This window comes from Lygodium microphyllum, chromosome 2 (assembly GCF_053477565.2).
Source record: "Lygodium microphyllum isolate KBCC chromosome 2, Lygodium_microphyllum_v1.1.10, whole genome shotgun sequence".
NCBI classification, from domain to species: Eukaryota; Viridiplantae; Streptophyta; class Polypodiopsida; order Schizaeales; family Lygodiaceae; genus Lygodium; species Lygodium microphyllum.
The window spans coordinates 104,949,581-105,021,669 of NC_141136.1; positions in this window are offsets into that span (position 1 = coordinate 104,949,581).

Sequence of the window (72,089 nt, forward strand, 5' to 3'; positions counted from 1 at the left end):
GAGCTCTGGTTGGCCTAGTAGGGTCCATGATTCATAGGTCAAGATGTTAAAATCTGCTCCTTCATCAATCAGAGCATCGATAGTATGCTCTCTTTTCGCGGTGAGTTTGACCCTAAGATAAGCAGGTGGTACTATGTCTTCATCTTCCGGGTCCTGGCTTGTAAATTTAAGCCTTCTGACAAATGCCCTTGAGTCCCCGACTGCATGACCGGATGTGGACCCTCCATTGCTATCTTGGATCGTCAGTGCAGCGTTGCTCAAGGTACATCTCTCGTCAGGACTGTCATATCTAGTCATTCTCGCTATTGCAGCTTGATGTTGTTGCTTTCTGCTTTGACTAGATGCAGTCCGAATACAACACGTATGTGTTTTTGCAGTGTGGCCTTTTTGCCCTTGTTGGCTAGATGGGCCCATTGAGGTTCTAGGGTCTCTTTTTCTCTCTGTCCGAGTATGGCCTTTTGGTTGCTCTTTTGCAAGTGAGAATCCATGCTCGTGCAGAGCCATTACTACACTAGGGCCCAATTTGGAGGACCTGTCACGGCGCGCGTTTTCTCTCCAACCTACTCGGGGGAGGTGCGGAGGGGGCAGAGCCCCTCTGCGAGGGTCCGGGGGGGCAGTCCCCCCCGGCCCGTAGGGCCGTTACGGTAGACGCCATATGCAATTTGGAGGACCATTTATAGCCAAATTTTGAACTACGTGCTCTAAATTTTAGCCCGGTTATGGATCTGTGATGCGCCTTCAGCTCTACATAGCCTTAGGGGTCGACCTCGGGGTTTAGATGTATCAGAATTTGTGTTCTAGACACGTGTCCGATTTTGACAGTTTTTTGTCCGATTCTCAGATGTCCGATTGTTAGAATCGGACGTCCAATTTTGGGTGGGTCCGATCGGACCAGTGGTCTGATTTTGGTCACGTCCGATTCTAGGAGTCGGATCAAAAAGTGGTTCGAATTTAAAGTGGTCCGATTTTGGGAATCGGATCAGACAGGGTGGTCCGATGGTCCGGTTCTGGCTGATCCGAGTCTAGGACTCGGACGGCCTGGTCCAATTGTGAGTGGTCCGATTATGGACTCGTCCGAGTGTCCAAGTCAGACGGATTGGTCCGAGCGTCCGATTCTCAAAATCGGACGGGTTGGTCCGAGTGCCACGTGGCACGTCCGATCGGGCTGGTCCGATTTTGGGAATCAGACGGTCCAAATCCCGAACTCGGCTGGTCCGATTCTGGGAATCGGACGGTCCGAATCCCGAAGTCGGGTGGTCTGATTCTGGGAATCGGACCACTGCGAGTTGGTCCGAGTGCGTCGGCGGCAGACGTGATTCCTGCGCGTTTGACCCCTCCCTACTGTCTACTACACGCAATCACCATAGACTCTCTAGATCTGATCAGAGCACTTGTTGGAAAACACCAGACTCACCTGGAGCAGCACAAATCGCCGGCGCCTAGAGATCGGGGTAGCGCTTCCTTGTCCTGTGAACCAGAAGTTCTCTCTCTCTCTCACACACACAAGGCAAACCAAGGAACTGAGGTCTGTCCTGGCCTCCCAGGCCTCTTAAGGTCCTTTCCCAGCACTGGAGAACCTCACAGCTAGTTCCCTGTCCCTGTCTCACTCAGAAACTTGAGTCTGGTCCCCTGTTTCCCTGTTTTAGCCTGTTATACAGCAACAGAAAACCCTACTGTTTGCTTGTTTTTTCTTATTTTTCTTTGTTTTTTTCCTACCCTAATGCACCCAATTCGTAAAGTAAATACCTACACTACTTCATTCCACAACATAAATCTCAAGAAAGCAACAAACCTACTTGCCAAGGAGATCGAATACCATCTTCAACCCCCTCGCTTCCTACCTATCTACCTCAAGCACCGGTTCGGGGGAAACCCCTTACTTTGATGCTCGATTCGAAGCGCGCAAGCGCTCAAGGCTTGAATCCGTTTGTCCCGGCAACGGAACCAAAATGTGGGAGCTTTTGCTCAACCGCCAAGACCCACGAACCGCTTATTGTTTCAAGCATTCCATGCCGAGCACTAATGGCTACCTCTCACATAGCCGACACGCCATCCATATCTACGGGTGTAGTGAGCTTACCTCCGTGCCGTTCGAGTTACCTCCTCTATATCTGTAGTCACAGGGCTACAGCAGGAGTGCTATGGATCTGTATCTTTACACGAAGAAAGCCCGTGATGGTTCTTTATTGATTTTGGTCCTCTATGTGGATGATATGTTGTGATAGCAGGGAAAGCTCATGATGAGCTAGATGCTCTTAAGGCTCAGCTCAAGAAGAGCTTTGAGATGAAAGATCTGGGATAGGCCACTCACATACTTGGTATGCGCATTAGACGCGGCAGGCATCAAAGACTCCTCTACTTGTCATAGAGGGAGTACATTCATAAAGTCCTTGAGCGCTTCCGCATGCAGGACGTAAAGCCTATTGATTGTCCATTGCCTTCTTATGTGAAGGTATCATAGGTTGATTGTCCGCAGACAGATGAGCAGAGGGCCGAGATGGCCAAGATTCCCTATGCATCCGCAGTGGGCAGTCTTATGTATGCCATGATAGCTACTCGTCTAGATATTGCCTTTGTAGTTGGTGTTGTGGTATGCTATATGGCTACACCTGGCAAGAAGCATTGGGATGCCGTGAAGGGTATCATGAGGTACTTGAAGGGCACTACAGATATGTACATATGCTATGGCAGCCAGGATACAGGAGTCGTGGGGTACACCGACTCTGATTATGCAAGACATGTAGATAGTAGGAAGTCCACTTCCGGCTATGTATTCACATATGCTAGAGGTGCTGTTTCTTGGATGTCCATGGTGCAGAAATGCACGACCCTTTCTACTACAAAGGCTGAGTATGTTGCAGCCAACTGAGGCTTGCAAGGAGGCCATTTGGTTACTGACCTTGGTATTAATGCTATCCCTACACTGCATTCGGATTCTATGAGTGCTATTTAGTTAGCCAAGAATCCGGTCTTCCATACGAAGACGAAACACATTGAGGTGAGGTATTACTTCATATGTGGGGTCATTGAGGACAAGTCTATTGATCTTGTCAAGATCTCGACTGACCAAAATCCTACAGTCTGCTCACGAAAAGCCTCTCTACAGAGCGCTTTGCCTTCCTCAGGAGGTTGATGGGTGTAGGATGAGATGACATCTTTCCTCATCTTGTTATACATGTGTACATGTTGTACTATCTTTTTTCTTTTTCTTTTCACTCCTCACTAGGGCAGATTTGCCTTTAAGTGGGAGGTTGTTGGGGGTAAAGGCGCCTCTGCCTAGCTGCCCGTGTATTACTACACTGACAATCACTGCCACTGCATACTGTAGGTGGCGAGCGCCCATCAATGTCACCGTCACTTTATTCTTTATTCTTTTAGTGACAGTTTGAATAAAGGAAGGCCCGGTCATACATTGTGACTGTTGGAGTTCCCATTTCTTGTCTCTCTCTTTCTTGCTCTTTCTCTCCCACCATAGCTCTCGAGTCCAAGCTTCGATCCGTCTCTCCCTTTTAACATTCACAAATATAATCGAAAGATATCGGTGGAAAGTCATGTACAAAGATGTCTTGGAATTTATTGAGACTTGTGTTACTTGTTAGATGCCTTTCTATACAACATCATAATACTCAACATCTAATGCTTTCATTAGCTATGCACTATAAGTGGGTGGTTGACTTAGTGACCATGCCCATGGGCCTATGACGAATGAGCATTGTGCTTGCAAGAGAAGATCTTGCAAACCAGGTGGAAGATTGAGCTTTAAGAATGAAGACTACTAGTGTTTGCATTTTTAAAAAGAAAATATGACATGTTGCTATATATGTGTTGGGAAAGTAACATTAGATAGAGGAGAATTAGATGTATATGGGGCAAGATAATTCTTCTCAAGGATGGGGATCAAGCTTGTTCCCTTTATAGCTTATAATTAGGAAGGAAATGGAAAAAGTGAGAGAGGGCATCTACTTATCATTAAGGCTTTGGCTAAAGCATGTAGGGGAAAGATTTAGGAGTGGCCTAGACTACTTTCTTATGCTTTATGGGTTGATCGTACAACACACAATGCAACTATTGGATATATGCTTTGTAACCGGCGGGATACACACCGACTAGGGTTTAGACACCTAGTCACACTCACCGGGTTATATAAGGTGTAAGAGCCCCAGATTAGGGCAACCAGTTATTATCAAGACCACACTCTTCACCTTCATCTCTAGCTTCCAGGGCTTCCTCCACCCTTCTCTCCTCTTTTCTCTCTTTCTCTCTCCTCTTTTAGTCTTCCTCCTTCTTACTCTCTTTCTCTCTCTTCAGCTTTTCTTCTCTCTCCTCTCAGCTTCTTTCATTACAAGTGGTATTAGAGCTTCAGTATTTGGTCATTTTCTCCTTTTCCCTTTATTCCTTCTCAATCCCAAAAACCCTAGTTACTTAACTTATAGGTACAGGTATAGCAAGAAGGACTGCAGTTAACTTCAGCTTTTTGGAGCAAGCAGGAGCTATGGCTGGAGACTTAGACATATTTGGAGGTAAAATGGTTAAAATAGTAGGTCGTCACTTCTTTTCATGCAAATTTTTAAGAGTTGGAAGAGGGCAAAAATCCCAGTTACTTTTTACCTCAAGCTCCCTTCTCTCTCCTTCCTACAAGCTACCATGGCTGCCAACCAACACAAACCTTCCCAACTTGCTCGAACTATCTCCAAACCATCAGCCAACCTTAGAATCTGATCCCCACCATCTGTAGCTCTAGTTTGAACCCCTGGATGGCCAAGGAATCCCTGCCAAAGGTAGCAGACAGCACCTCACAATTTGCGTTGCTGCCCCTGGCTTCCTCCTGCCTCCTGCTCCTTCTCTTGGCCTTCCCCTTGGCACTCTTGGCCTCCTGGGCTAAGGGATAAACTCCCTCAACAAGATTTGACCTCTCCCCTTCCTCCGACATTGATACTTTGCATGGGGCAACCATTACTGATTAGTCCAAGCTCTTGATCCAGCCCATAACCCTGGAGCTCAGCCATCAAGAGATATCTCAACCCCTCTTGACCTCTTCTACTCCAAATGAAGACATGAAGTTTGTCATGCATGGGGAGCTTTGTGGGCAGCCATGAAAGCTTCACTTGAAGCTTCCCATCTTTGAAGCTCAAGCTCGGGGACAAGCACGGGAGCCTCCTTCATTAGTAGGAGCATTCAAATGCTAAATTATTCTTCCACAGATGCCCCAATTAACCGGACTTAATTGATGGAGCACTTGGGCATCATGATGATTTATGCTTCAACGGTCTTTCCAAGCATTAAAGAGATATGCAAATCTGATCTCAATCTTTCAAATTAGCCACTTGCTGAGCTTAATCCTTATTGGAGAGATTCAAGATTGCATAGGTATCCTCTTCGTGTGCATGCATCATACCTCTTCTTGAAATTTATTGTAATGGCTAACATTAACCCCCATTTGGTCTTGTGATATTGGATGAGCCCAAAATGAATAATAGCAATTATAAATTGGGTAAGTAGCAGCTATGAGTCACTGGACTGCCAAGGTAACCCCTACCCCCAACCTTTATCATTCCTTGCATCTCATGTAAAGGCCAAATGTCTCCTTTCCAATGCATCTCATGCTGATTTCTTAATAAAAATGTCTGCCATGTATACTCCGATTGAGGAAAAAGGCCAATGCTAGGCGAGATGGTAAGACAAAAGAGAGGTGACCCTCCTTACCACTTAAGACCTTGAAGGGGTGCACAACCCGTGGCCCACGTGGAACTTTGCCCACCCCTCGATGATCCAAAGCCCGATGCTTGTATGTAGGTGTAGGTACTTCCATGAGCTCCACTCCCCCTGACCCAATGATCCCTCTTGGACACCCCACAATGCTAATGGCACCCATGTATGACACTTGAAGTGCATGCACTCAAAAGAGATGTATGGCAGCAAATGTACTTATGCATTAATGGCAGAGCTGATGGGTATGCAATGATTCTTGGGATCATGCTTAGTATGCTATTGATGTTGCTGATTAGGCCGCTTGAACTATGCTTTATCCATGTAAGACCTTGGCAATAAGGGACAGGCAGTGCTTTTAGTCATAGTCCTGCAAGACAATCAAGAATATCCTATTGCAAAAATTTTTGTTTTGAATTTGGGAGTGAACCCTATAGCTCACCTCGAAGAGGGCTTTGTCCCCTCTGGTTTGAATCAAAAACCTTCCCAATTGGAGCTATGTTTTGAAAGTTATGCCCATTTTTGTGCACTAGGGTCACTGTGGACAGGGTGCAAACCCAGGCACATTAAATCCATTACATAAAATTATGATCATTTTTTGTCACAAAGCTTAATAGCTCATCTTGAAGAGGACTTTGTCCCCTCTGATTTGAGCCAAAAATCTCATCAATCAGAGTTTCCTACAAAGAGTTACTTCCCTTTTACTTATAGCAGGTGCTGTGGATTGCATCCAGATGGTTGGCCAGAAAGGCAAAAGCAAGGCCCAAGAGAAACTACAGAGGGAGATTAGAGACTCCCGGACCTCCATGAATGAGGAAACAAGCTCTTATCATGGTGACATACAGGAGGAAATGCCTGAAACGAACCTGTACATCCTTCTCAACCACACCCTCTGTCAGCATGAGCTTCGTCATATGGAACAACATAATGATATGGTCACCAACCACTGCCAAATGATGCCCAAGTTTGATGAAGCGATCGAGCACATGGCTCTATCAAAATCGAAGACTTAACAGATCTTGGAGCAGCTCACTACTCTTGTTTCTCAATTAGCAATCGCTTCATCCCAAGAGAAGACTAATGACTCTAGGCATGAGTCTAGACATCCTCCACATCAAGAACCATTGCATGGTCCACAGGGTATACTTGGCCCTAAGGGAATTTTCCCTTCTACTGTGGGAGCTTTTGCTCAACCGCCAAGACCCACGGACCGCTTATTGTTTCAAGCGTTCCAAGCCGAGCACTAATGGCTACCTCTCACATAGCCAACACGCCATCCATATCTACGGGTGTAGTGAGATTACCTCCATGCCGTTCGAGTTACCTCCTCTCCCGCACACTCAGGTAGCTCCACGATCCAAGTGCAAGCTTCAAGCAAGCTCCATCCTCAAGCTCCACGCTCCAAGCTCCATGTTCGCGAGCAAGGCAAGAGAAGAGAAGAGAAGAGAAGAAGAGAGGAGAAGATGGAGAGCTTCTCCTCCTCGGTCCCTCACCCTCACACACTCACTCCCTCACACTCTCACACTCCCTCTCTCAAGCACAAGCTCAAGCAAGCAATAACAAGAAGAAGAAGAAGAGGAGGAGAGCTACTTTTGGCCACACACAAGAATGAGCTTCTCATTCACTTTTCAACTTTATATACAAAACCCTAAATCCCTTTTGGGCGGTCATCCCCTTTTCCCCTTTTTACATGGCTGGCCGTAGCCTTGGCCCTTTTTCCCATTGTCCTTCTATCTTCCTAGCTTCCTTTCCACCGCCCATCTACATTTACAAATTGCACGGGTGAGAGCCCAGCGCTCTTTTACAAGATTTCAGGGTGCGCCTTTTTATTTTAAAATGTACCTTTCCCCTTTTGTATTTGCCTTGGACTTTTAAGGTTGCCCTTACGCTTTTGGCCTTTCCTCCTTTTCTTTCTTCAGTCGGGCTACCTTTTTTCCGCCTTTGCCCTGCATCTTTTCCACTTCTTTTTGCTTTCTTTGTGTTGGGGTTAACATCTACCTACGATATCGGTGAACCCTCTCATGCACATAATGAGCCCCTATTGAATTCCCCCGTCCACCATACATCCACATGCGCATGATGAGCCCCTATTGAATTCCCCGTCCACCATACATCCAACATCCATTTGAGGCCTTCTCCCACCCTTGGTCAAATTTCCCCCGCTCTCCCTAGGAGCCCCCATAAGAACCCCATATGAATCAGCCCCATCAAGGATAATATGGTACAAATGGCCAACCTGGCAATCATGGACAGCATGGTTATAATGGACAACATGGGCTTAATGCACCACATGGGATGTATGGACAGAAAGGCATGTATGGCCACCACGGGATGTATGGACAGCAAGGATTTCATGGGCAACATGGCCCCGATGATCTGCGTGACAAGGTCATCCTAACAAAGTACAATGGGCAAACCCCTCACCATCTGACTTGGAGAAATGGACGTCCAAGTTGGAGTCCTACTTCAATACATACCCTCGCACTGACAATCAAAAAATACTTTTCGCTTCTCTCCACTTGGAAGGATTTGCCCATATATGGTGGCGCTATATCAATCGAGAGAATCAGCAGTTCATTGACTGGGAAGATTTTAAAATGCCTATGGTCCAAGTTTTTGTGTCCCGTGTGGAAAAAGAGCGGTTGGCAAGACAATGGTACACTCTTGACCAACGTAACCTCACTATACGTGAATACACAAATCAGTTCATGAACTTGACCATGTATGTGGAGAGCATTAGCGATGATGCTAAATTGCACAAGTATATTCTATGGGTTGGAACCAAGCCTATCAACAGATGTTATGGCCCAAAAACCTACCACACTATTTGACGCAATTGAACTAGCTCAGAGATATGCAAGAAAGTACCATTAGAATGAAAATTTTCAGCAAGGTATTGGACAACCCCGCACTCCTTCATGATCAACCCCATACGGAGGTGGTTTTTGTGGCACTTCTATGCCCAATAACAACCCCAAGTTACCACTTACCCCCCTTCCATGTTGAAAGAAAAACGGGCACTTTTGGGACAGCATTGGGTCTAATGCTGAGAATAAGTATGTTAAAAATAAACAGTCCACTGCATCACCTTCCCATGGATCTAGTAGCCAATGGTTCATCTCCCCAAATGTTGTGAAGGAATAAAAGGAAAAGGGCCTGTGCTTTTAAGTGTGGAGATAAGTACACTGTTGATCATGCCTCCAAATGCCCGTACAAGACAGCTATGGTCAAAGTTCATAGCATGTATGTCATAGAAGATTGGCACATTGAGGAGGATGACTTGCCCATTGACTAGGTTGAGCCTACGGAGGATATTGATCACGAGTAGTTCTATGACCTCAAGGATGGGTTTTCCTTTGACCCAGATGGTGCTCCATCACAGATACTTGATTTAACATCCCACCCACCTCCCACTTTCCTTTACTTGATCTCCTTGGATGCTTGGACGGGTTCCCGTAGCCCCAACACCCTTCTCATTCAAGGCAGTATCAATGGAAAGCATGATTTTATCCTTGCAGATAGTGGAAGCACTCACAGTTTTGTTAATAAACCAGTCATTGATCAGTTTAAATGAACCCCTATGGCATTACACCACCCCTTGAAGGTCCAAGTAGCAAATGGAGAAGAAGAAATCAGCACACATGTATGTCCTGCAGTTCCCTTATGCTTGGCTGAAAATTATGTGGCACTGGTTGATCTAATTGCCCTAGATATGGGCCCCATTGATGTAGTCTTGGGCTGTGATTGGTTGAAACAATTGGGGAAGATTACTATGGACTTCTCTCAGCATTACATGGAGTTTATGATGCATGGACAACCTATCCACCTAGAGGGAGTTCAAGATCACGCAGATCATGTGGATTTTCAGCTCATTACAGCAAAGCAACTCAAATGAGAGTTTAAGAAATGCTCACAAATCTTTGTTTTGTAATTAAATAAGGATAATTTTGATCAGTTCTCTGTAGTATCTAATGATTCAGCCTTGCAGGCCTTACTTGAGGAATACAATAACCTATTTCAGATGCCTACATCCCTTCCCCCCAAGAGACAAGTGGACCACCCACTTGACCTAGAGCCCCATTCCAAGCCAATGAATAAACCCCCTTATAGACTCTCCAAGTGTGAGCGTGAAGAGGTTGCAAAGCAAATCAAGGAGTTGCTAGAGATGAGTTTCATTAAACCAAGTTCTTCCCCTCATGCATCCCCTATCCTCTTAGTCAAAAACAAAGATGGCCCCTTTCGCATGTGCATTGGCTACAGAGACTTGAACAAAGTTATGGTGAAGAATTGCTACCCCATCCCATGCATTGATGGTTTACTAGATGAGTTGAAAGGGGCACGCTTTTTCACTAAGATTGAATTGCACTTTGGCTACCATCAAATTTGTATGCGGGCAGGAGATGAGGTCAAAATGGCCTTCAAGACTGATCATGGATATTATCATTTTCTAGTGATGTCTTTTGGATTGACTAACGCCCGCGCCACCTTTCAAAGCCTCATGAACAAAATCCTACAGCCCTTTCTATTCAAGTTTGTGCTTGTTTTCTTTGATGACATCCTCATTTAAAGCAAGTCATCTATGGAGCACTTGACACACATTCGGAGGGTGTTTGATATATTGAGAGAGCATCAACTCTTTGCTAAGGAGAGCAAATTCATATTCATGCAGACATCTGTGGAGTACTTGGGACACATTGTAAGTAAAAATGGTATAACAGCTAACCTGAAGAAGGTGCAATGTGTTAGAGACTGGCCCACTCCTTCCACCACCACTTCTTTGCTAGCTTCCTTGGTCTCTCTTCATTCTACAGATACTTCATTAAGCACTATGCCACCATTGCAGCACCTTTGACTGATCACTTGAAAAAGGAGTCATTCTTTTGAGATACCATTCATTGTGATGCCAGTGGTGGTTGGGGTATTGGTGCAGTATTGTTGCAAGAGCATGGTGTGATTGCATTTGAGAGCTGCAAGCTTGATGAGAAGGGGATGCAAATGAATGTATATGGCTAGGAGATGTTGGCCATCTTCCATGCCATCAAGAAATGGCATCACTATTTGTATGGCAGTCGCTTTCAAGTAAAAAGTGACCACTGAGTCCTCCAGCACTTGACTTAGTCTACTTTGACTCATAAGTAAAGGCGATGGATGGCAGCCTTACAGAACTATGACTTTGATATTTCACACACTTGGGGCAAGGATAATATATTGTGGCTGATTCACTCTCTCGAATGTGGGCATGCAGAGTGTGTCTATCTCAGAATTGCACAGTGATTGGGTTGAAGAGCTTCAAGAGTCTTACTTGTTAGATAATCACTTCAGCCACACATTTTAGAAATTATAGCATGGGATCATGGTTGAAAAATCCCAATAACAGCTCAAACATGGCCTTATTTGGTCCCATGGCAAGATTGTCATCCCCCACACTTCCCCCTTCACATTGAAGATCATGGAAGAGACGCATTCTTGCCCCAGTGCTGGTCACTTGGGTGTTTTCAAAACATATGACATGATTGCCAAGAGCTTTCATTGGAAAGGCTTATGGAGGGATGTCAAGGACTTTGTGACCAAATGTGTTCCATGCCAATAGAACAAGGATAGTACACTCAGGCCCGTTGGCCTCTTGCAGCCTCTCCCTATCCCTGAAGGAAAATGGACTCACATCACAATGGACTTTATCACTGGCCTTCTTGTGACTAAGAAAGGGTGGAACAATATCTATGTGGTCGTTGATCACCTCACCAAAGCTGCCCACTAAGATCCAATACACTGCCTCTCACGTGGCCACTTAGCTTATGGAAAATGTCTTTAAGTTGCATGGCTTACCATAGGTCATAGTACATGATCGGGATGCAAAGTTTATGAGTAACTTCTGGCAGACAATTTTCACCTCCATGGGGACCACCAAGCTTGCTCCGTCCACTGCATACCACCCTCAGGCTGATGGCTAGACTGAAAGAGTGAACAAATGGCTTGAGACATATTTGAGGCACTTTTGCCATGATGTACAACACAGTTGGGATATGTGGCTTCACTTGGCCGAGTCTTCATATAATAACTCCATGCACTCTAGCATTGGAGTTTCCCCTTTTGAGGCCTTATATAGGTATAATATTCCCCTCCCCACAATCTTATTTAATGATAAGATCAATCCTCAGAGTCAAGCTGAGTTGGATCGCATGCAAGCTTTACTTCAGCTGTGGGAGCTTTCGCTCAATCGCCAAGACCCACGGACCGCTTCTTGTTTCAAGCGTTCCAAGCGAGCTCTAATGGCTATCTCTCACCTAGCCGACGCACCGTCGATCCTACGAGTGTAGTGAGCTTACCATGATGCTTGATCGAGTACCCTCCTCTCTCTTGCACTCCGGTAGCTCCACGATTCTTGATGCTAGCTCAAGCATCCTCAAGCCTCCTCCATCTCCAAGCTCCATTCTCTATAGCCGCGCGTGCAAGAGAAGAGAAGAGAAGAGAAGAGAAGAGAAGAGAAGAGAAGAGAAGAGAAGAGAAGAAGGGAAGAGGAGATGGTGAAAAGCTTCACCCTCTTGATCCCTCACTCCCACACACACTCACTCCCTCACACTCTCACACTCCCTCTCTCAAGAGCACACACAAGTAAGAAGGAGAGAAGAAGAGAGGAAGAAGAAGACTCTTTTTGCCACACACCCAAGAATGAGCTTCTCATTCACTTTTCAACTTTATATACAAAGCCCTAAATCCTTTTTGGGAGGTCATCTCCTTTTTTCTCTTTTACATGGCCGGCCGTAGCCTAGGCCCTTTTTCCCATTTCCCACCATTCTAATTTATCCTATTCCCAACTAATGCATACACTTTGCACAGGAGTGAGCCTGGCACTCTTTTACAAAGATTCGGGGGCGCTTCCACATTTTAATGGTGCACCCTTTTACTCTTTTGTTGTCTCGGGGTGACACCGAGGCTTTCTAAGGGTCGTGCCCGAACATTTAAATTTTTCAGGGAGGACTGGTTACCAGTCAAGGCGCCTTTTTCTACTTTTATCCTACGCCTTTTTTGCTATTTTCTTTTTTTTTTTCATTTTTCGCTCCTCTGTGCTGCGGGAAACACGGTAACATTACCCCCCTCCTAGCCAAGTGCTAGTCCCATGGCACTATGGTGGGACGTAGGGGCTAGTTAGGTCGGCTGCTAGGCGGAACAGGTAGGTGGATGACATTGCTTTCAAGGTGGTTGGGTGAATGACAAGTGATGGAGTTTAAGGACGATGACCAGGAAAGATTCCGGCGTGCTTTAGGCTCCATGAAGATACTCGGCATCTTTCACACTGTTTTGGTGCCCCTTATGTAGCCGGTCGTCCTTTGAGTATCAGAAACGCTTGAAGCAATAAGCAATCCCTTAGGAGGATGGTATTGGAGGGATTTATTCTGGAGAAACCCCCCGACTGCTGTTTGCCTTGAAAATTTGTGGCTTTGATTGAAGATCCTTGTCTTTGAGTTGAAGGTCTTTAGGCTTGTGGAATCAATAAGCGATCTGTGAATCTTGAGGCATTGGACCTGCATCTTTGGAAGATGAGATTCCAAGATCGATGCCAATGGAAAATCTATCCTGGCTTGGTTCAATCATGGTAGCCATCTTCAGGCAGATGACTGGACATCGGTACGGGGAAAAAGTTTTGGTCATTAAAGGATGCCGTGGATGATCCTCTTCAGCGGAGTAGCCATTTCTTGAGACTTGATCATAACCTGCAAGAAAAGTTGCGCACTCCCTAGGGGGTGTATCTGCCTCGCCGTGGAGTGCGTGGTGTCCGTGGCAGTAGAACTGGGAGATGGGTCGAACCTTGGGCAAGCCCTTGGTAATGTCCCACACTTGAGGACCCAGTTTGTGCGTCGTTGGAGGTGCGGTGCAAGTCTTAGGGTGACAGGTCTGAAAGTCCTGCCCTTGATGTGCCCTAAGTGTGAAGTGGGGAAGGGGCTAGGGAGAACCCTAGGTGCGGTGACTGTGGTGCTTTTTTTTTGTGGAAATGATAAATAGGCCTAATTGTCTTCATCCAAATGAGGAGGAGAAGGGGGTCAAATAGATTTGCTCAAAAATTGGCGACTTTGCATGTAATCTTTCATATTCATGCCGACATGAAGAGGTGGTGGAGAGGAAGGGGTGGTTGCATCTAGTGAATTGGCTATCGTTCATGTCTTCTAGGAGGGCTAGGCAAAAAGAGGGAAGGAGACTAGCCCTCATCATGAGACGAGCCATGGCGCAGTTGTCTATAGCGTTAGGGTCAAAGAATAGGGGAGGTATGCCGCGCTCTTGTGGAGTCGGGTCCTGCTTAAGAAGTAGCCTGAGTAACCTAAGATAATTACAAGTTGTTACAAAAGCGGGGTCAGGACATGAGGAGAAATCTGCAAGAAAGCGCATCATAGACTCATCTAGGCTTTCTGCGGTAAAAAGAAGGGCATGCTCAAAGGATACTACAGTGGAGTTATAAATAATGGGAAAGTCATACCACCCGTGGAGGGTGGCATCAAAATCTACCCCTACCCTTTGAGGGTACGCCATGTAGGTAGAGTTGTTCTGCTCGAATGGCAGGGTATTACAAAATGCCATCCAGGCGAGCATGCTGATGTCGCATACTCGCCTCCTCCACAAGGGTTGGCTTTTGTAGTTTTGTACAATGTGTGGGATTTCAAAAACCTTATCTTGCCAGTAGTCAGCCGCTTCTGTGCCCCAAGAGGTCGGGGTCTTTTCCTGCTCTTCCAGCCATTTTTTCCCCAACCGGCCACCAACCACGATTACCTCGTCCATCACCTTGAGTGGCAGGACCCTCCGCAGACTGTTGGGTAGGAGGAAACTGAAGGGGAATGGATCCTTTCCTAGTTCCTATATCTCCCACAACACTAGTTCTGCGTGGAATCCTGCGGGAAGATCATCAGGGCACGGTGGGAGAGGTGTGGACGGTAGCACAGCTGGCTTGGCTCTCAGTTTTTTTCTGGCTTCTTCCACCAGCTTTTTGTGTCTTTCGGCTTTTCTTTCCGTAGATGGGTCCTCTTGTGGCGGCTCTTGAGACTGCGACGAGGGGGGTTGTGGGACTATATCCTCCCTGAATCGATTCATATCGATTTCCAGTTCTGCTTCTTCCCCCTGCCGTTTTGCATGTGCTGCTTCTTCCTCGAATCTGAGGGCATCGATCTCCTGGGGGGTTAGGCCGGCCAGTATTAGGTATTTTCGTTGTTCATCCAAGCTCAGCCTAACCTCTGCAGGTAATGGTGGCATCTGCAGTCCAGTGTGTAGGGCTCTTCGTGCCATGCCGAGCTTTCTTTGCATCACCTCCAATGGCTCTCCTTGCGCTGCGTGGGTGGCGTCCAGGATGGTGTCGAGGAAGGCCTTCTGTTGAGTGCTGAAGGCCACTTGGGCTGCCTCTGCCTTGCTCTCTGCGATGATTTTCTCCTTTTCTGCCAGAGCAAGGCGCCGCACCAGTGTCTTCACTCTCTTTTTGTTGTGCGCAACCCAGTCCTCTGCTCTTTTGTTCATCACTTCCAAGCCCTCTCCCTGTTTTAGGGTTAGCATCATAAGTTTCTGCTCATAGTCTTCCAATTCCCTGACTAGCCTCTCTTGTTCCTCTCTTTCAGAGGTCAGCTGGTCTGTCAGGTGCTCGAGTTCCTCCTGCTGTTCCTCCATGCCTCATTTTCTTTCTTCGTCCTTGGCATTCAGCTCCACCACGAGTGCATCAATCTGAGCAGATTTCGCAGCAAGCTCCTGGTACTGCACTATTAGGAGCTTGTGCTCTCTTTGCATTTTTACTAACTCCTATGTCTCGTTTTCGAGCAGCTGCCTCCAGTGTTCCTCCCTCTCATCCCTAGCCTTCATCTCTTGTCTAAGATCTACAATCTCCCGCTGCTGCAAGGCTATCATTCTTGTTTTGTCCAGCTGGAAGGCGGCCACTGATTCCTTCTCGACTGCCAACTCAGCCACCACGGCTATCTTGCGTTCCTCCTTAGCTTTCTCCAATTGGGAGAGCAGCTTGGTGACGTATTTGTCATAATTAGCCGATGACATCATCGTTGTGTGGATGGGCGAGGTTGAGGCTTTGACTTTTTGCTTTTTGGCTCTTGCCTGGACTCCGCATCCGTAGCTGGCCTCTTCTGTCCTATGGCCGTGGTCTCTGTGCTTTGTCCCTGGCCCATCTCTTTGTTGATGAAATATTGCATCCATGCCATGAAGTTTGACACATCTGCACTGGTCGGGATGCTGGGGGTGATGGTGGTGAGTTCAGCGAAAGGCACCAGGAGGGTAGGAATAGGATGGAGCGGGGCCTTGCCCTTGCCTTCAGGGACTGGAGGTGGCACAAACTCTGGCACCTGTGTGCTAGACCCTGGCCCCTCTTCTCTATGTGGGCTCAGGCTCCTCAGTTCATCTGCTCGGCTCTGTTGTTCGATGGACCGGTGGGTGGCTTCCGCCAGGTCCTCTTCCTCCTTCCTTCATAGCTCTTCCTCTTCCTCATCCGCTTTTCTCTTCCTTTCCTCCTCCGCTTTTCTCTGCTCTTCCTTCTTTTTCCCTTTCTGTTCTTTTTCCCTCCTTTTCTTCTCTTCTGCTTCTTGTTTCGACACCTCCTTTGCTTTCTGTAACTCCTCTTTTTCCCTCTCCTCCTCCTGTCTCTTTGTCCTCTCTCTCTCCTTTGCTTCTTTCAGGGATTCTTTCTTCGCCCTTTCCAAGTCTTCTCTCTCCTTCTTCCTGCCTTCGTCATTCTTCTTCTTCCTCTGCGTCATCTTCTTCTTGGTTTTCCTGATTGTCTTTTTGCTAGTCTGTCCCTCCCCTTCTTCTTCTGTTTCAGTTCTGTCGGTGGACCTGTCTTTGTCCTGGTGAGGAGGCGACCTCTTTGGCGTTTCTCCTTCTCCCTCTTCCGCCTCCTGTGCTTCCTTTACTGCCTCCTGGATGAGTGCAGTCAAGACTCCTCCATACCCAATGAAGGAGGCTTTGGAGGAGGCTTTCTTCCTTTCCATAACTTTAGAAGCCGGAGATTCTCCTCCTATTGGTGCACTTCCTAGGGCTAGCGCTTTGACTGCTTGATCAATCGTTTTCCGCACGTACCCATTCCAATCTACTTCGTCTAGGGTATGGGCTGCTACATTCTCCAACACTGGTACGCTAATTTGATACATTAAGGAATTGTAATGCTGGCTGGAGAAGAGCACATGTACCAACTTGGCCTGCAACATGGCTTCTATGTCAGGGATGTCCTGGATGCTTATGCCGTCATTCGTGAGCACCTCTTCCTTCTTCATTTTTAGCATGGCATAAATATCCCTTTTTTGTTTCCTTTCTGTCCTTGGTACCAATCCCAAAGCCTTCTCCACCAAGGCTGGATCCAACCGGGGACTTGTACCTGCTTTGCACCCTCTCCTCAGCCCACTGTTACAATACCACCTTCTTAGTCTGGGTTGTATGTTCTGAGGAATTCTACACACTTTAGGTGATCCGGCTCCTACGAGAATTTTTCAATATACTTTGTGAGGTTACATTGTTCCACCACCCTCCTCGCTGCTTTCTCCTTGGCCACCACGACTTCTATGTTGTGGATGGTTCGGAACTTGAGCCGGTCGAAGGCGCGGTTCTCTAGATGGATGCGATACTGCTCCCTTTCCTCGTCTGTGAACGGGAGTCGATGGGCGCGGTCTTGCTACGACATTTTATGCTCCTGCCATTATTCGTAACTTTCATTAGCAGTTTCCACATATCACTTCACTAGTTGCGTGAGAATAAAAACTCTTGAATGAATTTCTTAGGAAGCCATTTTTTCATACTATATGCTTATGCTTTTCACTACCTTTACTTTACTGTATCCCTTTTGATTCATTTCCCATTTGATTCCTTTCACCTTCACCATACCCCCTCCCCTTCCGTCTTAGAAAAGAATCCTTCCTAGGATTGGGGCCAAAAGGTTAGGGGCTTTGGGCCTGTTGGGGTAGGAGTTACTTATGAAAGAGCCAAGTGTAGGAATTTGGATTGTATTCCAGTTGAGCGGCGCAGTCCAGATCAAAGGGTCAAATTCCTACGTGTGTGACATATGTGAGGACATCTGTGAGGAAGTCACCAGAGTCGACCCGACTCGCGATGTGGAGCTCTTCCTCTGTTAAGAGGCAGTCAAGATAGGGGTGCCACTTGATATGCTCGTCCATGGGTCGGCCCCGAAGAGTGGTTAAGACTCTATACGAGGTAGGCACGACATAGGTGGGATCATACTCTGTCGTTTTGATGGCTCGGCATTGCTTGGCATTGGTCATTATGCGACATCCGTCAATCTCCCATTGCAACCTAAGAGCATACCATTGCCTCAAGAAGGGTGATCCAGTATCAGCAAGGTGGGATAACCTTGCGATCTCTTGGTCAGTGATAGCAGAAGTGGTCCGTGGATCGTATGACATGATGAGACGTTGCTTAATGGCTTGCTCTTTGGAGACCTCGCTACCGAGCAACTCAGCAGCAGTAGAGCGAGAAGCCTGTGCAAAGGCGAATTCAAAAGTCTCCCAAGAGCAAGGCATATTGCGCACTTCCGTTGCAAAGGGTTCCTCTAATAGACCCAAGTCCAAGCGGCAATAGCTGAGGGCTAGCGACACGAAGGTGGAATCGAGCCGTTTAATGCAGTCCACCACATCATCTCCTGTGTCCTCCACAAGGTCAGCGGCTAGCGCTAGAAATGACTTCCGTTCATAGGAGGGGGTAAGGCCGACGGGCGGTTGAGGTTTGCTAGAACTAGAGGCTTTGACAGTACATAGTTGCGGTTGGGAGTTTCCTTGAGCCTGCAACCGGGCTGTTTGGAAGATGGGCGGGTTAGGGTCAGTCACGGCACAGCTGGGCTGTTGCAATCCGCTTTGCTGTAGAGAGTCGGATTGACTTGGTTGGATGATGCCACTTGTGACGGTGGCTGTTGCTTGGGCCGATAGGTTTGTGCGACTCTCTTGGGTCGAAGCGTAGATGAGTCGGATGGCTGGGGCTCTGGAGAGCACTGCAGCCTATGGTCTTGAGGTGTTGGGGGACGTGGGCTGATCAAGCTTGAGGGTGGCGTATGACTAGTGCCTTTGGCCGTAGGGGCCTTAGGGATCCACAGTGATGCATTTCCCTCATAGTAGCCTTGCGCATGCAAGAGGGCTTTAGGGACCCATCTTTGCTTAATCATGCGGCTCTTCCTGTGATTGCGTCTTGGCCTCCTAGGTTTAGAGTTTTGGGTCTTATGCAGACAGGTGCATCTAGTCCTAGGCGGTTCTCGAGGCTGTTTAGGCACCCATTGAAAGCGAGGTTGTTGGGCCCTTGCTTTGGTTGCTGCGGTTTGCAGTTTATGGAAGTCGGGGAGCGGCAGACGCGCACTATCCCCTCCTTAATCTTGCCTACGGATGTTTCTATTGGTGGCCCTGCGGATGGTGATGCTGTTGCGCAACCCTTACTGAAAGGTGTGACAATGCACACATTGCCGATTGCTAGGTGGATGCACTGTGACTCATAATCAACATTGCAGTGAGTCTGCTTTTTGAAGGTTTTCCCGAGCAATGACTCCATGCCTGCGTCTGTAGCACTGGGCAACACGTAAAACAACATTGGAGCAGTCTCAGACTCGATAGAAACGGCAACTCTGCACTTGCCGAGAAGTGCATAAGATTGAGCCCCATATGGGCTTAATTTGGCAATTGTGGGTTGAAGTAGTGGTTTGCCAAGTTGGATCCAATGCTTATGGGTTAGGACATTGAAGTCTGCTCCCTCATCGATCAAGGCATTGAAAGTGCATGTTTGCTTGGCAGTGACCGTGACACGGAGGTAGGCAGGTTCTACAGCTTCCTCATCATCTTCATTGATTTCAGTGATTGTGGCTGCTCGTATTTTGACCGGTGGTTCTAACATTGGTGGCTCATGTAAAGGATGAGTGGGAGGGAAGTACTTCTTGACACGACTGCCATTAAAGAAGCCTATTCCTTCACCGTCCAGGGTCTCAAGCTCAACATTGCCGGTTTGGCTGATTGCGTGAACCTTGAAGGGTCTGAGACCTCTGAATTTCATCTTTTGCTTATCTCCTTTAACTGAGTAGAGGAGCACTAAGTCACCCTGTTCAAACTCGCGTTGCTTGACATGCTTGTCAAACCAGCTCTTGCGTCGAGCTTTCTCGCAGATAAGTGCGTGGATGGCTAGAAGGCGAGTCTCTGATAGGCATTCTAGCTCGACCAGGCGTTGCGTCCATGCTTCCTTCCCTTCCCATCGTTCTTGAAGTGCCACTCTTAGGCTAAGAACGAAGGATTCTAATGGTAGGATTGCCTTCGTCCCATAGGTCAGCCTAAAGGGGGTTTGGCCGATGGCCGTTTTATAAGATGTGCGGTAGGCCCACAAGGCTTCCATCAACTTGTTGTCCCAGTCGCTTCGTGAGGCTAAGACTACTTTAGTCAGGATGTTGATAAGAATCTTGTTAGTCGATTATGCCTGGCCATTAGCCTGAGGGTAGTATGGTGAGGATTTGCAATGGATGATGAGAAAGGTGGATAGGAGATGTGCTATCACTTTGTTGATGAAGTGTGTGCTTTGATCGCTAACTAGTTCGATGGGGCAACCGAAGCGTGAGATCACTTGCTCCCATAAGAACTTGGCAGTCATCCTAGCATCGTTTTTTCGTGTGGCTCTTGCCTCTGCCCATTTTGTGAGGTAATCCGTGGCCACTACGATGTACTTGGCTTGTGAGTACTGTGCTGCACGGCTGATGGGTCCTATGAAGTCAATTTCCCATTTTTCGAAGGGTTGGCGAGCAATAATTGGGGTTAGCTCCATTTGATCTTTACGAATCGGGACTTTTGTCCGTTGGCACTCGTCACAATGCTTGACGAATCGCTTGGCGTCGTGGAAAAGTGTGGGCCACCATAGTTGAGACTGCAACACCTTCCGTGCTGTCGTGTCTCCGCTAAAGTGTCCTCCCACAATGCCGCTATGCGCCTTCGAGAGCACATCGTGCATCTCATGCTCACACACGCACCTACGCAGCAATCCGTCTTGCCCCATCCTATAGAGTTGGCTTGCAATCAGCTGGTAGGGCTGGATCCTCAGGATCAAGCGCCTAAGGCTTGCCTTTTCTATCGGTCGCTCTGGTAGTCCCCACTCGAGCACTTGGACTATGTCGTCTGTCCAGTATGGCATTAGATCAGCCTTGAATAGATCTCTCTCATTGGACAGGTGGAATAAGTGGGCGTCAGGTAACTCGTCAATGATGCCTTGTCCAGCGGCTTCTCCTGTGGGTATGCGAGACATGTGATCGGACATGTAATGTTGTTTTCCCTTTCGTACCACCACGGAGAAATCGAACTCTAGGAGCAGGAGGAGCCATCGAGCTATGCGCCCTGTAGCACAAGGTTTGTTCACTAAATAGAGCAGGGCTTGATAGTCCACAAAGAAGATGAAAGGTGTGGCCAATAGATAATGCCGGAATTTCTTCATGGCGAACACCATGGCTAATCCCTTCCTTTCTGTTGTCGAATAATTCATCTCCATCTTAGTGAGTTGTCTGCTAGCAAAGCTCACTGGGTAATCTAAGTTATGCTCACCAGGTTGGCACAACACTGTCCCCACGGCAAACTTAGAAGCATCGATGTGCACGTGGAAGGTAATAGTCCAATCTGGGGCTCATAGAATTGGTGCTGTTGTTAGAGCCTTTTTCAATTCTTCGTATGCTCGTTGGCATGCCTCGGTCCACTCGAAGACAATCAGCAGCTTGTACAATGGCCTGGCGATCAGCGTGTAGTTTAGTACAAATCGCCGATAGTATCCTGTATGGCCTAAAAAGCATTGAACTCCCTTGTAATTAATTAGGGGTGGAAGTTCAACAATAACCCTGACCTTCGAGATTTCAGTGGCAATGCCGTTCTTCGACACCACGTGTCCTAAGATGCATCTGTGCTTTACCCAAAACTGACACTTCAAGGGGTTCAAGGAGAGACGATATAAGCGGCACTGTTCAAAGACTGCGCGGAATTTGTCTAAGTGTTCGATCTAGGTCGAATGGACACATAGGTCGTCGACAAAGACCTCTAACTCCTTGCGCAGCATGTCCTTAAAGATGGTGCACATGAGGAGTTGGAAAGTGGCGGGGGCATTGGTCAACCCGAAGGGCATGACTATGTATGCAAAGACGCCCCACTCAGTGGCAAAGGCAGTCTTGTGCCTGTCGGTAGGATGCACTTGCACCTGGTTGTACCCTGAGAAGCCATCCAGAAAATTGTAGGCTTCCTTGCCTGCCACCCTCTCAAGCATGTGCTCGGTGTATGGCAATGGATAGTTGTCTCTCTTCATAGCAGAGTTCACCTTCTTGTAATTGACGCACACTTGGATTTTGCCGTTCTTCTTCATCATGATGACTATGGGTGATACCCAGTCTGTGTGCTCAATTTCGTAAATGAATCCAGCTCTCATCAGCTTGTCAATTTCCTCCTTGACAGCATGAGCGTGTTTTGGATTCATGGGGTACGGTCGCTGCTTGACCGGCATTGCATCCGACATCATGGGTATGTTGTGAGTCACAACACTCAGATCTACCCCCTGGAGCTCTTATAAGGACCAGGCAAACACATCTATATACTCCCGCAAGAGAGCGACAAGACTCATTTCTTCTTTACCAGTCAAGTCATCGGCAATGAACACTGGTCGGGGTGTTTCCCCTTCCTGGGCTAGGTCTACCTCCTTGACCTTGGTTGGTCCTTCAATTGGTTTGTTCGCCTGCCCTTGACGTTTGGCACCTAACAGAAAGACTACCCTATCCCCTTTTTTGAATTTTGTGAAGCGTTTAGGGAGGTCCTGCGGCTTCCGTTGTTCTTCTGATCTTGCATCCTTGGGGTGCTTTGCCTTATCCTGCCTTAACTGTCTGCGCCTCAGGTGGACGGGTAAGTCTCCCTTGGTGCATCTGGTCATGGGCGGCCTAGGAATCTCTAGGTCACTATCTGAAGTAACCTCCGATTCAGAGTCAAACCCTCCATCTTCGCTAGAAGAGGTGGTCTCCCCTGGTGGCCATAGTTCAGATGGCGATTCGGTCCTAAGTATTGATGTCATTCCTGGCCGGGCTAGGCCTGCTTGCTCAAGGTCTATGGCTCCTATGCATTCCAACCAAGCATGATCACATTCCATGCGCATGACTCCTCGCTCTATTCTAAGGGCCTGCCTTTTTTGCGGCTTGGTGTCTGCTCGTGTCTGCTCAATTTCTCATCCTTCAGTGTCGTATTCTATGGTATCTACTTCACCCTCGCTCTCATCATTGAAGGATTGGCAGTCTTTGTATTCATCGCTAGAATCTTTGTCATTCGACTGCTCGTCATCTCCTAGGGCTTGGTATGCCTTGTGTCATTGGTTAGGAACCAGGGCCCAGTTATACATGAGGTTTAACTCGTGCACCCTGGTCCATTTCCACTTGGAATCCTCTAAGAGATCTTGGAGTGGTTTGAAGTTTGCAGCTAGGTTGCCAACTAGCTGGTCCGTTAGGTATTCCAGCACCCCCTGGAGTTTCCTTTTGTTGGAAGGTACATGGAAAGTGACAGGCTTAGGCGTTCCATGGAGGCTTGCTGCCATCATGCAGACTGGTGTAGAGAATACTTCGTTGGTCTTGCCGATCATTTTGATGGCCTGCTCGTACGTCTCATGGTTTGAGAATGGCAGGTCGATTGTAGTGAGAACGTGCATCCAATCCCACTCATCCTCTTGGCATGGGATATACTTGGTCAAGGACCCATAGGGCTTCTTGATCTGAGTGTTCCCCTTGAGCATAGCAGAGATGGTGTCTAGGTCGACTGGTGAGGTCTTCCAAGTGTCCATCTCTATTCTTACGGCGTCCGTTCTATTGCCAAGGAAGATCAAGCCGTTACCCCAATCTTCGATGACTCTAGCATTGCGCATCCAGGGTCGGCCTAATAGGACATCGTAGTCCACTCCCTTCATGACTATAAAGTCGACAGAGAACTGGACACCTGCGATCTTCACTGGCCAATTCTTCAATACCCCGAATGGCTTCACTCTCATACCGTTTGCTAGCATGACATTAAACCTAGTAGCTTCGACAGGAGGGTTTCCCCAAGTCTGAAGCACTGCATGGCTAAGCACACTAACCCCAGCTCATGTGTCTTCAATTCCCTTCCTTGTTGTGTCTCCCAGGGCTAGGACCAGGACCGCGTGCATCTCAGAGCCTTCCCAAAAGGCGTTGACGTGCAAGGATTTAGGCACAGAGTGCAGCGTCAAACTAGGCAATTGCATTTCTGCATCCTGATCTCGAGGGTCTACCGCGACCTGCTCTTGTGACCCTTCAACCCACTGCTTAAGGTCTTGCCATAGGGTAGGGTGTTGCTTAAGCAAATCTCCTAGGCTAAGTGTTACAGGGGTAGTCACTAGCGTGGTCAGGAGATCGTTAGATACTCGTCCTTCCCTCAGCCTAGATTCTCCGGGCCAATGGCTACGGCTAATCTGCGGCTCTGTTGCGTCTAGGCTTGGTCTTAGTGGCACTGCTTGTGGCACAGTTGCTTCTGGCGGCTTAGGTTGAGGCGGTGATATTGGCGTGCTTATGTTGGAGAGATCATCGATCTCATCCTCTATGATGGGCTCAACGTCTTTGAGATGTTGTTGAGCCTCCCTCACCCATTCCTTCACCTTTTCTATGGCCTCTAATTGTCGCTTTGGATGTGGGTATTCCCCTACCTTTGCGCTTCCCTTTTCGGCTGTCTTAGGAGCTGAAGTCTCTGCCTCCGCATCTGAGACCTTCTTCCCCATAGGTAGAGTCGTAGCACTCTCAGTCTTTAGTGCGACCTTAGCTTCTGATCTCTTCTTTTTCCGCCTACGGCTTTTCTTTCCTATTGAGGTTGCGTCAAGATTGCTAGGTCCTGGCAGAGAGATGCCGGCCTGCTTCGTTTGGGCTCATCACTTGTAAGGGAATAGGTGTGGCCTCCCCGTCGGGGTTTTCGACACCAAACAGCCCCAATGGGACGGATGGCAAGTTGGCTGAGCTACAGGACGGCTTCCGCTTCGGGTAGTCTATGAAAAGATGGGTGATTCCGCACTCTGCGCACCTTTGGTCAGCCTTGTCCCTGTTTTGCTGCTCTTTTTCAAGGCAGCGTGATGAGACATGACCGGGGTGTCCGCAAGTCCAACAAGTGACTGGATCCTGCGGCTGCCCTCCTAGGCCTCTACCTCGTCCTCGTCCTAATGCCATCACCGGCACGGGTCGATAATCCATGAGGACCACGTTGCCCTCGTCGTCATGCGAGACGTAAGGGTATATGTAGGTCTCTTCATCATTAGGCTCCTCCACGTAGTGGATTGGAGCGTCGCTCGATGGGTGGGTCACGTACGGACCAGGTGGTCTAGGAATGCCTGTAGGATTTATGTCCATTCTAGGGATGGATGGTCTCATATCGTTAGGTGCGGGAAGAGCCAATGGGGCTCCCCTTCCGAAGAATGGCTGCGGCCTGTTAGCTAGATAAGGCTGGCCGTAGGGTTGCGGGTATGGAAGTCTTCTTGGTAGTCTGCAATGTGCGACATCATGGCCGAACCTACCGCAGTCAGCGCAAGGTCTTGACCTAGGGTCTTGACACTCGGCTGGCAAGTGGTTTCCGCCACAGTACATGCATTGGACGTGCGGGCGCGTTAGTCATCTCAACATGTCTTGTAGCTTGGCTAATTCCATCTTGACCTCAGCCGGTCTGTCTCGGTGGCCTTCCCCTTATCTTGGGATGATGGGATTGACCGCTCACTAGAGGCCGATGTTCTCTCTATGCTTCGCGGGTTGGTCTCTTCTATATTTGAGCTCCTAGAGCTCTGCTCTTTCAGTTGGTCATCGACTCTGATGGCTTCCTCAAAAACTCTAGCCACCACGTCCCGCTGCAAGCTTGAATTGCCTACCAATGCCTTATATAACTCCTCGTCTCTAATTCCACTGATGAATACAGTCGAAACTTCTCTGTCAGTCGGTCGCTCGCCTAGAGGGATTCTCTTAAAGAGACTCCTCACATGGGTCACATAGTCGCGGATGTCCTCCTTCTCTTTCTGCTTGACGTTCATCAAGCGTACTAGCAGGTTATCGGATATCCGAGTTCGTCGAATCTCTTGACGAAGAGATCCTTGAGATTATTGAAGTTGGCTCATTCCACGGCATCCAGGCTTGTATACCACGTCCTACCCTTGTCGCCGAGGCAAAGCCCGAATGCTTGCGAACGTTGAGTCTGGTCGTTGAGGCTGTTGGCTTCGCAGACTTGCTCAAACTGCTCAACAAAGCTGTATGGATCGTCATGCGGTTGGTACTTATCGAGTTGCTTGGCAACAATCGATATTTTGGCCTAGCTCTTTGAGCCTTGGTTTGCCCCTAATCCTGCAAGCAGAGATGTAGCTAGTGCGGTGGCACTCTGCTCTACTGCGGTATTATCAAGCAGCCATTTCATGAGGAGCTCACTCAATGTCAAGTCTCCCTCTAGTGCTCTCTCATGGTCCCGTTCGGTTTCGGCTAGCCAAGTTCAGCACTCGCTACACCTCATGCAGCTCCATGCTTTGCCTTTGGTTCCTAGCCTGCTGATCCCTATTATACTCAACTATTCCCTGCAGTGCCTTGTGGGCTAGCCTTCTCTCCTCCTCTAGGTCTGCAATGATTGCGTCTGCTGTCCTGCCGCGGTGCTCGTATCGGGCGTGTGTGTCGTAACTGCTCACCATCTGCTGGATAGCATCTGGGAATACACTCAAATCGAGCTCCTCATTAGACCGATGGTCTGAGCTTTCTTCCGTCATGGTCGAGTTCTTGCACCCCATTGCGTTGTCAATTAAGTTGAATAGTCTTGACAGATCCTCGTCGTTGGCGCTCCTTGCTTGGTCCTACCCTGCGCTTCAATTGTTTGTCTATGTCTTGGATCCTCTCCTATTGGTGGGTTCCTTGAGTGGTTTATCTAAGTAAGTTCCTTTGGTTATTGAATACAGACCTCAATTTATGGTCACTCGGTGAGTGTGTCGTTCCTCGTGCACTTGTGCCCAATCAGGCTTTCAGCTTTTCCAAGTGTACTTCAAGTGCGAAAATTCAATGTGAGTGCCGCAAGAAATTCCTCAGTGTCTTACACAGTCTCGCTTGTTTCAGGCCTGATATGCTTGTAGATCCATTTTCTGGCCGTTTAGTCAGGGTTTAGGGTTTCCTTGTATGTTGCCTTGTTCGCTTCCGGTCGATCAGGTTTCACGGCTCAGCGGCTTGCATCTACGCCCTGGGGTCTCGCAAACTGCCCACTTCTAGCCGCTAAGCGATTGCGCACTACAATTTCTCTTATCACGTGTGCCAAAATCAAGTTCTGAGCGCCCGAAGGGTTTCGATCCTTTGTGCTAATGCGTAATTGCCGGGTCAGGTCAAATTTCTAACAAATTTGACAAAAAGTTGCACTCGGACCAACTGGTCCGAATTGCAGGGTCCGAGTAGGTCACTCGGACGGGCCGAGGCACGAGGTCGAGGGCCGAATTTTCGGATTTGACTCGAACGATTTTGATTCGGACAGGCCGAATGGCGGGTTCGGACAGGGTAATTCGGACGGGCCGAACGGCGCTTGGCCGAGGGCCGAATCCCGGGTGTGGCCGAGGGCCGAATTTGAGACTTGGATGGGTCGCTCGGACGGGCCGAGGTCGGATGTGCCACGTGGCAAAGAGTTTTGACTCGGACGGCCGAGTGGGTTGACTCGGACAGTTGCCTCGGACGGGGTTCGAGGGCCGACTAGGGTTTGGTCAAGTGGGCCGAGTGACAGGCCAAGGGCCGATTCTGGGACTCGGCCTAGGAGAGGCCACTCAGACAGGCCGAATGCGGCGCACGTAACCCGCGCGAATGCGATTTCGATCGTTTCACCCAATGTAGGCCAGCGCCATGGTCATGCAATTCCAGATTCTATCTAGGGAAGTAGAGGGAGAGGTTTGTATACCTGAACGGGCCGGTAAGTGCGTCGGTGATGCGATTGAATCCACATGGGCTGGAGCTCTCTATCTCTCTCTCTCTCTCTCTCTCTCTCTCTCTCTCTCTCTGAAATGGCACAAATAAGCTCTCCTTTGGCCTCCTGGCCCTTATATGCCTTCCCAAATGTGGCGTTGACGCCCCCAATCACTCACTTGCCAATCTTAGGCCTCATTAGCGAGCATTTTACACATTTTGCACAATTTTTTTCCCTGTTTTGCCCCGTTTTGAAATAGTAACCCTACCCTTTTCCGGTTCGATTTCCTAACTCTAACCTACGCTAAATGCAACAAAGATCGAAGGCAAAAAACTGAAATAGATTCTCCATGCTTTCCAATCATCAAACAACCAAAATATCTCAAAATACTTACTTGTTTTGAAGATTAAAAATACCCAACTTCCTACCTATCTCAAGCTCTGTTTTGGGGATGAGTACCCTACTTCGATGCTCGATATGAGGCGCGCAAGTGCTCAAGCTTGAATCCGTTGGTCCCGGCAATGGAACCAAAATATGGGAGCTTTCGCTCAACCGCCAAGACCCACGGACCGCTTCTTGTTTCAAGCATTCCAAGCGAGCTCTAATGGCTATCTCTCACCTAGCCGACGCGCCGTCGATCCTACAAGTGTAGCGAGCTTACCTTGATGCTTGATTGAGTACCCTCCTCTCTCTTGCACTCCGGTAGCTCCACGATTCTTGATGCTAGCTCAAGCATCCTCAAGCCTCCTCCATCTCCAAGCTCCATCCTCCATAGCCGCGCGCGCAAGAGAAGAGAAGAGAAGAGAAGAGAAGAAGGGAAGAGGAGATGGTGAAAAGCTTCACCCTCTTGATCCCTTACTCCCACACACACTCACTCCCTCACACTCTCACACTCCCTCTCTCAAGAGCACACACAAGCAAGAAGGAGAGAAGAAGAGAGGAAGAAGAAGAGAGGAAGAAGAAGACTCTTTTTGCCACACACCCAAGAATGAGCTTCTCATTCACTTTTCAACTTTATATACAAAGGTCTAAATCCTTTTTGGGCGGTCATCCCCTTTTCCCTCTTTTACATGGCCAGCCATAGCCTAGGCCCTTTTTCCCATTTCCCACCATTCTAATTTATCCTATTCCCAACTAATGCGTACACTTTGCATAGGAGCAAGCCTGGCACTCTTTTACAAAGATTCGGGGGCGCTCCCACATTTTAATGGTGCGCCCTTTTACTCTTTTGTTGTCTCGGGGTGACACCGAGGCTTTCTGAGGATCGTGCCCGAACATTTAAATTTTTCAGGGACTGGTTACTGGTCAAGGCGCCTTTTTCTGCTTTTATCATGCACCTTTTTTGCTATTTCCTTTTTTTTATCATTTTTCGCTCCTCTGTGCTGTGGGAAACACGGTAACATCAGCAATGTAAAATGAACCTTCAAAAGGCTCAAACACACATGGAACTCTATGCTGATGAGAAATGAAGGCATTTGGAATTCCAAGAAGGGGAATTCATCCTTTTGAAAGTGCCTAAGTCCCGCTACTCGACTCTCAAAGAGGGCAGCAGTGACAAGCTAGCCCACCTCTTTTATGGCCCGTACCGGATCCTGAAGAGAGTTGGTGACTTGGCCTACCGCTTAGAACTCCCCCCTACCACCAAAATCCACAATATATTTCATGTCAGCCAGCTGAAACCCTTTGTAGGCTCCTCAATGGACTATGTAGAAGAACTTTCCCCCATAGATGAAGAAGGCATCACTCAATATATCCCTAAAGCAATCATTGGACAGCAAGATAAGCACTTACGGTATCGATCCATTAAAGAATACCTCATCAAATGGCAAGGCCTACCCTTGGAAGAAGCCTCTTGGTGCCCAACAACCATCATCAATGAGGCCCAATGGGCTGGAGGACCAGCCGGTCATGTTGCAATTGACCACCCTCTGCCTACAGATTGCACACTATTTTAGAACAATTTTGTACTTATTCAAATCTCTGGCATGTGCATCCTACATAGGTTGAAAGTACTTGTCATAAGTTCTGTTTCGACATATGGTATGCCCTATTTGGAGCAGCCTATCAAAAGTTATGACCTGTTTACTTTGGTAGACCATCGTCCTGGACTGCATGCTATCCCTAGTCTCTACCCACCCAATTTTCATTGTCAAAAGGTTTAGAGTAGTACTCTGCAACCCTCCCTTAACCCACCCATCACTCCCCTCTATTTCTCCTTGTTTTTGAGGGAAAAAACCTTCAGAGTGGGGATGGATTGTAACAAGCGGGATGCACATCGACTAGGGTTTAGACACCCAATCACACTGACCGGGGTATATAAGGTGTAAGAGCCCCATATTAGGGCAACTAGTTATTATCAAGATCACACTCTTCACCTTGATCTCCAGCTTCCATGGCTTCCTCCACCCTTCTCTCCTCTTTTCTCTCTTTCTCTCTCCTCTTCTAGTCTTCCCCCTTCTTCTTCTTGCTCTCTTTCTCTCTCTTCAGCTCTTCTTCTCTCTCCTCTCAGCTTCTTTCATTACATGCTTGTTGCTGAGTTGATGTATAGCTAGAAGCCTATCATGTCTATTGAAGATGCTGCTACTACTTGGAATGTGTTGCCTTGGGAGGAGGATATTAGTAGAGAGAACCTTCTTGCTCTACATATTTAGTACTTAGAGAGAAGACACAAAGATATTGAGCTTACAATGATGCACTTGAGGGATGCTTGAAGAATAAGGATAGGTTTAACAAGAAGCTTAGGCTTCATCCAAAGCTAATGGAAGAAGGGGATTGGGTGCTAGTCTATGGTAGTAGTTTGGATAATCTACATAGCACTCTCAAGATGTTTGTGAAAAGATGGTTTGGTCCATACATTGTGAAGCAAGTATATAACAATGCTACCTATTCTCTATGCAAGCTTGATGGTATGAAGAAAAAGCTTTTTACAGTAGGGAAGAGGATCAAGATGTTCAAAAGAAGGGATGCAAGTACTTATGAAGAAGAAGAACATGGTATAAAGATCATGTTTATCATAGCCAAGATGAGGAAGTAGAAGAAGACATTGAAGATGAAGTACTTGAGTATGTTGAAGATTAAAAGAGAGCACACATGCCAAAGGATGTGTAGGTTTAGAGGGTGTGAATGCCATGTGGCTTTGAGGGTAGACATCCCAATACAAATATGTCTAAATTAAAGTAACCCTATGGGAGACAAATGATAATAACTATCAGACAAGACATGACTTAGGAGTTTTTATACATATATTATGCTCTTTTGCATGAGAAATATTGGGAGTGCTTAAAATCTAAAGTGAACTTAATTGCATATAGGGGTTAGGTTGAGAATAAGTTACAAGAGTAAATCATACTTTAGAGAGGAATTGGCATGGATCTAGGGCATAAATTCATTATGAATTGTGCCTATTTACTTGCCTATTCTAGAATATGGAAAAAGTCCCATTAAAAGAGGGACAATAAAGAGGGAAACATAGGGAATATACATGGCATACTTAGCTTGCATAAAGGCAAAACAAGAAGGAATGCTTCAAGGCTAAATGAGGGTTCCTTTTTGAATTGAACTTTATTGAAATACTTTTCTCTAAAATGATGCAAATAGGGATTTGAGGTATCCCACTACTATCATAAAGGCTCTTCTCTATTCTATGTATATGGCTATCTTGAAATAATAAAGATAGTGGAATATTTTGGTACTTTTTTAGTTCATTGTTGTTCATATTTGTAAGGTTGATATATATCATTAAAAGAGGGGCTCTTTGGTGATCCTATGAAGGGATTATTATATTTCTATGAGTTGATTAAGGCTTGGGCTATTCTTATGAACAAAAATGACTATTTTGGGTTTACAGAAATAATGTTTACTATACAACTTTTTGTATGGCAAAGTATATGCATGAAGGGCCGATTTAAGCAAAGTGATAGATTCAAAATTGATATTTATATAAATAAATATTATGCTTGGCTTGAAAGAAAACTCATTTGGAATATATGACATTCATGGTCATGTTTTGAGCATATATGATTATCTAGATCTACATACCTTCTCTCATTTTAAAAAAGAACTTCTTCCAATGAAATCCATAGTTCTTTGCTACAAGCTCTTCTTACATGGTGCTTGGCATCTTTTGGCCATACATGCCAAGTCTCTTGAAAATATATAACACCAGATGTATTGTGCAAGGTGGATGCTAGGAGGATTCATTGTTTTGTGTTCTTAGTGGAGAGAAATTTAGATTGAAGAATTGGATAATGTCACTAAAACTATGATTTGCCAAAGGGAGGCACTAGATGGAGCATGAATAATTATTATTGGCATATTTATAATAATATATTACTTTGTGCTTGGAGCACAAGTCATTTTTATCGTATGCTTCAAAGGATGGGTATTATTTTTATTTTTGAGTAGACAATTTGTTTCATTTCTTAAATCAAGGTAAGCAATAATAGTTTATGCTATTCCTTGGATATAACCCAAAGACATTGTATAGGATTTTAGATATTGTTTAGATATAAGGGAAAGGGGAGTTGTTCACAAAAAGAAAGTAAAGCATAGATGCAATATGCTATTTTGGACACAAGATCAATACTGATTAATGTAAATACATAAACAAGGGGGAGCCCTCCCAATGCATGGGGAGAAGATTGAACCCAATTTGTGTCATGTCTCACTTTTTGCATTTCTTTCTATTATATCTTCTCATCTTATGAAAGAAATTTGAAGTTTGTGTAAGGGAAAATGATCAAATTGTGGTTCATGGTGGATTATTAATAGCTTTGGTACAAAGCTAGGTTTTGATGAAAGCATGCACTATAAATAGATAGTTTTTCTTTGCATAAAATTCAAATTTCTTACACAAGAAGAGAAGAGATAATAGCAAGAAATGCAAAAAGTGAGGCACAACACAAATTAGGTGCAATCTTCTCCCTATGCATTGGAAGGGCTTTCCCCAATGCATATATTTATTGATATTGTTCCCAAAATAGTATATTGCATCCATGCTTTACTCTCTCTTTGTGAATGGCTCTCCTTTTCTTGGCAGATAAACTATATCTAAAATCCTATATAATATCATTAGGTTCAATAATAATAATAATAATGCACATCTAGCATACAATGAAAATGTCATGTGCAAAGCACACAAGTAATATATTATTATAAAAATACAATGGATAATTATTTGTGCTCTATCTGTCGCTTTCCCTTGGTAAATCATATTTTCCATGGCTTTTGAATTCTTCCATTTAAATATTTGTCCACCCGCAATACAAAACACATGAATCCTCCTAATACCCACCTTGCACAATGTGACTATTGCTACACATTCAATGTGTAACAAGTGATGATTGTGTGGCTGTAATGTGTCCAACTAAGAAGCCTTGAATGACATGATTTTAATGTCCTATCAATAGATATTCCTAAGTGATGCTACCAAATACTCCTTATAAGAATAGGTTTGCTTAAGTCCACTTGACAATAGAAGGTTATAATCATAATCCACATGGATGGACCTAAACTAATGTTATTAATTCAATGCTAAGGTCACCTAATAGTTTATCTAGTGTTGCTCTTTTAGTCACTATATTCGTAAGATAACTAAAACTGAAGTAGATCATGTTGCACTTGGTTCAAAGAGAGTGAGAAATAAAGGGGAGTGCAACACATCAACCCTTGTGTCCATATGACATAGTCTTATTCTGATCCCCTAAAATGACACAAGTCAAGGTTCTACTTGATTATCTAGTGGGCCATTGTATATCTATCATTACTTGAACAAAAGCTCTTGGCTAATTGAGAACATTCTCTCTTGGGAACAAATTCGTTGGGGATCATGCTCTCTTGCTTCCCTTTACAAGAAAAATCATCTTTAGTTGTCTAATTACCTATCATGTTTAAGTTTTAACACATAAATGCAACTTCCTCAATTAACCTTTTAATTCATTGGGCTCGTTCATGTAATTTATCTCACAAGACTCAAATAGGATAAAACAATCCTTTATCAAGTAGTCCCAAATAGTTCCTTTATTTATCTTCTTATTATGGTTTCTTCTCCTGCCCATACAAGAGTATTACAAATTCTCTCCTTCTATCCATACAAAATTAACAACCCAAAGGCTTGATCCCACCAAGATTCCACCCTTAACTAGTATCTTGGTTTCCCATGAATATTATCCTAGGTTAGAGGCAGTTCCTAAGTGTATAAGGAATTTACTAGTTAGAGTCCTCTTGTCACCCTTACTACCTCCTACCTAACATCCTCCTATGGAGAGACCTCTTGCAATCATAGCTAGTCCAAGCTCTCCAAAGTGGTAAAATCAACCCCCCTTGGTGTAGGGTTTCACAACTAGCCTTGGGGAAGGTCTAGTGTAATCCTTCCTTTTGACATTTTTAGAATACAAAATCAAGGCAATCGGCCTATCATCATCAACTAAGAAAACATTCATTTTTCATAACATCAATCCAAACAATCACTTTGAATATTCCATAAGAATCAACCAACTTAGCTTGACTAGGAGATCCATCTCTTTCTCAAAACAATTTTGCAAAACAATAAGTCTTTCCTTAAAAGAAAAAATTCAACAAACCAAAACAATATCCTTTGAATACTTTCAAAAAGAAGACTTAATCCACAACTTATTCTTCCTTCGAGTGCAATCACATAAAGTGATGCATGCCACTCTCTCTAGTACTTAGGCTACATGTTAAAAACAGAACAAAGAAATAAGTGCCACAAGTGTGGTGAGATAGGGCACATCCAAAAGGGATGTTCCAATCACCAATGTTTGCATTGCAATGAGCTGGGGAATATCCAAGCTGATTACCTAAAGTTAGATGAAGAAGATGAGGTAACAATAGTAAAACAAAGCCATACAAGTTCCAGCATTCAACTTCCCTTTAGAATAAAATAATGATAAAGGCCTAGAGCCCACTAAAACCTTTGAAGATGATTAAGAAACCCTAGGAAGAGTGTGTCTTTGACTTCATTGTGTCACTTTAAAGTTTGAGTGCTTAATTGTAGATCAGAGTAGCATAGTCAACATGTGGTGAGTCCTAACCCATAGGTCCTATGATGTAATAACAACTTACCCTAGAGAATAATAAACCCTAAGTTCTTATTGAGATGAGGACATATCGATTCCTCTAAGGGGGAGAGGATCTAATGTCTCTCGAATTCTCTCTTCCTTCAATGCGAAAAATCCCAAAGTAAAGTGTAGAAAAAGGGGTTTGTGGTAGGTGGAGGGGAGGAAAGCTTTAAAAAAAAGGTTTTAAAAATTAAATGAAATAACAATTTGTTTAATAATTGATGTTTCCTAGCCATCAAACTAATTGAGTTGCCATTCCTACATGTCATTGTAATCATTGCTTTTGAACACATTGACATCTTTTTGACATGTGATCATCATCATTGGCTTAACCATCCTCAAAAGCAACATTTCTCTTGAAAGAGGGCGAGAGATAGCTGAAAAATAGTAATAAATTTTAAAAAGGCTATATAATAGCATTAGCCTAAAGGCTATTGTACTTTAGCAAAAAAAGTGTATTTTCCACCATCTTCTTAATTATTAATTTAGGGTGGAGAGAGAGAGAGAGAGAGAGAGAGAGAGAGAGAGAGAGAGAGAGAGAGAGAGAGAGAGAGAGAGAGAGAGAGTTGAGAAAAGATAAAAAGAGAGGGAGGGATTGAGAGAGCTAGAGAGAGAACGAAAGATTAACATAGATAGAGGGAGAAGAGAGTGATTAAGAGAGATAGAGGAGGAGAGAGTTCAAAGTATTCTTCTTTCTCTCACCATAAGACAACTTGGCCATCAAGTGTTGGGCTATCTCACCACCCCCTTTTTCCCACTTGCTTTGTGAATCTTTCATTAAAGGAATTACCGTCATTTTATGACCTTCCTTACATTATTACCATACCAATTATTTGCATTACATAGAAGCCTTTTGAAGCAACAATAAGGTTCTTTAAGGAGAGTATGAGAACCAAGGGTATAGGAAATGGAATCTCATGAGCAATGCAAACGAATGACACCTAAGAGGAGTACCATCTGGAGTAGTCTGCAAAGTTGCATGATCAAAGGGAACCCCTCCATCTCCAAGAAATATCTAGGTGCCTCTATATTAAGTTAAAGAAAATAGTACAAGGGTAAATAATGTTTATATCAGGGATAAATTAACTTTATCAAAGCATGAGTTCATATTTTTAGAACCACCATTTGTAAGTGTGGCTTCAAAGACAAGACTCTAAATTCTATAAGTACTTTTAAAACCACCATTTGTAAGTGTGCCCTCAAAGGGAAAATCCTAAGACTTTAAGTATTGAGCCTCATGAAAATATTACACTCTCGAGGAGAGCGTTATGATGTGAAATACCTCTTATAGAAGCATGATAGGATTGCTTGATAAAAGGATTATTAAATTGTGTCTCAAATTGTTATTAGAAATGCATGAAGGGAATAGAAACTAAATCAAGGGATGTAGTGAACACTAGGTTGAATTAGATGCAAAGGTAGATGCCTTTGCGATGCCATAAGAAAATAATTATGCATGATTAAGTAGTAGTATTCTTTGGAGGATTATTTCAATAGATTTACTAATCCTTGTGGGATACTCAAGGGCATTGTTTAAATTTTATTTCTCCTTGAAGAGATGTTATTCTTTACATGAAAAAATATTGTTTTTCTTAGTTGTAAAATAGGTTGTTTGCCTTGTCTTTTATTGGATTTTCAAGAGCCCCCTAAGGGGAAGAGTTATACTCATTATGATGGTTTTTCAAATGAGGGTATGATCCACAGGTGGATCACCTCCATAATCACACATGGTTTGTCAAATGAGGGTATGATCCATGGGTGGATCACCTCCATAATCACACAATGGAAAAAAGATGCAAGTAAAGGCAAGAGACTCGTATGGCCACTACTCATTCAATACAGTGGAGTGGTGAGAAGGCTACCACAAAATGTTGGTTTGCTCCTATAAAAACTTATGGATCAGGGAGGCTCTAGACACCCCATGTTCGTATTGAGAATGTAAGCTTGGTGTTTTTGGGTGTGTGTGTGTGTGTATATGTATGTGATAGTACCCTAAAGGTGCAAGGTGAGTAGATAAGTATTGACTATGGAAAAGTCAAGATCAGGATGCCACCTAAGATGGTCACTTCTATGAGTGAAAGGGCAAAAGGCTATTTATAAAAGAAGCCTTATATTGTAACATTATGATGTGGAATATTAATTATCATTTTTTAGTGTGCAATCTATTTTGTAACAATGTCTTTATTAGTCAATATTAATCCTCCTTGATTATCTATGTGCTAACCATTGTAATACCATGATTAACCCCACATTGGGATTATTAACATGGTGTCATAGCCATGGTTAGGGCTCTTGATCATGGTGTTTTTATGTATATAGATATCATTGTTTGTTCATTAATGGGATTCAACCTTAGTATGATTTAGCATCATTTCTCTATAAAACAAGTGCACACTCATTATTATTAAGATTGCATATGAGGGAGGCTAAATATTTTGAGGACTGTGGAGAGGCCATCAACATCAAGTGAAGGATATTATGGAAGATAAAAATGGAGTTTTTTGGCATAAGTATGTGGAGCCATTGCCATAAAAAAAGTTGCTAATAGAAGTCAAAGGTGTTTGGCCACTTTGCCTCTTCATTTCTTGTTTTTGAGCATGGAAGAATGCTCAAATAAGAGAAGGGTTGATGTTTGTGGGACATTGTTGTCCAATTGGCTCTTACTATTGAACAAGGAGAATGTGAAGGTACATATGATTGTTGTCATTAAAATGACAAATGGAGTTGGGCCAAGTTGGAGCATGTTGATTGAGGCATGTCTCATGTGTGTGCTTGTAGAGGGAGCTCATGCTCAACCGCCAAGAACCACAGACCACTTATTTGTTCAAGCATTTCAGGCGAGCACTTATGGCTATCTCTCACCTAGCCGATGCACCTTCAATCCTACCAAGGTGTAGTGAGCTTACCTCGATGCCTGAATGAGTTTCCTCCTCCCTCAAGCACATCGGTAGCTCCACGATTCTTGATGCAAGCTCAAACATACTCAAGCCTCCACCTCCAAGCTCCATCCTATGATAGCCACATGTGAGACAAGAAAAGAGAAGAAGAAGAGAGGAGATGGTGGAGAGCTTCACCTTCTCAATCCCTCACCCTTACACACTCACTCCCTCACACTCTCACACTCCCTCTCTGAAGCACACACAAGCAAGCAATGAGAAGAGAAGAAGAGTCTCTTGTTGCCACACTCCAAAAAATGAGCTCTCATTCCCTTTTTGAACTTTATATACATTCCCTAAAATCCCATGGGCACCCATCCCCTTTTTTACATGACCGGCCATTGTGGCAAGGTTCTCTTTCGCATTCCCTTCTACTTGGCCTATTTCTTTAGCCTATACCTGTCTAGCCTTTTACAATTTGCATGGGAGGGAGCCTGGCGCTCTTTTACAAAAGATTCGGGGTGTCTTTCACTAAAAAATGTGCTTTTTCTTTGCTTCGAAGGGTGGTTGACTAAGTGCATGATGGGGCCTTGTTTTGATTGTAGTGGTTGAGGGGCTTGGCAATGATTGCATTGTTGGAGACCAATAGTATGTTGAGTGGATGGTGGGGCCTCCGATGTTGGTGGTTGCAACATCTAGAAGTACTTGAAAAGAGAATACGTGCTCTACCTAGGGGGAGCATCTACCTCATCGTGTGGTGCATTGTGCTTGTGTTGGTGGAACGAGGAGCTGGATCAGGCAGGTCTGGGTGATGTCCCACACTTGAGAACCCTATGCGTGCGGAGGTGAGATGTTGTGGTTGCAGCTTAGGGAGACAGGTCTAGCCGTAGGTGAGTATTACCATCCGAGGTATGTCTTGCCCTTGAGTTTCCCTAAGAGTGTGTAGTGGGGGATCAAAAAGGTCTAGGGGGTTAGACACAAAGCTGACCGACCGAGGCCATCAGAGGCACCTAACTTGAGAAACCCTAGGTGCAGTGACTGTGGTCTATGTGCAGCTTGCTGTGTCTTTGTGTGATTTCTCTTTCCATTTCCATTCTCCTTGTGTTTCTTTTTGTTTCATACTTTATTGCCTTTTCTTCATTTATTTCTCTCTGTTTGTCTCCTTTTTTTTTTTAGTTACATAGTCATGACAGAAGTTAGTCCTAATCATCGGAGTGAGGCAGAGAAGGAGGCTTAATAGATTTGTTAAGGAATTGGTGGCTTTGAAGATATCCCTTGAGGTCTAGGTGGACTTGAAGGGTGGTGGTGGAGAGGAATGGATGATTGTAGCGGGTGAAGAAGCTATCATTCATATCCTCTAGAAGAGCTAAGCAAAATGAAGGTAGTAGTGTAGGTTGCATCATTAGTCGCAAGCCACTATGCAACTATCTATAGCATTAGGATCAAAATGGAGGGCTGGGAGGCCACACTCTTGTGGAGTGGGGTCTTGCCTAAGGAGTATCCTAAGCAATCTGAGGTAATTACAAGTGGTAATAAAGGCAGGGTCAAGGCATGAAGAGAATTCATTGATGAAGTGGACCATGGTATCGTACAAATTTTTTGATGTGAAAATAAGGGCATCTTCATATGTAGTACAATGCAGATTGTAGATGATTGGAAAATCATACTGGCTGTGGACACTAGGGTCAAAATCCACTCCCACCCTTCAAGGGTATGGCATGAATGTTGGGTCATTTTTCTCAAAGGGTTGAGTGTTGCAAAAGGCCATCCAAGTGTCCATGTTGACATCGCAGATCCGCCTTCTCCACATAGGTTGGCATTCATAACCAGGCACATACCTTGGCACCTCAAAAACTTTGTTTTGCCAAAATTCTGCATCTTCATTGCCCCATAGTGTGGGGTTCTGCTCTTTCTCCTTCAACCACTTCTCCCCGAGCCTGCCCCCGATATTAATCACCTCCTCTACCACCTCGATGGGAAAAACTCTATGCAAGGTGGTGGGGAATTGGAATTTGAAATCGAAGGGGTTCCTGGCTGTTTCTTGCCTCTCCCAAATCACAAGATCGGTGTGGAAGCTTGCTGGGGATTCATCATTACATGGTGGGATAGGTACCGGTGGTGCCATTACTCCTCTGGCATTCCATTTTCTTCTTATTTTCTCCACCATTTGTTTTCTCCTTTCTCTCAACGCCACCTTTCTTTTTCCGGAGGTATCTTCTTGTCTCGCTGCTCTTCTAGTCGTAGGGAAGGAGGGGGTGGGACAAGCTCTTCCTCTTGCGGTCCCATTTCAAAGTTCATTTCCACCTCCTCCTCCTGGCATGGCTCTTGTTATGTTCCTTCTGTGAATCCAAGTGCATCCACTTGTGGGGTTAGGCCTACCAGCAGGAGATAGTGGCACTGCTCTTTAAGGCTAAGGCCAACTCCCACAGGTTGTGGTGGTGTCTGCAGGCCTGCTCTCAGGGCTCTTCGTGCCATTCCTAGCATCTTCTTGATAGCTTTTATGGATTCTCCTTCCTTTGCTTGTGTGACATCCAATAAGCTATTCAAGAAGGCGTGTTGATGAGTTTGGAAGCCCACCTGGGTGGCCTCTACTTTGCTTTCAGCGAGTTCTTTCCACTTGTCTCCTTCTCCTTTTCCAAGTGCTGAATTTCTCTCTCCAGCCTCCCTTGCTCATTTATCTCTAGGAACACCCTGACTACCAGGTCTTCGACCTCTTGGTGATTGTAACGTGGCTACTTATTGGCTATCAAGGAATGCCTTTAGAGTTCCATCGGGATACGAGTCTAAGCTACACTGATCGGCACTCCCATGGAATGTCACCATGGGGTTTTTTGCCTAGGGTTTCCCGAGCCCACCTTGCAACGGAATGTCCGCGGCCCCGAACCCAGTAGGATCAACATGAAATCTGGGTTCCTAGGGCCAAGGTCTCCTAATGGCACTCTAGCATCAAGTTTTGGACATTCTACTTTACACAGAGATACCCAATCCAAAGTAGATCCATACCACACTAGAGAATGGGAAACGAGAGGGATGCCCTGCTCAACCTCTCTGCCCATAGGGCATAGTCCCATTCCGGTCCCCTAAAACAGCAAGAATCGGGTTCTAACTTAACAATACCTAAAGTCAAACGGTGATAAATCCTTGTGAGAAGCCTCCCAATTCTCTAGGACCACCCAGCCCAGCCGTAGGCGAACCCGTCGCGGATTTCATCCACCTGCTTCCTTTAATAGCTTTAGTTTTTTAATTAGATCCTACTACATTTATGTGTGACATTTAAAATCAGCTTCATTAATTAAGCCTTTTAGGGCATAGGTTTCATTTGCGTAATTTACAACACAGACACAAAAAGAAAAGAAGCTGTCCTTTTGACAAACAAGTTAACTTATTCAAGTTAATCTTTGTCTCCTGCCCATACAAGAGAATTATGTATCCCTTCTGTCCAACAAAAGTACCTGGTCCAAATCACATGGCACCATAATTTCCATCCTTTATCTAGAATAGGATCTTCCAACGTCCCAGAAGTTGGGCTTACGGTAGTCTATAGCTCCGTTTTGGACTCGGAAAGCGGTATTCAGAGCTCCACTGACCCCAAGAGACCTATGAGTGAGACACAACTTCCATGGTTGGCCTTTTAAACACTCGACCTTCAACCCATGATTCAAGCAATGACCTCTTGGGGTAATCCGCGGTGCCATCTTGGAGATGATCCACCCACGCAAAATATCCTTCCTTAATTAATCCATTTAGGGATCAAGCACAATCAAGGCAATCAGCCTAATATCATCTTCCAATGAAACATTCCTTTATTTCCCATGGCTACTTGTCATTTCTGACCCTTGCCATGCTTTTTCCATCAAACACAAGCACTTGAAATATTTATCCAAATCACAATGCAACAATCAGTTGATTGTAAAAAAAATAAATTTAGGGTGTTGTTCAATCAACCAACAAAACTAATTGTGTTTTTTCCAAACAATACAAGAATAGACACTATAATAATTCCATCGCATATTCGCTCTCCCCCTTGGGATCAAAGAGCGATTCTATGCAAAATTTACTTAATACCTGTATGCACAATTCTTTATGTCATTCTTTTTATGATTATGCTATTCATAACCCCTGACCGATTGTCTATCAATGAATAAGCCATATGCAACTAAGTGCAATTAAATTCTCTTGATACATGTATTTTGCAAACTCCATCTTTTTAATATGTGAGAAGATGCATATCCCTTCCCATGACTTATTCTCATACATCATAGCATAGGCCTAATGTATCTCATGCAAGAATCAAAGCAAGCACCTATCAATTTAGAAATACATTGCTTATGACCGGAATCGCAATTGGATTGACAGCGATGCCTTCACTCGAAGCTTCGTTGGTGGTTGTAGGATTGCCATCTGCATGAGACATTCTTTGCTTGGAGGCCACCGTCCACAAGTAGACTCAAGAGATTATGAAGGCAGAATAGATTCGAGATGGAAGAGCGTAAGAGAAGATGGTTAAGTCGAAGATCGAAATAGAGAGAATTGTGTAGCCTCTCGAGGTAACTCTTCTCTCTCTCTCTCTCTCTCTCTCTCTCTCTCTCTCTCTCTCTCTTCTCTCTCTCTCTCAAGCTCTCTCTCATAATCTCTTGGAGGGGTATCCTCTCTCTCTACCTCTCTCTTGCAGCCTCTCTGGGTCTCTTTATGCTCTCTTGTGCCTCCACATGCCTCATATTTATAATGAATTAGAGAGGAGGGGATGAGACTGAGAATAAGAGTGGAGGGGCTCTTGGAAGAATCAGTGATCTGATGCTCAGATCATAAATCTGATGGTTCCATTGGCTCCAAAAGGGGGGTAAAACACCAAGACACTTGTTTAGAAAGCTCTCAGTTCACTCCTTTTCTCTATTCGAAGTGCTGTCTACTACTTGTAGATTGCGATTGCAGTGCACGCGATTTCACGCACGCGATTTCACCAATCATTTTTCTTTATTTTTTTGTTTTTATAAATTCTCCAAAACTAACTAGAACATCACTTGTCTTTTCTTTTAAATGATATCGAGTTCTATCTTTTTAGGATAATATCTAAAATATACTATTTTTTTGCCCAAAAATCGAATATTTTTTTACCATCCAAACTATACGCATTAATACTAGTGATTAATATACTTAAGTCTCGTTCACGTTGTAACTTCCGTGAAGGGTGGCTACGGTCCTTGTCAATCCGAGAAAAATATCAGATTTACGACTCTCGATTTTCTTAAAATATATTTTTAATTAAATAAAAATTATTAGCTCTTAATGTTAGTTAGTTTTTACCTTAGTTAGTCTTTAGTTAGTAATCTTACTAACTTATTAACTGACTAACTAACTTTCAAACTAACCAACTAACTTTTATTGCATGAAAATATTTCTTTCTCCTCCCCTTAGAGAAATCAAGATGTCCTTATCTCCACAGAAATCGGGGGTATCATTTTGGAACCTGTGGGTTATGGGCTCACCACGCTTTTGCTGCGCTTCTGATCATTCACATACATGCAGTCTTTTGAAACTACCTATTGTATTTAATATATCCTAGTCTTGATTACAAGAGAAAATTTATTATAGTTACATCTCATGGGTATCTTTTAGGTTTTTCCTAAGCACCTTGTATAGTCTGGATCACCGGAGCTTGTACAAATTCATTCTTTGTAAGTTCAAGTTCTCTTCGAGTTGTGTTGGGACAATTGACATGGGTATGTCCAATGTTGTGGCACTCGGAGCATCAGTGTTTAGGGTGCTTTGGACATTCCCTTTTGAAATGACCTAGCTCCTTGCAATAGAAACAACATGAAGCTTTATTACTTGAAGTCACAAGATTTTTTGTCATCCTTGGCAAGATTTTCTTCTTTAGGCCAAATTGTCCTAGGATCCTTTCAGCAGACTACAGTAGTCCTTTATCGCAAAAACTTTATTTCTGAATTATCCTTTTTTTAGACCTAGACTGAGGTCCATGGTCAATCGGCTTTGCTTGTGGTATTAAAGAGTACTCCCAAACTTCATCATTCTGGCAAGACTCAATCTATAGTAGTCGAGAAGAACACTTGAAAAAAATTCATTGCAAGTTATAGTTGCCGTTCCTCGCTAGATTATCTCTAATTGCTTACAAGTTCTAGGCTCAAAATAGATGCAACTCGTATTACTTAGGTTATTTCTATTTAGGATATGTCTATGAATCAAATATTAATCAATCACGCATCATCATGAAGTTTTTCTCTGATACCAACTGTAACGTGTCCGCCTATCAGTTGTCAAGGCACGCTTTTAGTGGTCCATCGAGAGACAAGTCTAAGCGATGCTGCCCGACACTCCCAGGGAATGTCATGGGGTTTGTTGCCTAGGGTTCCCTGAGTTCGCTTCACAATGCAATGTCTGCGGCCCCGAACCCACTAGGATCGATGTGAAATCTGGGTTCCTAGGGCCAAGGTCTCCTAACGGCACTCTAGCATTGGGTTTTGGACATTCTACTTTACACAAAGATACCCAATCCAAAGCAAATCCATACCACACTTGGTTCAAAGAGAATGGAAAATGAGAGGGATGCGCTACTCAACCTCTCTGCCCGTAGGGCATAGTCCCATTCTGTTCCCCTAAAACAACATGAATCGGGTTCTAACTTAACAATACTTAAAGTCGAACCGTGATAAATCCTTGTGAGAAGCCTCCCAATTCTCTCGGACCACCCAGCCATAGGACGGACCCGTCCGGGATTCCGTCCACCCGATTCCCTTAATAGCTTTAGTTTTCTAATTAGGTCCTACCACATTTATGTGCGATATTTAAAATTAGCTTCATTAATTAAGCCTTTTAGGGCACAGATTTCGTTTGCGTAATTTACAGCACAGACACGAAAACAAAACAAGCAGTCCTTTTGACAAACAAGTTCCTTAAATTATCTTCAAGTTAATCTTTGTCTCCTGCCCATACAGGAGAATTATGTATCCCTTCTGTCCAATACAAGTACCTGGTCCAAAGCACATGGCACCATAATTTCCATCCTTTATCTAGAATAGGATCTTCCAACGTCCCAGACGTTCGGCTCACGACAATCTATAGCTCTGTTTTGGACTCGGCAACAAGGGGTGTCTAGAGCTCCAATGACCCCAAGCAACCTAGGAGTGAGACACAACTTTCGTGGTTGGCCTTTTCACCACTCGACCTTCGGCCTGTGAATCGAGGAGTGCCCTCTCGAGGTAATCCGTGGTGCGATCTTGGAGATGATCTACCCGCGTAAAATATCCTTCCTTAATTAATCCATTTAGGGATCAAGCACAATCAAGGCAATCAGCCTAATATCATCTTCCAGTGAAACATTCCTTTATTTCCCATGGCTACTTATCATTTCTGACCCTTGCCATGCTTTTTCCATCAAACACAAGAACTTGGAATATTTATCAAAATCACAATGCAACAATCAGTTGATTGTTAAAAATAAATAAAATTAGCGTGTTGTTCAATCAACCAACAAAACTAATTGTATTTTTTCCAAACAATACAAGAATAGATGCGATAATAATTCCATCGCATATTCGCTCTCCCCCTTGCGATCAAAGAGCGATTCTATGCAAAATTTACCTATTACCTGTATACACAATTCTTAATGTCATTCTTTTTATGATTATGCTATTCATAACCCTTGAATGATTGCTCTATCAATGAATAAGCCATACACAACTAAGTGCAATTAACTTCCCTTGATACATGCATTTTGCAAACTCCATATTTTGAATATGTGAGAAGAGGCATATCCCTTCCCATGACCTATTCTCATACATCATAGCATGGGTCTAATGTATCTCATGCAAGAATCAAAGCAAGCACCTATTAATTTAGAAATCCATTACTTACGACCGCAACCACAGTTGGATTGACAGTGATGGCTTCGCTCGAAGCTTTGTTGCTAGTTGTAGGATTGCCATTTGCATGCGACATTCTTCGCTTGGAGGCCACCCTCCACAAGTAGACTCAAGAGATTAAGGAGGCGGAATAGATTCAAGATGGGAGAGTGTAAGAGAAGATGAATAAGTCGAGGATCGAAATAAAGAGAATTGTGGAGTCTCTCTTGCGCTCTCGCTCTCTCTCTCTCGCTCTCTTGCTCTCTCTCTCTCTCTCTCTCTCTCTCTCTCTCTCTCTCTCTCTCTCTCTCTCTCTCTCTCTCTCTCTCTCTCTCTCTCTCTCTCTTTCAAGCTCTCTCTCACAATCTCTTGGAGGTGTATCCTCTCTCTCTACCTCTCCCTTGCAGCCTCGCGGGGTCTCCTTATGCTCTCTTGTGCCTCACCATGCCTCATATTTATAATGAATTAGAGAGGAGGGGATGAGACTGAGAACAAGAGTTGAGGGGTTCTTGGAAGAATCAGTGATCTGATGCTCAGATCATAAATCTGATGATTCCATTGGCTCCAAAAGGGGGTTAAACCCCAACACACTTGATTAGAAAGCTCTGAGTTCACTCCTTCATCCTTTCTCTGTTCAAAGTGCTATCTACTGCTTGTAGACTGCGATCGCGGCGCACGCGATTTCTCCTATCACTTTCTTTATTTTTTTCGTTTTATAAAATCTCCAAAACTAACTAAAACATCACTTGTCTTTTCTTTTAAATGACATCAGTTCTATCTTTTTAGGATAATATCTAAAATATATTAGTTTTTTTGCCCAAAAATCTAATATTTTTTTAACCATTCAAACTATACACATTAATACTAGTGATTAATATAGTTCAAGTCTTGTTCACGTTGTAACTTCCGTGAAGGGTGGCTATGGTCTTTGTCAATTCGAGAAAAATATCTAATTTATGACTCTTAGTTTTTTTAAAATAAATTTTTTATTAAATAAAAATTATTAGCTATTAACGTTAGTTAGTTTTTACCTTAGTTAGTCTTTAGTTAGTAATCTTACTAACTTATTAATTGACTAACTAATTTTCAAACTAACCAACTAACTTTTATTGCGTGGAAATATTACTTCCTCCTCCCCTTAGAGAAATCAAGATGTCCTCATCTGGAGAGAAACTGGGGGTATTATTTTGAAACATGTGGGTTATGGGCCCACCATGCTTTTGCTGCGCTACTCTGATCACTCACAAGCATGTGGTCTTTTGAAACTACCTATTGTATTTGATATATCCTAGTCTTGATTACAAGAGAAAATTTATTGTAGTTACATCTCATGGGTATCTTCTACATTTTTCCTAAGCACCTGGTATATTTTAGATCACCGGAGCTTGTACAAATTCATTCTTTGTAAGTTCAAGTTCTCTTCAAGTCGTGTTGGGACAATTGACATGGATATGTCCAATGTTGTGGCACTCGAAGCATCAGTGTTTAGGGTGCTTTGGACATTCCCTTTTGAAATGATCGGAGTCCTTGCAATAGAAACAGTGTGAAGCTTTATTACTTGGACCCACAAGATTTTTTGTCGTTCTCTACAAGATTTTCTTCTTTAGGCCAAATTGTCCTAGGATACTTTCAATAGACTAAAGTATTCCTTTATCGCGAAAACTTTATTTTCGAATTATCCTCTGTTTAGACCTAGACTAAGATCCATGGTCGATCGGCTTTACTTGTAGTATTAAAGACTACTCCCAAACTTCGTCATTCTGGCAAGGCCCAATCTATATTAGTCGAGAAGAACACTTGAGAAAAATTCATTGCAAGTTATAGTTGTCATTCCTTGCTAGAATATATTTAATTGCTTACAAGTTCTAGGCTCAAAATAGGTACAACTCATATTACTCAGGTTATTTCCATTCAGGATATGTCTATAAACCAAATATTAATCAATCACGCATCATCTTGAAGTTTTGCTCTGATACCAACTGTAACGTGCCCGCCTATCGACTGTCAAGGCATGCTTTTAGCAGTCCATCGGGAGACGAGTCTAAGCGATGCCACTTGGCACTCCCATGGGATGTCATAGGGTTTGTTGCCTAGGGTTTTCCGAGTCCATGCCTCGCAACAGAATGTCTGCGGCCGAACCCACTAGGATCAACGTGAAATCTGGGTTCCTAGGGCTAATGTCTCCTAATGGCACTCTAGTGTCAGGTTTTGGACATTCTACTTTCGTAGAGATACCCAATTCGAAGCAGATCTATACTACACTTGGTTCAAAGACAATGGGAAATGAGAGGGATACCCCACTCAACCTTTGTGCCCATAGGACATAGTCCCATTCCGGTCCCCTAAAACGGCACGAAAATCGGATTCTAACTTAACAATACCTAAAGTCGAACTGTGATAAATCCTTGTGAGAAGCCTCCCAGTTCTCTGGGACCACCCAGCCGTAGGACGGACGTGTCGGGGATTCCATCCACCTACTTCCCTTAATAGCTTTAGTTTTCTAATTAGGTCCTACCACATTTATGTGCAACATTTAAAATCAACTTCATTAATTAAGCCTTTTAGGGCACATGTTTCATTTGCGTAATTTATAGCATAGACACGAAAACAGAACAAGCAGTCCTTTTGACAAATAAGTTCCTTAACTTATTTAAGTTAATCTTTGTCTCCTGCCCATGTAGGAGAATTATTTATCCCTTTTGTCCAACAGAAGTATCTGGTCCAAATCACATGGCACCATAATTTCTATCCTTTATCTAGAATAGGATCTTCCAAGTCCCAGACGTTTGGCTCATGGCAGTCCACAGCTCCATTCCAGACTCGGCAAGGGGTGTCCAGAGCTCCACTAACCCGAAGCGACCTAGTAGTGAGACACAACTTCCGTGTTTGGCCTTTTCACCACTCGACCTTTGGCCCGTGAATCGAGCAGTGTCCTCTCGAGGTAATCCACGGTGTGATCTTGGAGATGATCCACACACGCAAAATATCCTTCCTTAATTAATCCATTTAGGGATCAAGCACAATCAAGGTAATCGGCCTAATATAATCTTCCAGTGAACCATTCCTTTATTTCCCATGGCTACTTGTCATTTCTGACCCTTGCCATGCTTTTGCCATCAAACAAAGCACTTGAAATATTTATCCAAATCACAATGCAACAATCAGTGTATTGTAATTTTAAAAAAATTCAGGGTGTTGTTCAATCAACCAACAAAACTAATTGTATTTTTCGCAAACAATACAAGAATAGACGTGATAATAATTCCATCGCATATTCACTCTCCCCCTTGGGATCAAAGAGTGATTCTATGTAAAATTTACTTAATACCTGTATGATAATTCTTAACGTCATTTTTTTTTACGATTATGCTATTCATAACCCTTGACCGATTGCTCTATCAACAAATAAGCCATACGCAACTAAGTGCAATTAACTTCGCTTGATACATGCATTTTGCAAACTCCCTCTTTTGAATATGTGAGAAGAGGCATATCCCTTCCCATGATCTATTCTCATACATCATACATGGGCCTAATGTATCTCATGCAAGAATCAAAGCAAGCACCTATCAATTTAGAAATACATTACTTACGACCGAAACCGCAGTTGGATTGACAGTGAAGCCTTCGCCCAAAGCTTCGTTTCTGGTTGTGGAATTGCAATCCGCATGCGACATTCTTCACTTGGAGGCCACCGTCCACAAGTAGACTCAAGAGATTAAGAAGGCGAAATAGATTCGAGATGGGAGAGCGTAAGAGAAGATGGTTAAGTCGAGGGTCGAAATAGAGAGAATTATGTAGCCTCTCGAGGTAACTCTTCTCTCTCTCTCTCTCTCTCTCTCTCTCTCTCTCTCTCTCTCTCTCTCTCTCTCTCTCTCTCTCTCTCTCTCTCTCTCTCTCTCTCTCTCTCTCTCTCTCTCTCTCTCTCTCTCTCTCTCTCTCTCTCTCTCTCTCTCTCAGAGGGGTATCCTCTCTCTCTATCTCTCTCTTGCAGCCTTGCGGGGTCTTCTTATGCTCTCTTGTGCCTCGCCATGCCTCATATTAATAATAAATTAGAGAGAATGGAATTAGACTGAGAACAAGAATGGAGGGGCTCTTGGATCCTCAGATTATAAGTCTGATGCTCAGATCATAAATCTGATGGTTCCATTGGCTCCAAAAGGGGGGTAAATCCCCAAGACACTTGATTAGAAAGCTCTCAGTTCACTCCTTCTTATTTTCTCTATTTGAAGTGCTATCTACCGCTTCTAGACTGCGATTGCGGCGCGCACCATTTTCCTAATTACTTTTCTTTATTTTTTGCTTTTTATAAAATCTCCAAAACTAACTAAAACATCACTTGTGTTTTCTTTTAAATGAAATCTAGTTCTATCTTTTTAGAATAATATCTAAAATATACTAGTTTTTTTTCAAAAATCTAATATTTTTTTACCATCCATACTATACACATTAATACTAGTAATTAATATAGCTCAAGTCTCGTTCACGTTGTAACTTCCGTGAAGGGTAGCTACGATCCTTGTAAATCCGAGAAAAATATCTGATTTACGACTCTCAATTTTTTTAAAATAAATTTTTAATTAAATAAAAATTATTAGCTATTAACGTTAGTTAGTTTTTACCTTAGTTAGTCTTTAGTTAATAATCTTACTAACTTATTGACTGACTAACTAACTTTCAAAATAACCAACTAACTTTTATTGCATGGAAATATTACTTCTTCCTCCCCTTAGAGAAATCAAGATGTCCTCATCTGGAGAGAAACTGGGGGTATCATTTTGAAACATGTGGGTTATGGGCCCACCACGCTTTTGCTGCGCTACTCTAATCACTCCACAGGCATGTGGTCTTTTGAAACTACCTATTGCATTTGATATATCCTAGTCTTGATTACAAGAGAAAATTTACTGTAGTTATATCTCATGGGTATCTTCTACGTTTTTCCTAAGCACCTGATATATTTTGGATCACCGGAGCTTGTACAAATTCATTCTTTGTAAGTTCAAGTTCTCGTTGAGTGGTGTTGGGACAATTGACATGGGTATGTCCAATGTTGTGGCACTCGGAGCATCAGTGTTTAGGGTGCTTTGGACATTCCCTTTTGAAATGACCAGAGTCCTTGCAATAGAAACAACATGAAGCTTTATTACTTGGAGTCACAAGATTTCTGGTCGTCCTTGGCAAGATTTTCTTCTTTAGGCCAAATTGTCCTAGGATACTTTCAACAGACTGAAGTGGTCCTTTATCGCAAAAACTTTGTTTCTAAATTATCCTCCTTTTAGACCTAGACTGAGGTCCATGGTCGATCAGCTTTGCTTGTAGTATTAAAGAGTACTCCCAAACTTCGTCATTCTAGCAAGACCCAATCTATATTAGTCGAGAAGAACACTTGAGAAAAATTCATTGCAAGTTATAATTGCCATTCCTCGCTAGAATATCTCTAATTGCTTACAAGTTGTAGGCTCAAAATAGGTACAACTCATATTACTCAGGTCATTTTTGTTTAGGATATGTCTATGAACCAAATATTAATCAATCACACATCATCATGAAGTTTTGTTGTGATACCAACTATAATGTTCCCGCCTGTTAGTTGTCAAGGCATGCTTTTAGCGGTCCATCGAGAAACAAGTCTAAGCAACGCCGCCCGGCACTCCCACGGGATATCACGGGGTTTGTTTCCTAGGGTTTTCCAAGTCTGCATTGCATCAGAATGTCTGCGGTCGAATCGACTAGGATCGACGTGAAATCTGGGTTCCTAGGGCCAAGGTCTCCTAATGCCAATCTACTTTTAGGTTTGGGATATTCTACTTTACGCAAAGATACCCAATCCGAAGCAGATCTATACCGCACTTGGTTCAAAGACAATGGGAAACGAGAGGGATGCCCCACTTAACCTCTCTACCCGTAGGGCATAGTCCCATTTCGGTCCCCTAAAATGGCACGAATCGGGTTCTAACTTAACAATACCTAAAGTCAAACAATGATAAATCCTTGTTAGAAGCCTCTCAGTTCTCTAGGACCACCCAGCTGTAGGACGGACCCATCGGGGATTACATCCACTTACTTTCCGTAATAGCTTTAGTTTTCTAATTAGGTCCCAGCACAGTTATGTGCGACATTTAAAATCAGCTTCATTAATTAAGCCTTTTATGACACAGGTTTCGTTTGCATAATTTATAGCATAGACACGAAAACAAAACAAGTAGTCCTTTTGACAAACAAGTTCCTTAACTTATTCAATTTAATCTTTGTCTCCTGCCCATACAGGAGAATTATGTATCCCTTCTGTCCGACAAAAGTACCTGGTCTAAATCACATAGCACCATAATTTTCATTCTTTATCTAGAATAAGATCTTCCAACGTCCCAGACGTTGGGCTCATGGCAGTCTACAGCTCTGTTCCGGACTCGGCAAGGGATGTCCAGAGCTTCATTAACCCCAAGCAACCTAGTAGTGAGACACAACTTCCGTGGTTGGCCTTTTCACCACTTGACCTTCAGCCCATGAATCAAGGAGTGCCCTCTCGAGGTAATCCGCGGTGCAATCTTGGAGATGATCCACCCATGCAAAATATCCTTCCTTAATTAATCCATTTAGGGATCAAGCACAATGAAGGCAATCGGCCTAAATCATCTTCCAGTGAACCATTCCATTATTTCCCATGGCTACTTGTCATTTCTGACCCTTGCCATGATTTTGCCATCAAACACAAGAACTTGGAATATTTATCCAAATCACAATGCAACAATCGATTGATTGTTTAAAAAGATAAAAAAATTAGGGTGTTGTTCAATCAACCAACAAAACTAATTGTATTTTTCACAAACAATACAAGAATAGACGTGATAATAATTCCATCGCATATTCGCTCTCCCCGTTGGGATCAAAGAGTGATTCTATGTAAAATTTACTTAATACCTGCATGGGCCTAATGTATCTCATGCAAGAATCAAAGCAAGCACCTATCAATTTAGAAATACATTACTTACGACTAGAACCACAGTTGGATTGACAGTGATGCCTTCTCCCAAAGCTTCGTTATTGGTTGTAGGATTGCCATCCGCATGTGACATTCTTCACTTGAAGGCCACCATCTGCAAGTAGACTCAAGAGATTATGAAGGCGGAATAGATTCAAGATGGGAGAGCGTAAGAGAAGATGGTTAATTCGAGGATCAAATAGAGAGAATTGAGTAGCCTCTCAGGGTAACTCTTCTCTCTCTCTCTCTCTCTCTCTCTCTCTCTCTCTCTCTCTCTCTCTCTCTCTCTCTCTCTCTCTCTCTCTCTCTCTCTCTCTCTCTCTCTCTCTCAAGCTCTCTCTCACAATCTCTTGGAGGGGTATCCTCTCCCTCTACCTCTCTCTTGCAGCCTCGCGGGGTCTCCTTATGCTCTCTTGTGTCTAGCCATGCCTCATATTTATAATGAATTAGAGAGGAGGGGATGAGACTGAGAACAAGAGTGGAGGGGCTCTTGGAAGAATCAGTGATTTGATGCTCAGATCATAAATCTGATGGTTCCATTGGCTCCAAAAGGGGGGTAAAACCCAAAGACACTTGATTAGAAAGCTCGCAGTTCACTCCTTCTTCTTTTCTCTATTCGAAGTGCTATCTAATGCTTGTAGACTGCGATCGCGGCGCGCCCGATTTCTCCAATCACTTTTCTTTATTTTTTTCTTTTTATAAAATATCTAAAACTAACAAAAACATTACTTATCTTTTCTTTTAAATGACATCCAGTTTTATGTTTTTAGGATAATATCTAAAATATACTAGTTTTTTTCCCAAAATTCTAATATTTTTGGACCATCCAAACTATACACATTAATACTAGTGATTAATATAGCTCAAGTCTTGTTCACGTTGTAACTTTCGTGAAGGATGGCTACGGTCCTTGTCAATCTAAGAAAAATATATGATTTACAACTCTCGATTTTTTAAATATATTTTTAATTAAATAAAAATTATTAGCTATTAACGTTAGTTAGTTTTTACCTTAGTTAGTCTTTAGTTAGTAATCTTACCAGCTTATTAACTGACTAACTAACTTTCAAACTAACCAACTAACTTTTATTGCATGGAAATATTACAGTGATGCTCCTCATGTTCCCGCTCTCTTTTTGCTTCTCTTGCAGACAACTTTTTGTACAACATTTAGACTATATGAGTTTCTAGTCATGCCATTTGGTTTGACTAATGCACCCGCCACATTCAATCGAATGATGGAGAGAATTTTTAGACCTCACTCAAAGTTCACAGGTGTCTTCTTTGATGACATTCTAATATTTTCACGATCTGAAGAAGAGCATAGTAAACATCTATCTACTGTTTTTCAAGAGCTTCACAAGCATAGACTACAAGTCAATGCTAAGAAGAGTGAATTTTTCCTTTCGAAAATTCATTACTTGGCCCATATTGTTTCTCACAATTTGGTGAGAATGGATCATGAGAATATTCGAGCCATTATTGAATGGCCTACACTTACTTCTGTACATGAAGTTAGAAGTTTCTTGGGCCTATGTTCATACTACAGGAGGTTCATACGAGATTTTGCGTATGTTGCATCTCCTCTACATGACCTTACTAAGAAGCAAATGCTTTTTCGCTGGGGATCAGGGCAACTACAAGCCTGTGAAAGAATTAAGTTTCTTGTGACTCAAGAACCAGTTCTCATAGTTCCGGATCTTCAAAAACCTTTTGAAGTTCACTGTGATGCTTTTTGGGGATTGCATTGGATTTATGCTTAACCAAGAGCATCATGCAGTAGCATTTGAGAGCTGATGCCTCAAGGATCATGAGCTACATGCTTGAGTATATGAGAAAGAACGTATGGCAGTGGTACATGCTTTTCAAGTATGGAAACACTATTTGGTGTACATTTTGTTATTAAAACAGATCACCTAAGATACTTCCTCACTCAGAAGAAGCTCTCAGAGAAACAGATGCGTTGGGCAAATTTCTTATCTATGTTTCATTTTCAAATCCTTAATACATCTAGAACTAAGAATGTGGTATAGCAGATGCTTTATCACGGTGTTCTAAAGTGAATGCAATCACAACTATTCACCATAACGAGTTCATGGATTTACCCAAAATGTATGCAACTAATTTTGACTTCTCAACCATATAGGATTAGCTTAACTCAGGTCACTTAATTACACCTTACTCATTTTGAGATGGTTATTTGTATCATCATCAAGCAATTTGTATAGAATTACCATTGCGACACAAGGTAATGGATGAAGCACATGCATCTCCATATGCTAGACACAGGGGTATTCTACCCACTACTCAAGCATTGGAAATATATTTCTTTTTGCCCACTCTTAGAGCTGACATTGAAAGATATGTCCACGAGTGCAAGATATGCCAAAAAGTAAAGTATGATAGGCATAAACGACCTGGTCTACTGAAGCATTACCTATTCCCAATGAGCCTTGGGAAAGTATAGCCATGGACTTTATCATGGAGCTTCTTGGCACATAAGCAGGCAACGATGCAATCAGGACTATCATTGATAGATTCGGTAAGCAAGCTCACTTTATACATGTGCGAAAGACAATCAAAGCCGATCATATGGCTAAGCTATTCATTGCTCATACTTTCAAACATCATGGCATGCCTAAGTCCATTATAAGTGATCAAGATCCCCGCATGACCAACCTCTTTTGGCAAGCTCTCTTGGAGAACCTCGGGACAAAGTTAAAGTTTTCATCATCTTATCATCCTCAAATGGATGGGCAGAGTGAAAGTGCTAATTCTACTATTTTGGACCTTCTGAAATCCTATGTCTCTGATAATCAAAGAGAATGGGAAAAATATTTACCTTTAGTAGACTTTGCATACAATAATACGGTGCACTCTAGTATTGGTAAGGTACCCTTTGAGATCATCTATGGTAAGCCTCATTTACCACCCATCCTTCTTACGAAGGATAAGATCCTTGCAATAGATGAGTTTGTTAGAGACATTAATACAGCTTTCACTCAAGTAAAAGCTGTTATCCAAAGAACATAAGAGAAGCAGAAATGCGAAGCTGATAAGCATTTGTCATAAGTTAGATCTCAATTTGGGACAACAGTTCTTCTTAAGTTTGAGAAGGCTCACTTAAAGAAGCAGAAAGGTCAAAAGGGTAAAGTGGTTAAGCTTTCTAATCGCTATTATGGCCCTTTCAAGATCACATATAAGATAAACGATGTGACTTTTTGTTTGGATCTACCAAGTCATTGGAATGTTCATAATTCTTTCCATATAATTTTGTTACGTCCTTATATTGGAGAACCTCCAATAGAACCAATCAAGGAAGATTTACCTGACATAGAAGAAAAATAAGAGTTCCTTGTGCCTGAAAGAATTTTACACCATCATGATGATACTCTAAGGTCAGGTAAGGTATTACAAAAGTATCTGGTTAAGTTTAAGAATTATCCCCCATTGGACTCTCAGTTTATGATTGAGAGAGAACTACAAGACTTTCCAGATCTTCTTAAGGACTATGTATCCCCTCTACAATTGAGGTCAACTGTTTAGAAGCCAGAGGGATGTCACTAAATTGATTGCTTATTACACATTCTCTATTTAATAAATTCATGTCAATAAATTAATGACTCTCTTTTGTTTAAGTGTTGATGATGATCTAGCATGGCCATGAGACCATTTAGAGACCAATATTCCTAGTGCATCACTTAATGGGGTGATCAGAGCACTGTGATGGGGATATCTAGTTCAGGCAATACAAGTTATAAAAAGGGGAAAGAAGTGTCTGCCAAGTGTAAGAGTGTACACAAGAACCAAGGAGTTACACATAAATGAAGATGGATTAAGTTCTAAGAAGAGGAAGTGCATTAACATTGTGTATATGTATTTATGTGTGCATTCGGGGATGCCTCAAAACGTTTACTTGTGTATAATGAGCATTGCATTCATTTTGGGTCATCCTCTCCCTTAGAAGTCAAGGTTAAGGTCTTTTCTTTCATTAATAAAGACAAGAGAGGTAATTCTTTCACTAAGAAAGACAAGAGATGTAATCCTCTAGAAGTGAGGATAGAAGTGATTTTCTCTTTCTAAGGTCTAAAAAGACATAAGCTTTTGTGTGGAAGTTAATCTTAAGGTTGAGGCTTAACGCAATTTAATGAACTATACTTAAGGTGGTTGCATGGACCACAAGTTAAGAGTAGAGCTTGAGAAGCTATTCTTTTTAAAAAAGACACGGTGAATCCATTTTTAAAATATATCACGATCGAAATCTCTAAAAACCAGCTGCCAGGGTTATCGAAAACAGCGAGATCTACAACTTTTGTGTTGAATGTTTTTTCATCCGAATAACGCGTAGAGAGATATCTCAAAATTAGTGCTCCAGAGTAGGTCCTGGAACAACCACATCTTGTATGAAGATAAACTCAAGTCTCTCTCCAAGAAGAGAAGCTCGTGAAAGCCTATAAAAGAGGAGGCTCTCCTTGGGTATGAGAGAGGTGAAGAAAGCATCACTTTGCATGCATCTAAGAGGAGAAGAGAAGGGGCAAGTGCTGCGAGAGCTCTGTTGAAATCAAGTGCTGTGGAAGCTCTGCTGAAATCAAGTGCCAAGAGAATAAGAGAAGATGCAAGTGCTACGAAAGCTCTGCTGAAGCCAAGTTCCAAGAGGAGAAGAGAAGGTGCAAGTGTTGCGGAAGCTTTGCTGAAATCAAGTGCCAAGAGGAGATCCCTACACATATTGTGTAAGAGAGAAGGAGACTGAAGAAGGATCAAAAGGTGCCAACTTCCAAGTTGTGCAAGTGTTAGCCGGTTGTATAACGTGAAAGGAAACGTGATCTTGTTTCCAAGATCTACAAGTAAGAACTGGCTCATGTGTGACGGAGGAGCTTGCTCCTTGTCAATAATATAACTCCACAAGGGGGGGGACTGGCCCATCTTCCAGTCCCTAGTGTGTTGCCAATCTCTCTCTCTCTCTCTCTCTCTCTCTCTCTCTCTCTCTCTCTCTCTCTCTCTCTCTCTCTCTCTCTCTCTCTCTCTCTCTCTCTCTCTCTCTCTCTCTCTCTCTACATCTTTCTTTTCTCTCATCTATTCTCCCTCTGTGCAAGCATAATATTTGCCATATATATTTTAAGTATATAAGAAAGTCGAGCATGTATCTCAGATCTTATAACAGAGATGCTACAAAAGATTGCTCTTAGCATAAAGCATGAAACTTCGCATGCATAGTACGGCTGGAATCCTCAATCACAAAAAGTAGAATAACATGCTCTAAGGGCTCAACCTAACTCACAAAGATTCAAATCCATGGACTTTTTCCCAATATGAAAGGTTTATATAGATGTTTTCGAGAGAAGATCGTGATGTTTCTTTTCTCCCCTCTTTTCTTTTTAAAAATTTTCTTTTCTTATTTGATCTTGTAGAGTGTACTTATTACTACTTTAAAAAAACCTATCTTTTTTGCCCTCCTATTTTTTCTCAAGAAGGAAGTCCAAGGTTTCTTTTGTCACTTCAAATTGGTTTTCCATTCTCTTTACTTTTTTGTTCCAAAAGCACTTTAATCCATGTTCCTTACATGTAAGGTCTATTGCACTCCCAATGTGCTCTTGGTGTCAAATTACCTTGCCATACAATTGTACAATGATTACAATTTCAAGACAGTCACATCTACATTATTAATTTTTCTCATCTTCAATATTAAATAACCTAATTTAAAAGTTATATTTTTTTCATATTTTAATGTTACATGTTCAACTTTATTGGCTATCCTTGTATTTAAGAATAACTAAATGTGCAAATGTAAGAAATATTCAATTTTACTAAGAAAATCACTTATCCAATATTTTTTACACATTAGTTAACTTTATTTTGCAAGACATATTCTTTTATTGAGTTATATTGCATAATGGGGACATTATCTCCTAGCCCTTAGAGAAATAGAGATGTCCTCATCTCAAGAGAGACTAGGTGTACTCTTTTATAAGAGTTGCTTCATTGACCCAAGTGACATCCTCTTCATGGTAATCCTTCCATTGTACAAGTCATTTCCTTGGAGTTTGACTCCTTGGCTTTTCCCTTGTCTCTCCCGGATTTTCTTAGGTTGCATTTCTGAAATTCTTTGATATCAATTACTATTTTCTCATCATCAAGTATATATTTTGGATTAGGTACATAGGGTTTGATTAGGCTTATCTGAAACATGTTATGGATTTTGAGATGGGATGGCACTTTAAGCTTGTAGCTTGATTTACCATTACCTTGGTTAGTTCATATGGTCCATAGTACCTCGAATTAAGCTTCTTATATTTTCCTAAGGATAGTGAGTTCATCTTTAGTTTTAAGCAAACCACGTCACTTTCCTTGAACATCCCTATGGATCTTTAAAGGTCTACATAAGATTTTTGCCAATCATGGATAAGTTTGATGACATGTTGGATTGCTCAAATTTATTGGTCCATTTCTTTATGAATAGCCTCTGATGCTTTTACCTTGAGAGTGGGGTTTGAAAAATTCAAGGGTTTTTAGCCATCTTAGCCATACAAATCTTAAAATGGGCACATCTTGATAGTATGTTGATAAGGAGGCTTGGATCACATTCTATAACACCCTACCTTATGAGCGGGGGATGATCCTATGTACATGCCCTACCCCACAAGAATTGGAATTGACTTCAATCCGGAAGTGCGTTGGTAGATATGACTTCCCTTTGATCTATAATATAAACGCCTCAATCGATATTCTATGATATATATGCGCATAGTATGATATATTAATATAACATGATTTAACATGCCACCATCATATTAATGTCGTCCCCCCCTTTTTTCCTACCGCCGTCACCGTCAATCCCCCCTTTTTATTAAAAATAAATAAATAATAATAAAAGAAACTTTTTTCCATCGCCTCTCCCCCTGTTGATGCCATCTAGTTGGTGGAGGGAGGGGGAGTTCAATTGCATGTCGACGGGGGTAGGGGGAGTTGAATTGCGGAAGGGAGGAAGAGTCAAACTACGAGATGGGGGAGGGAGCTAGACATAACAGGCGATTGCATGGCAGAAAGGCCGTTTTGGCCACCTAATTGGAGCAAGAGAAAGGGGGTGTCATGCCACATCCCCTCCCCCTAATACCCTTGTCCCCCCTATAAAAATCCCCCTCTTTAACAAGGGGGATAATCCTCTTTCTTTTGTCCCCCTTAACCATCACCATCCCTCCATTATAACTCATTTTCCTCCCCTTTTCCTTCAAGAGACCCGTTATTTTTCTTTCCTCCCCTTTGCCACCAAAATTGTGAGGAAGAGAGGGAGAGGGAGAGGGAGAGGGAGGGAAGGAGAGAATGAGAGATAAAGGAGTGGGAAGGAAAATCTAGAGTAAAGAAGAGTAAGAAAGGGAGAGAAGTGGTTCAGGAATAACTCCTTTATTGGGAAAAGGCTCGAGTATCGCTTCTCCCCACTGCAAGTCCCGTAGTCACTCCATCGACTGCCTCTAGACCGCGAAAGTCAAGACGAGCGTAGGGAACTCCGGTGCCAAGGAGTCCTTCGAAGGAAGTGAAGTTCGTTTTCCAACTCCAAAATGGCCCCAAGCATAAGCTCTCCCAAGTATCTAGAAAAGCTGCGACTACGGGAGAAGGATTGGGCAAATACGCCACCATCGACACGAAGGGTTTATCAGGCGGGAACGCTAAGTCGACACTCCAAAACCAGGTACTGCTACCATGTCTAGAAAATTGAAATCGAATATTTAAGCATGGGCATCATTAGGAAAAAGTCGTACCTCGCATTAGATAACTTGTATATTTTAAAAGGTAACTGAAAAGGGTTTTAATAATCATGAGTTGTCGGGAATAGATTAAATATCTACGGTTATAGCATAAACAAGTCACGTATTAGGATCGAACTTTCGTAGATACGTCATAGATTTTCGGGGTACATAAATAATCCATACAGATCAATTGCACTCCGTAGACCATCATAGTGAATTAACTTTCATTTAAAACGAGTGCATGTATGCCTCCACTTGAATAATTAGGTCATGCCTTTTGAGTTGCATAGATGTATTAGAAGGGATTTTTATGAATAGGGATCTCGCATCGCATTGAGACTCAGGGAAGACTTGCATTCGGAATTGTATGGCATCATGAATAGCCTCAATTGCACCACATAATAGGATATACATCTAAAAATGTAGATTAAGATGCACATGTGAAATGTTGAGCTTAATTGAAAGGGGTGGTTTGGTAAATGAAATCCTGGCCAATAAGCAAAGCCAAGATTTAGCTCCGACCTAGCTAGGACTTTAGTCACAAATAGATCGAGTTGTCCTTACGACCATATTTTGACTTGGGGTCAACATGCTCTTTGGTCTCTACCCTAATAGCCAATTGCGATGGACCCAAAACACTCTTATGTATATCATTTTCAAAATATGATACATCCCAAAGCGAACACAAGGAAGCTTAAATGTACTACCCACAAGGAGAATGACTATTCGCCAAGCTACCTTCGATGCTCACAACTATTTTGGAATGGTAAATAGACTTGGTTTACGCTTGACTTACAAGAGGAGTAAACATGAGTTCCTATTACCTTGAAGGGAGGAGATCCTAGGGTGAACTTAGAACCCAATAGAGTTCTAAGATGGAAAAATGATTACCAATTGACCAAACAAAACCCTAGACCAAGATCTTAAGATAGGAACCAAAGGATAGTAACCTAGGGAAGTCATCATCTAAAACTGTAGCGTGATTGCTCTACCGTAGTACATAGAAGTGAGGCCAAAAATAGGGTATTCTCTATCCCTCAGAAGATGATGAAAAATGATGCTAAAGCAAGAAAGACCCAAGAAGGATAACATTAAGTGTATAAGACGAGGTCTCCACCCTAGTAGATGTCCCGAGCACTCGCCTTCATTGATTGTTGGTGCCTGTAAATCTAGACTCAATGTTTGCAAAAGGAATGTATGACTCAAGCTCACAAAAGAACATGGAGAAGATGAAGAGCTTCTCCACCACTGTCCCTCACCCTCACACACTCACTCCCTCATACGCTCACACTCAAGAAGAGAAGAGAAGAGAAGAAGACAGGAGAAGATGGAGAGCTTCTCCACCACTGTCCCTCACCCTCACACACTCACTCCCTCATACGCTCACACTCAAGAAGAGAAGAGAAGAGAAGAAGACAGGAGAAGATGGAGAGCTTCTCCACCACTATCCCTCACCCTCACACACTCACTCCCTCATACGCTACACTCCCTCTCTCAAACACAAGCACAAGCACAAGCAAGGAGAAGAGAAGAAGAGAGCCACTTTAGCCACACACCAAGAATGAGCTTCTCTATTCACTTTTTGACTTTTATACATGCCCTCATCCCTTTGGGCACCCATCCTGTTTTTTACATGACCAGTTGTTTTAGCCAAGGTCCTCTTTCCTCATGTCTTTCCTCTTCTCACAATTCTTTTGCCCATGCCCTTCTACATTTACAATTTACACACGAGGGAGCATGGCACTCTTTTACAAAATGAATTACATTGCGCCATGCACTTTCTTTGCTAGAATATTCGATATACCTTGCTAGAATATTCGGTGCACCTTGCTAGAATTTTTGGTGCACTCATTGTTATGCACTTCCTACATTTTTTCTAAACTTACCTTCTTTTCTTCCTTTCTCACTGGGGTCGTTTCCATTTCTGACTTGGGCTTCCTTTGTCTTCCTTTTTAGGATGTGTGAGCTATAATACTACTTATGCAATCGGGATGCCCTCATCTCTCTCCTGGGAACGTATCATGTAGTCAAGTCGATGACCAAAAAGGCTTTCTTGCAAGCACTCAAAATCCTAGTTGGAGATGTCATACTCTGGTGCCGCATCCTTAATTTGCTTTTGGATGCTCAGAATGGCAAAGATGTCATTGACACTCATGCCATCACATCGAGCTACCTCATCCACATATGGTGCAGAATCATATACATCAAAATCTATAAAATCATCTGGTGCATCACGCACCATGATACAGTATAGTTCTTCTTCTATTATCTCCAACACATCTTGCATGAATAGGTATTCGGTGACAGTATGGAGAGAAGCAAGGGGTGGCTCATTGCTTAGCATCTTAGCAAGGCAAGGAGGTGGATGTATAATAGCTAAGCTCTGTGTTGCCTCCTCACTTAGATCGAGAGAAATTTCCTCAGTCTCCCTCCCAAAATACCGTAGTTCTGCGCGGCTGAGAGGGTGCGTTGATATCTTTCTCACTGTCCTCTAGCACATCATCAGTGCATAAAACATAGATGGCAAAGGCTACATCACGCTCGAGGAGATCCATTGTTATGTGGTCCTAGGATGAGGTGGATACAACTCTAGCATGGGGTTGTTGCCCTACATGCACCATAGCTTGGTTTATTACATTTGCATGGCTCAACCTAGCATGTAGACTATACAAAAAATCTATCGAAATCCACCTTAGAGTAGAGTTTAGGATGGAGCAAATGAGAGGGTTCACCTCATCACAAAATGATGTCAATATGCTAGCGCTAGGATCTACCATGGAAAGTGAGCTCTCTAGATTCAAGGTCATGGAAAACCTCAAGTAAATCCGGTCTCCTATAGTGTGCGAAGCTAATCCATGTGGTGAAGGTGAGAGTAGTAACCATGGCACAAAGAGAGAGAGAGAGAGAGAGAGAGAGAGAGAGAGAGAGAGAGAGAGAGAGAGAATGAAGGAGAGCACATGTATAGAGAAGTGGAGAAGGAACGTGAAAATGAGTTTGGAAATCTAACTTTTATGTATCAAGGGTTTTAAATAAAGGTTCTTATAAAAAATTTAATCTTAAAGTTTCAAATTAAAACTCTAACCATAGATACTTTATTTCAATCATTGAAAGCCACTATTAAAATTACTCAAATAGACAAATGCTTCATTATACTTCATTATATCCTCAAATACGTTTGGATTGATGAGTATGCTCAAGTCAAACTAGAGAAAATATAAGATGTTTTTAAGAAAAAAATGTAAAAGACCTTCAAACACAGTGACTAGAAATCTAAATACTTTCAACACTTATTTCCATTCCTTCCAACAATAGAGTGAGTGCTCAAAAAATGAGTAAAAGAGATAAGCTACAATATATTATTATGCAAAGACAATGTTCCAAAGGCTACATAACTCTAGCCTGCAATTTAATCGTAATTTTAACCAACACAATTGACTAATTACAACATATATACTCACATGCTTGGATCACAATAAACCAAAATTATCAAAATTAAAAGTACACAGAAGTTTAAAAAATTTGTGTATTCACTCTTTATAAGAATTTTTACAAGTATTCCACTATCTCAAGGATATGTGGAGAAGCACGCTGCTTACATGTCAGGGATTGTTCACTACGAGCCGTCTTGACCTTTCATTATCTAACTTGAAATAGAAGTTCCACAAGGGCTCATTGGACATTAATTGGATTTCTTATCTCAGAAAAGAAATGGGTCAATGACTCTCTACACTGATTACAAAAGGATTATGACCATTCCACAAGATAACCACACCTATGAGAGCTGTATATGTCTCATCTTTGGTATCTTGGTCCAAGTTGATCCACTGCCCTCGCAAAAATCGCCATCTTCTATATCAAAAGTGAATGCATAGAGTTTATCTACTAGCGATAAAATACATGTAATTATAACAAAAAATATGACATGTAAAAGTGACTAACATAACAGTTCATATAAGCAGTACCTATATCAATTAAATCAAGGCATACAATTCAATAAAAAAGATTTATTTAAATGTAAGATCTGATTGGTTGACCCTACACTCAATCGTCTCATCAAAATGTGTTCTTTTGACTTGCCATGACTCGCCCCCACCAATAGCTGACTCATCCACTCCTCAGACGAATAATTGCATTGATAAGTAATCTTTGTTTTCTTCAGAACCTCACATGAACCAAACAAATAAGCAAACGATGAAAATGGAATAAACCAAATAAGATCCACATCTTTGAAACATGTGGTAAGTTTTATAGCACTATTGATGTCGGATTTTATCTTTGACTTACATGCTCTTGACAACTCCAAGCTACCAATCAACCATTCATAACTAGATAATGGCGGTAATGGAATATGTTGTAATCTCTGACTTTCTACTACATACAATGAATTATAAAATTATATATTTTGAGTTGCAAGTTGACTTGGAGAGCTATTATCATAGATCAAAGAACCTATACCTTCATGCCAAACATATATCTTGCCGCTCAAACATTCCACATTCTGTCATTCAAGCAAAGTTGATGGATATAGAGCTGTCAGTAAAACACATTTGAATTAGAACACTGCAAAGATTTTAAAAAACAACTCTGATGCAAAAGAATAAACAATGATAAAATTTAAAAACTTATTGTTTTGTTTATATTTTGCAATGTACTTCTCGTCGTGTACACAGAATTGTTCATGCGTATAAACATGTTGGATCAACACTTATGTTATTGTAGTTGTCCCATTAAATACTTTTTTGAACTCTGAAATTCTACCTTTCCAATGTTTGTTGGGGTTTGCAATATCCTTGTGCTTGACCTTGAAACTTCCTTGAGGACTTGCATGCATCAAAATCCAAACCAACTTATAGTATTTATCACAAATTCAATTATGGCTACTATCTTTCATGTTGAAGACCTCCATTGCAAGTATATTACTAATGTTTTTCCTCCGTGAAGACATCTATATTAACCAAATACAAAAGTTACCTATCATAAAGTTTTTATGTGCTTTTATTATTACATGCAAGTGAATTTTTTCATATATAGAATCATTAGTATAATAATATTTTCATGCACAAGCATCTCTTTGTTATTTCACATATGCAAATCTAATATTATGCAATGCTATGAGACTGCAACACTGATGTTATCTCATGCTATTCCATGATTTTAGAATCTAAATAAAAGTGTCATAACGAGTTAAAAAACTAACAAAATATTTTATTATTTACAGTATTTTAAAATTTTACATTTAATCATTATAGAGAGCAATGCGCTTGAGAAACTTTGTAGCCCTCAATCCTAAGGTTGTTAAAAAAGAAGTTGATTTTTGGATAATAGGTGTATCTCACTAAGATGGAGGCCTAGGATACAATAGCAAAAGGTAGTTTAACTTAGAATATGCATAATTTGCAAATGTTTTCTCCAAATGCAATGATACTTAACCATGAAGCAGTTTTTAAAAAAGGACATTGTACCTGTAACTCTTTTCACAAAGAAGCCCAAAGATGTTGAATAAGACCATTGTTCCTTCACTATGAGATTCGTGGAGTACAAAAACAAAGGAAATCTCAGGTCAAAGCATCCATATAACTCACATAGGCTTTGTCCAAATGAGTTGAAATTTAACCATGGAGCAATAGAAAAAATGACAATATACTTGTGGCTCTCTTTGCAAGATATTGAAGAAGTTGAGTTTTTAAAAAATCATTGTTCTTCATTGTGGGAGATTCTTGGAGTACAAAAGCAAAGGAAAGCTTAGTATGCATATGACTTGCATGGATTTTGTCCAAATGAGATGAAATTTAACATGGAGCAACAAAAAAACAAAATAATATACCTGTAACTTTGTTTACAAAGAAACCCAAAGATGTTGAAGAAGAAGTTGAGTATTTAAAAGATCATTATTCTTGACTGTGAGAAACTCCTAGAATATCAAAACAACAAAAAGTTCATGTCAGAGCATGCACATAACTTACATAGGTTTTTTCAAATGAGATAAAACTTTACCATAGAACATCCATGGAAGAGAACAATATACCTGTAAACTTTTGTTAGGAAAATCTCAAGGCTTTTGTAAAATAAGCTCCGCTCTCATAAAACATGAGAAACTCACTCTGTGTTTGTGTAGAGGCAACGAAATTTCACAGGGCTATAGATATGACAAGCAATAATGAGACTATAAAATTTCACCAGGAAAGAAGAAGCGCATAAAGAGGAATGATAAATTTGAGTTCCGCCTAAGAAAGAGGGGAAAACTAAAAAGGTGAGATATGAAATGTCAAACATAAAATTTTGAGAAAAGGAAAATTCGAGTCACTGAATTTTAGGAAGTGACAGCCTTGTATTCCCCACATTTTTTCTTATTTTATTGATGAGGGAAGATTTGGGCCAAGACATGGCTAAAAGATTCATGCTACATGAATCTTGAATCCTAGCTCTCTCATTGGTTAGACCTATTTTTGTTTATTCACTCCTTAAGGGGCAAAAAAAAAGAGTCCATATTTCTCCTAATGTATTGTTTGTATTTGAATGCAATGCTTATTTGTCAGACTTACACGCAACATTATTCACCGGCAGCCCCTTTTTAGGCCAAAAAAAACCACAAGTCCCCTTCACCTCCTTCTAAGTGAAGAGAAATTCCACACGTTCCATGCTCTCTCTCTCTCTCTCTCTCTCTCTCTCTCTCTCTCTCTCTCTCTCTCTCTCTCTCTCTCTCTCGTGAGTCAGTTAATAAATCACATATTAATTAATTAATTAACACAAATATAAGTTTATTTTTTGAAGCATACTAATTTAGATACCATTATTTTTATTAGTTAGCAGATTACTTTCTCATAATTAGCTTAGTCAATAATAAACATATAAGTATTGATTATTTTCTCATATTAATTGACTATTTAATTAGATTAGTATCATTTAATTATTTATTTAATACTTATTAATAAATATAATTATTTATATTAGTATTTATTATGTTATATTTATAGAAATAGATATTGATTATTAGTAATTATGTGTATAAATTAATTATTTAATTTTAACTATATATATTATTTATATTTTAATATTAATATATTAATCATTAGTACTTATTTATTAATATTAATAAATTAATTAGTAAAAATTGATATTATTATTTTAATTTAATTATTAGTATTATATATTTAGTTATTAATACAACTAATATATTTTTATTATTAATATTAATATTCATTAATTATTAATTATTAATTTAAGTAGTATTATCTAATTAATAACTAATTAAATAAATAATTAACTAATTTACTTGGAATTAATTAACTAATTAAAAATAAACTAACTACTAATTACTTTTTAACTAATTATTAAATAAATAAATAGTTAACTAAGTAATTAATTAATTATCTTAATATTAATTAAAACTTAACTAATTATTAACTAACTAGATAATTAAGTAATAATTACTAAATTAATTGACTAATAAATATGTAATTAGTTAACTAAGTACTAAATAGCTATTTAATTAAATAATTCATTAATTATTAAGAAATAATTAGTTAATTAATTAATTAGCTAATAATTAGTTAATTAATTGGGAAATTTTCAAATTTATTTCCCCTCGTAAAGGGGCTGCGAGAAATTCTCTCTCTCTCTCACTATGCCACTACTGCCGCTGCCCGTTCGGTTACCCGCACCACCGTTGCCATCACTATCACTACCATCACCCCTACACACACACACACACACACATGATCTTTTGTAAATTAATGAATTAGTTAACTAGTTTATCAATTAAATAATTAGTTAATTAATTTGCTAGTTAATTAGATTCTCAAATTAATCAAGTAATTAGTTAATCACATATTTATTTATTTAATCAAATATGTTGATAATCAATTAATTAGTTAGTTAGTAGTTAGCTAGATGGCATTAATTAGTTAATTGATATAGCAATTAAGTAATATCAATTAGATTATTACTTAATTAGTTAATTGATGTTAGTTAACATGTTCATTATTTAATACATATCAACTAGTTTACTAATTAATATGTTATTATATATCAAAATTAATAGTTCATGAATATGAATTAGTTTATTATAATTAATTAATTTCATAGTATCACTTACTTTAAAGTGATAGTATTTTGTCTAGTTAATCAATTAGTTATATTAATTAGTTTTTTTATGAGATTATTAATTGTACTTACTTTATTATAATTACTATTAATTAATATATATACCATTAATATTATTTAGTATATATTAATATATTAATCAATAAGTATATTGATTAACATATTAGTATGGTAATCAATTAGTATGAACTAATCTCTTAGTATATTAATATTAATTAATTTATCTATTAATTAATATATTAGTATTAATCATTTAATATAAATCAATATGTTAGTATATTAATATTAAGTAATCAATTAATATGATAGTATATTAATATATTAGTTATATGGGATTTTTTTTAGGGATGAAGAGAGAATACGAGTGTGTGTGGATTAGGATCGTTTTGCTACTGAGAAAGGAATTGTCAGCACTCGTATCTATGTTAGTTATTTGGGTTTAGGGTCTAAAGTATGAGAGAGAGAGAGAGAGAGAGAGAGAGAGAGAGAGAGAGAGAGAGAGAGAGAGAGAGAGAGAGAGAGAGAGAGAGAGAGAGAGAGAGAGAGAGAGTGTGTGTGTGTGTGTGTGTGTGTGTGTGTGTGTGTGTGGGCCAAGATGGTTAAAGAGAGAGAGTGGATGTGGACTGGGATCATTTTGTCACCAAAGAAGGGATCGGCGCCCCCATATTTGGTGAAAAAAATGTGTCAAACTTTCAAGCTAGAGACACCTAACTCAAGTGTCTTGCAGGAGTGTTATGATGTGCAAAGAATCCAACATGTAATTGTTGAGATTTCATGGACCATGTCGTAGGAAGGAAAAGCATATTTGGCATACAAGCACCTATATTATATGTACCTCCAAGTATTTGGAATGAATGCAAATGCGAACATATTTATACACCAACCCAAACACGCTGAAGAAAACTTGCACATTGTATTTAGAAGCAAAAAAACTTATCTAATACCACATATATTGTGTCCAACAATGCAACGCTAACACTATCTCTTAACACAACTGCATTTTATTTTGTTGAGAAAGCACTGTTATACAATTCAGTTGGATATCTTATGTCAAAATTTTGACAAGCCTTCAGTGACCTGGTCTCTCTTAGTTTGTCAAGAAAAAGCACTATTGCCAAAGTTAACGCAATATAAATGTACATTTGGATTGCTTGTATGAATTGTCTTATATCGAATTTCTTGGGGGGAGGAGGGTAAGGGAGAGAGAGGGGGGAGGGGAGGGAGCTATCAATCCATTGCAACTAAAGTTCTAAAAACACAGACTGGCTGCACGAGCATTCACATTATGAGAGAGAGAGAGAGAGAGAGAGAGAGAGAGAGAGAGAGAGAGAGAGAGAGAGAGGTGTTTATGATTTAGGGGAAGCATTTGTTGCAACACATGCCGTAGTCGGATGTGAGGCATTATTATACAATGTGGACTGATCCCATGCATGAGAGAGAGAAAGTGAGAGAAAGAGAGATGGAGACAAACAGAAAGAGTGAATGAGTGACTGAGATTTATATACATACATACATATACGTGTGTGTGTGTGTGTGTGTGTGTGTGTGTGTGTGTGTGTGTGTGTGTGTGTGTGTGTGTAATATATACATATATATAGGTGTTTACACAACACAAAGAGAGAGAGAATGTAGAGCAAGAGGGAGAAATTGCATGTACGAAGAGAATCTGAGAGAGAGTAAAGAGATGGAGCAATTTTTGTGTGTGTGTGTGTGAGGTGTGGACCGTGGTGTACCATCCTAAGGTGATCATATGAATATACCCATGTTATGTGCTAGAGAGAGAGAGAGAGAATCATTCACATGAGATAGAGTGTTATTTGAGCGGGTATGTTAGAAAGAGAAAAAGGGAATATACAAGTAGAGAGAAATTGAGAAACTGAGAGAGAGAGAGAGAGAGAGAGAGAGAGAGAGAGAGAGAGAGAGAGAGAGAGAGAGAAGGTAGTGGTAGCAGTCATGGAGGTGGTGAGGGTAGTGGTGGTGGTGGTGGTGGTGGTGGTGGTGGTGGTGGTGGTGGTGGTGACAACAATGGTGGTAGTGGTGGTGGAGGTATCCATGGTAGCGGTGGCAGCACTGGCGATGGCGACGAGACGGGGATGGTGACAGTAGTGGTGGTGGTAGTGGTGCAGGTGGAAATATCTAGGGGTGGAATAAGTGGACTATGTGGAATGAGAAATTGAGATTGCCCACTCAAAAAGCTCACTTTTTACCCTTGCCCCAATCTAGATACCCCCCATAGAAAGAACTTGTAAGATGTTTCCAATGTTACATGTAAGTATTAAAAAGTTGCATGTTGTAAATAAAAGTATTTATTGTCAAAGGTGTTGGCAAAGGCTTCTCTAAGCATTAGAGAATACACGTGGAATGTCATGGCATCTCTTTCAATATAAGTTTTTGAGTTCTTGGTCTATTGAATTTGTGTTGTGTTGTGTTGTGTTGACAAGTGCTAGATCTTTATGCATTAGAAAATGCATATGGAATAGATTTTTGAGTTCTTGATCTATTAGATTCATGTAACAAGTACATTCCAAATCTTTTCAATTGAGCAATGTGGGACTTCAAATAGTTCTTAATCTATCTTAAGTATAAATTATTTTGCAATGTTCCAACCCAATCACCAAACTGGACAATGGACACAATTTGTCCTTATCCTTTGTGACAAGAACATAATGATTTCCAAACCAAGTATATGAGAACTATTTGAAAACCTTGATGATTTTTAGCACTATGTGTGTGTATATGTAAAACTCTATAAGGCCCTCTCAAAGGGGCATTGTTCATCATAAATACTGTTATAGAATCCGAGATACACGTTCGACTTTCTTATATACTTAAAATATATATGGCGAATATTATGTTGGCATAGAGGGAGAATAGATGAGAGAAAAGAAAGATGTAGAGAGAGGTAGAGAAATTGGCAACACACTAGGGACTAGAAGCTGGGCCAGTCCCCCCCTTGTGGAGTTATATTATTGACAAGGAGCAATCTCCTATGTTACACATAAACCAGTTCTTACTAGTAGATCTTGGAAACAAGATCACGGTTCCTTGCACAGTATACAACCGGCTAACACTTGCACAACTTGGAAGTTTGCACCTTTTGATCCTTCTTGAGTCTCCTTCTCTCGTACACAATATGTGTAGGGCTCTCCTCTTGGCCCTTTATTTTAGCAAAGCTTTCACAACACTTGCACCTTCTCTTCTCCTCTTGGAACTTGATTTCAGCACAACTTCTGCAGTACTTGATTTCAGCAGGGCTTTCGCAGCACTTGGATACATGCAAACTGATGCTTCCTTCACCTCTCCCTTACACCCAAGGAGAGCCTCATCTATTATAGGCTTTCAAGAGCTTCTCTTCTTGGAGAGAGAGTTGAGTTGATCTTCATGCAAGATGTGGTTGTTCCACTCTGCAGCACTAATTTCGAGATATCTCTTCGTGCGTTGTTTGGATGAAAAAACGTCCAACACGAAAATTGTAGATCTCACTGTTTTTGATAACCCTCGTGGCCCGTTTTTAGATATCGTTTTTCTATTGCGAGATATTTTTAAAATGGATTTTCCAAAAAACTACTTTTTAAACTGTACTCTTAGCTTGTGGTCCATGAAACAACCTTGAGTCATAGATAAGGAGAGTGAGTTCATTAGATTGCCTTGGGCCTCAACCTTAAGATTGAATTCCACACAAAAGCCTGTGTCATTTTAGACCTTAGAAAGAGAAAATCACTTTTCTCCTCACTTCCAGAGGATCACATCTCTCATCTTTCTTAGTGAGAGAATTCCCTCTCTCGTCTTTCTTAATGAAAGAAAAGACCTTAAACCTTGACTTGTAGGGGAGAGGGTAAC